Source organism: Bos taurus, chromosome 29 (assembly GCF_002263795.3).
Source record: "Bos taurus isolate L1 Dominette 01449 registration number 42190680 breed Hereford chromosome 29, ARS-UCD2.0, whole genome shotgun sequence".
NCBI lineage: Eukaryota > Metazoa > Chordata > Mammalia > Artiodactyla > Bovidae > Bos > Bos taurus.
The window spans coordinates 37,990,459-38,062,547 of NC_037356.1; the positions used below are offsets into that span (position 1 = coordinate 37,990,459).

The following is a 72,089-nucleotide window of genomic DNA, read 5'->3' on the forward strand; positions in this document are numbered from 1 at the left end:
TCAATCTTTTCTTTCCTTATTGGAAATGCCTTCAGGATATAAAACCCTAGGGCAGGTAGCTTGGACTCCCTCACTAGGTGTAGTGGCCTTAAGGAATAAAGTTGTCATGGTAAGACCATCAAAGAAGAGGGAATGAAAGAGTGAGGGTGTAAAATAGAGAACTGATGAATTCTGATTTCTTGGGTCCAGTCACTGAGATGTTTGTATTTGCTCTGAGTCTTGTGTCCTGGATTCCCAGAATCATTTCAGTGAATCTCCCCTTTCCTTGAAGCCAGGTGGAGGTGGGCTCCTCTCAACTGTGATTCAGACTTTGTTCTAGATCCTTTCTGATCATTGTACATCTCCCAGACACAAACAGAGGCACCTGTTTATTTAAGTACCATTATGAGTGAAACACTTTATTCTTTACTTAGAATTGTGTGCAGACCACCAAATACAGTTCACCAGCATCCTGGCAGGAGTACCCAAGTGTGATTTAGTGTTTGCTTGGAGCAGCCTTACTGATTCCTAAACCACTCCAAGCATTTATACTGCCTGTGCCAGGCCAATCCTGTCATTTCCTTGATCAAAGACTGAGAAATACAGGCTCAGGAAGACATTACCCAGGATCCAGGTCTCTCTAGATGTCCTCACTGTGTTCTCTATAAAGGTTGTATAGCAGTGGCCTCTAGAATCCTGGGGGAGTCAGAGACACACACCAGTCAGCCTGAGCCCTTACATGCGACTCCCACAAATATCTAGACCCAGCATAATTCTTGGTTTTATTTCCCTCTTTTGGTAAGTATCAAGGGATTTTCTCATTAGCAGGGGACATGAGAGTTCATCCATAACCAAAAATGGCCAAGATATTAGTTTGCCATGAGGAAGCATGTGGGGGAGCGGAGGACTGGGAGTTGGGGATACAGAGGAATGATAAACATCAAAGTCCTACTGTAGAGCATAAGGAAGTATATTAACTATCCAGTCATAAACCACATGAAAAAGAATAAGAAAAAGAATATATATTTCTGTATGTGTATAACTGAGTCACATTGCTGTGCAGCAGAACTAAACACAATACTGAAGATTAGCCACACTTCAATAAAATTTTTAGAAAAGAAAAAGAGTGTCCATAGTTCTCCTATCTCCCTGTTTCTTTCCTGCTGACTCCTGCTCCTTGTTTTCTCCTCAGAGAATGCTGGTTCTCCTCCTTTGTCCCCACAAATCATATTTTATTAAAAAAAACCCTTTATTTTGTATTGGAGTATAGCTGATTAACAATATTCTGAGTTTAAGGTGGACAGTAAATGGACTCAACCATATGTATCCATGTATCCTGGTCCCAAAAATATCCCTCCCATCCAGGTTGTCATATAATTAAGCCGAGTACCCCTTAAGCTACACAGTAACTAGCTGTTGGTTATCCATCTTAAATAGAGCAGTGCCCACAACACATTCTTGAAGACTTAACTTAGCAACTCTGGGAAGCCTTTTTCGGCCCGTACTACCCTCTTTGGACACTCAAGGCTTGGGTGAGTAACGTACTCTGGTTCCTTATCCCCATAAGTCAGTCTGCAGCCCTCATCAACCCGAGTAAGTCCCCAGGGCCCCAATGCAGAGCACCTCAGGATGCCATTTGCATGGAATCCAGTGCAGTTTTGCCTAGAACCAAGCAACCCTCCATATGGTTCCATGAGTTTACAGTTTTAGAATTCCTGAAATTCCCTCCCTTTCTCAAAGCCTTTGAGCCCATCAGCCAGCTCTGAACTGCCCTAGGGAGCTGACAAGAAGCCTCCACCCTGTGCCAGGGCTGAGCAGTCACTGTGCACACTTTATTCACATTAGCATCCAGCCTCCACACAGAGGGGTCAGGTAGTCTGACTCACAAAGGGGGCACCCGGCCAGAGCAAGGGGAAGATGCATCCGAGAACTAGGCTGACCATGTAATTTATCATCCAAACCAGGAAAACTGTGAGAAACGAAGGGAGACTGTTAATCCCTATGGTGGGACAGCACACTGTGACTGTCCCCAGCCATTCTCCTTGTCACATGACTTATTTCAAGGACTGCTAGAGCTGACTTTCTGTGTGCATCCATCTGAGGGTTCAGATTGAACTGAAGCTCTTTGAACACTGAGGACCTGAGTGATCCCCTCTCCTTGTGACTCCCTCATGCCAGCATGGCGTGGTGTCTCCACATATATTTCAGGATGATCAGTGTCCCAGACGGCCCTGTATTCTCAAGTGGTTCATGTTGTGGGAGGCTCTGGCCCAGCCACAGAGCTCAGCAGCATCTGCAATAGTGCAAGATGGCCTGCAGAGGGCGGGATTCTCCCAGCAGCAGGTCAAGGGTTATTTCAAGTTCCTATTTAAGAACCACCCCTCAGGCTTCTCCCCTCACCTTGAGGATGTAGGCTTGAGCTGGGACTGGGTAGTTGATACCATTGATGGTGAAGATGATAGAGGGCAGGGTATTGACGGCAAAACATGAAATTTAGTGCTGTTAGAGACAGAGGGAGAGAGGTTGGCCCTAGAGATCCTTCTTGTGTGTGGAGATTGGGAGTGACCCTGGGGCATGACCCTTCACCTTGGAATCCCGTGGCGTGGCGCCGATGAGCTTCTGGATGTTATTGACCAGTCTTCTTGGGCCAAGGATCAGTGATGTCCTAGTGTCCACGAGGGCCTCGCATCCACCAGAACAAGCAATAACCTTTCTTCTCATGGAGAGGCTGAGAGACAGTGTGACAAAGTAGGCATCAAGGTCACTCTGAGTCTCCCCAGAGCTGCCCTCTTCACGACTGTCTCCTAAACAGCGCTTTGTCTCTTGCACTCTTTTCCTTTGCTCCCGACATTGTACCTTCCTTGACATTCTTGAATGCAGTACTTGAATACACCAGGCTCTTTTGAACCTTGACACAAGCTGGTCTTCCTTCTTAGAGGAGCCCCCTCCCCTTTTATTAGCAAATGTCTTCTCATCTTCCAGATTCCAGCTTAATTGTCATGGTTTCAGGGAAGTCTTTCTCCTGGTGTTTATCAGTCTCCTTCCTTGATAGTCTCTGTAGACACTTCCTCATGTCTAGCATGTACCAAAGTCACAGTTCACTATGTGTGTGTCTCGTTTCCTGTGCATCTGCCTTCTTATATGGGAGGGCAAGTTTTACCTCATTGCCTCCTTAAAGTGCCTGGCACACAGTGGATGACCAAGGCTTGTCTGTTTAGTGAGTGAATGAAGACTGTGAGAATAATGAAGGAGAAACACCCAGATAGCTATATCTGGTGGGGAACAAATAAAGGGTCAAATGCAGAATGAAGATGGAGATTCGTGAGGGCAGCAGATTCTCATAGTGGTGGGAGAGAGGGGCTCCTCTGGGAGAGGGTGTCTGCCAGCACTGCTCCTACAACCAGCTCAGACCCTGAAACCCTAGCCAGGAATTACATGACTAGCCCACAGAAACTCCAAAGGACAGGTCAGCTTTTGTCTGAGGGTATCACACAGAATCCTATCAATTATGCCTTTTGTCTTCAGGTCACTCCTGGATCCCACATTCCTGATTCTCTGTTATAGCCCCTGCCCCACTGTGTGCCTATGAACGTGGGATGTCTTTTTTATTATTTGCTTTTATGTCTTAAGACTTCAGCAAATCTCTCTACACTGGTCAGTAGTTGCTCCCTTAGGAAACCAGTATCCCCATTTTCTCAGGACTTCCCCTGCTTTAATAGTGATATTTGTCTGTATTGAGAACTTCCTTGGTCACAGGTAGCCCCGGAGAGTTGGTCATCTTATACCTCTGTTCAGGCTGGAGAAATTCTCCCTAATCCTCTGTTCACCACACTGTAGGGTCCTCTAACCATGCTCCATGCCTCACAGGGCAGTGGGTGCAATCCTCTCCCAGCTGCACAGACCTCTCCAGACCCTTTTAGGACCCTGGTCAGAGCACTGGTCAGAAGGCTTGGGGATTATGAACCCATGGATTGTTTGTGTATCTATGTTCTTATGTGTTTGTTTGTATGTGTATTTGTATGTGTCTCTGTGAGTGCTTGTGTGTGTCTGACTAGCTATGCATGTTTATATGTGTCTCTGTGTATGTTTATATGTATCTGCTTGTGTGTTTCCATGTGTCTGTGTGTCTTTCTTTGTCATTGTGGGTGGTGTATATGTCTGTGTGACTGGGTGTCTGAGAATGCATTTGTGTGTGTCTGCCTGTATCCATGTACAGTAGCAGGAGCATCACTTGGGCTGACCCTCTGAGGGAGAGGCTTTCCGGTCCATGTGTACATTCCAGTCACACACGTGGATCAATGGTACCCAGAGAACTCCCTGGTAGTAAGATTTATCCATCCCACCAAACATCACCACACTGCCTTTAGCCCTGCATGTGTAGAAAGAAGAGAGGGGGGTTCCTTGGAGGACAGTAACAACAGCACTGTCTGAGAGCTGTGCTTGTCCACCCATCAAGGCGCTATTAAGTTCCCCACCAACAGATGAAGAAATTGAGGCTAGGAGCAATTGAGATCTAGACCGAAGTCGGTTACTGGCTTAAGAGTGGCACAGAGGTGGTTAGAAGCTGAGTCACCTGACTGGGATCCACCCATTGTATCTTCTGAAGATGCCCTACCTCCTGGGACATGAGTGCTCAGATACACTCAGAGGACAGGATGCTGAAGCATATTGGCTTTCTCCTTGTCTACCTTGTCATTTTTCAGGAAAATAAACCCTGGGAGTTCTAAGGGTGTGGGTTCACCCAGAGTTGGCTCTGCTGGCCTGTGATCTCTACTGTCCAAAGGGCCCCACACTCAGAAGGGACCAATCTCTGTCTTCCCTGTCTTGAAATGCCTAATATTTCTTGAACAAGGAGTCCCACACTTTTGTGTCCCACACTTTCATTTTTCACTGGCTCCTACAAATTGGGTAGCTGGTCCTGGGCTTCCAGTGAAATGCTAATGAGGAAGGAAAGATATCCACCATCCTTCTCCTTCCTTCCTTATCAAATTCATAAGCAAATCCTAATGCCTTTCCCTTCAACTTGTCTCCTGTTGCCTTCCACTAGCCTTCCTCCTCACTCACCCCTCTAGACCAAGCTACTGGTCTTGAGACCAGGATCAAGGTTGTGTTCCAATAAAATTTTATTTATAAAAGCCAGGGGGTGATGTCAGGTAGGGCCCTGGGGTCATAGTTATGGTGGGTTAGATTATCTCTCAGGATACTTCTTTGTCAAGTTTTCTATAATTTTCTTGCAACTAAAAGCATCTTACAGCTAATTTGGAGAAAGAGATTGTCCATCTCAGACTTACTTGCTCAAGTAGAAGGCAAAAACAGGCTCAGAAATGGCACCTTGATTCTTCAGCTTGTCCAAGATGGGGATGGCTCCAGTGAAGGATATGTTAGGGTAGTTCAAGACCAAGACGCCATCAAAAGGCATCTCAAACCAGGATTACATGAAGGTTAGACCGAATGGATGGTCAGTACTTACAAGGTCCCCAATCTGTGGGAGAGAAGAGTTTCCCACATATAGATATGTGAAGTGGGGCTAGGACTGGGTTGGGGTGCACTGCCTTAAGATCCTCTGAGAAGAATAGAGGCTGGCTCTGACTTCGGTGGCCCACAGACGGTTAGACCAAGCTGGGAGGGGAATTTGGGTTCCATTTGAGAGAGGTTGTGAATTTTAAAACATCTGCCCCTCTGAAAAATTTTCCTTATATTTGCTGTGAAGGATGGGGCTGGATATCATGATATTAGTTTTTTAATATTTAATTTTAAGCTGGTTGAATGTGTCCAAATGTTAGTAGGCAACACCTAATTTGTCACTGTGATAGACTGCTAGGGCACCAACTCACCATTCTGAGCACTGAGAAAGGAAAATAATCATCAACATTTATGCTATTTTTCTTTCTATTATGCATAGGTTATGTAACTACAAACAGTTTTCAGGAAAACAGGCTAGACTGTCCCTTCTGGGGATGATTAAAAAGTGTTGGGGAGCAGCTATAATACAGATGAAGCCTCACTCACTGGCCTGCAACTCACCTGCTTCCCCCCAGTTTCTGAAAAAATAAATGGCATTAAAATTGGAAGAGGAACAGTTATTTAGTCTTAAAGGAGAACAACCAAGTGAAACATATGACTACATTCTCTCAATAAACTGTGAGAAGACATCTCCTTTTTGAGAATCAGGGAAATTTGTATGTGGACTGGATATTAGATGTTAATTTTATTGGGAACAAAAGAGCATTTTTTTTACATCCTATCATTTTACCCCAAACACTCATTATGCATATTTTGTGAAATGTTCATCTCATCCCTCAAACACTTAAGGAAAAATGAATAAGGAGTAAAAGAGAGAATGAAATGAGTGTCTGCCTTGATTTAAAAACAGATCTGCATAGCTCCTATGTATTGAATTGTGTCCACCCTTGACTCCCAATGTGATGGTATTAGGAAGTAGTGCTTTTGGGAGGTACGCAAGTTGACATGGGGTTTTGATGGTGGTCCCTCATGATGGGATTATCCTCTCCCTCTTTTTCTCTCTTATTCTCCCTCTTTCTCTTTCCCTTCCCCCACCACAAATGAGAACACAGCAAGAAGGAAAAGGCCTGATTCAAGTCAAGAATGTCTTCACTGGGAACTCAATTGTTCATCACCTTGATGTTGCATAGTCTCCGGTCTATTACTACCTGTGGGACTAAGAGGTTAGCTTTGTAGTTATTGATGCCAAATGATGAAATATAGGGTTCATGACCCTCTTCTTTCTTATATTTGTTATGTTTGAAATCATTTTATAGTAATAAGTTCATAGAATGAAGTTTCTATCTTAGTGATACCCTGAGGGGCCCAAGATAGCAGATTCAGGCAGGTCCCCAATGAGTGAGTGGTTGGAGGACCACATGCTCCTTACTCCAACTCTTCTTTTGTCATCTGAAAACCATCCCCCCTCCCCATGCCTGACAACTTTACCTCAAACACTATCTGCATCTCCACTCCCCTGCTAAGCTACTGAATCATGTAGTTGGAGATCTAGATGATTCAGAACAGGGTCTGGAAGGAGAAGGAATGCAGACATTTTTAGAAAGAATGATCTGGGCAGACCCCTCTTTGGTTTTCCCTTCTTTATTGCCATCTGCAGGTGAGGGATAGGGCCTGGATAGAGAGGAAGCCACAAGAGAGACTGCATGGATATTTGAAAGAGAAGGGAAGAGGAATTCAAAACCCAGTATCCAGGAGGTGGGCAGCTTGCACAGGACCCAAGAGGGAAGGAAGAAGCACTGGGAAAAAAATAGTGCCTACCTGAGGGCCAGACCTACCTGAGTCTTCCTGTTAAACTTGGAGGTCACGTTCTTCCTGCTTTAATTTCTGCTCCAGATGTGGAGGGGATAGAGCTGTAGCCACTGCTAATGAGTCACAGGGAGAGGGACAGCCTCCCCAAGGAGACCTTGGATTCCACTCTAACTGTGGGTATCATCTCAAGCCAGAGAGCAAACGGCAGGTCATCCAAAAGATGACCTACTTTAAATAGTATTCAAAATACTACAAAATTTGTCTAAGAGTCCTGGCATATCTTGTTCCCAGAGTTTTTTAGAAGAGATGATTTGTTAGCCTAATTGGGTTCTGCTGAGGATTCTACAAGCTTCCCCATTGGTTTCTTTTGACTTATAACTACCAGATCTCATCCCACAGAACCAAAATGATGATAAGTTCCAGAGGCAAGGCCTCTAAGGTCACAGGTGTCTCAGCAGCTGTGTGCCAGTTGGTCTACCACTCTCAGTCCTGAGCCAGGACCCATGAACATCACCAGACAGTTACAGCCCCCTGCCCACCAGAGGCAGCCTCAACTTCCTCAGCAACACCCACCTCTGAGCCACGTGTCCACTGATTGGCAGTGAGCTTCAGTCTGTAGCAAGTGCTCTGGAGCAAGTCCAGTGTCCCTCATCCAAGAGATGGGAAACTGAACCCTGGGGTGTATGACTCACCTTAAGGCTGCAGGTAAGTTAGTGAAGATTTGGGACCCAGGAACTCTGGTTCCCAGTCTAGGAGACTTCCAGGAAGGGAAAGATGAGAGAAAGCTCAATTGCATCCACTGCTGGGTAGCTCTCAGATGTCTGCAAGCACCAGAGTGGAAGTTCCTTTTCCTTTGTCCCTCAAGTCTGGTTCCCATTTTATCAGCAGACCTGCCTCCATGTAGCAGCAGGAAAGCAATATTCAGGGCTGTTTCTTCTGGGTTCCAGGTACAGTGGGGGTGCCCAGGCTGTAGTGACCCCGGGAGGCAGTCGTGCAGGTGGTGACTGACTCACTCCCAACTCAGAATCTCCAGAGCTCCCGCTCCTCATTCACACAACACCGACCTTGGGTGACTGAATAACATGCACCTGCATTCAAGCGAGAAGCATTCCTTTCTCAGCCTTCTGGTAACTTAGATAAGTGTCTTATGTTTCCTCAGAGAACCCCTGGTGAGCGAGGCTGGGGTCTGAGACTAGCCTGCATAAAATGTATGTGTTCCCTCTTTGATGCTCAAAATAGACCTTGGAGCTTCAAAGGCCTTGAGAGGGTTACAATCACACTTATTTTTCTTCAGGACTTTGCTTTATGAAACTGGTTGGAGAAAAAGGACAGAAACACAGGACAAGGCTGGACATCTCTGGGTCCCAGCTGATTGTGAGTTGAGTTCCATCCACCAGGCTTCACAGTCAGGTGCTGATGTTAATCACAAGCCACCTTTGAAGAAGGAATAGAGGAAAGAGTTTTTGGGCAGAGAGCAGTGTGGTCAAAGGGACATGGGAATCACATGGGGCAAGATGAAACAAGAGTCATTACTTGTTTCTTTGCTCTATCAGTTCCTTGGAGTTTCTACTCCTGAGAACAAGTACATCGAGATAGTCAGAGGCATTGGTGGTGCCCCTTGCACCTGATGCTCCTGGAGATAACCAGTTTGTGGACACGTCCCTGAGTCCAGAGCATATTCAGCATTGTGATAGCCCCAGGTTTGCCCTTCTTGGGAAGGCTGACATGGCTCATTGCTGCTAACTCACAGCTGAAGCACGGGACGAGGTCATGGTGGTTGACCTGTAGGCCATGTTCCAAGCATGGAAGGAAGGTTAGCAGTGTAAGGGTAGCCATTTATTAAACTTGGTTACCTTGGTCTTTAGCAGGGACTACTTCCCACATCTAGAATGTTTTTTTCCCAGCTTTATGCATGGCCAGGTCCTTCTCAACATTTAGCATCATCTCATATGTGTCTCTCTCAGGCTTGCTTTCCCAGGCCACTCCACTCCCACAAGCACAGACCATGATCCAAAAAGTGCCTATAGACACTTCCCTCCATCAAAACAATAATTATAGTTACCAAAGTGGAAAGGTGGAAGAGGGATAAATTGAGAGTTTGAGATTAATATCTGTATATTATTTTATTTAATAGATAATCAACAAAGACCTACTGTACAGTTCAGGAATTCTGCTCAATAGTCTGTAATAACCTATATGGGAAAAGAACCTAAGAAAGAGTGGATACATGTGTATGTATAAGGGAATTAATTTTACATACAATTAATATTAATACAATACTGTAAATTAAGTATACTCCTATGTAAATTAAAAGCTGAATTTTGAAAAATGCTTATGTTTATAGACTCATGGAGTTCTTTAGACTCGCAGGATTCCAGATATGATGCTGGAGATGGCAGAGTGGGTGCACATCGAGACATTATCAGAGGTTGCATTTTCCTGAGCTTTGGTTTCTTTTTGGTTCTAGTGTCACCTTTGATTAGTCTTTGGAGAATCTAATACAAAGGCTCCGAGAAACCTGTGTGGTGTTAGTTGAAGGATGAGAGGGAGGTGCTAGTCAGAGAGTGAAATCCCAGCTCCCTAGTCTTGGGTTGGGGCACGTTTGAGGCACAACTTATGTCCCAAGTTCCCTATGAAAATAGGCTGTAGCTTCTCTCTCCACGACTTGCATGATATCAGACCCAGACTGGTTCATCCTTATTCATGCCCTGCTTCCCTTGAGACCTCCCTGATATTTCTATGAGAATATTTTTAATGTAAATTGATTTACTTTAATTGGAGGCTAGTTACTTTATAATATGGTAGTGGTTTTGCCATAAATTTACAGAATCTACCACAGGTGTACATGTGTTTCCCATCCTTAACCACCCCCCTCCCCATCACATCCCTCTGGGTCAACCCAGTACATCACCCCCAAGCACCCTGTCTCATTCATCAAACCTGGACTGGTGATCCATTTCACATATGATAATATACATGTTTCAATGCAATTCTCCGAAATCCTCCCACCCTTGCCCTCTCCCAAAGAGTCCAAAAGACTGTTCTATACATCTGTGTCTCTTTTGCTGTCTTGCATATAGGGTTATCGTTACCGTCTGTCCAGATTTCACATACATGTGTTAGTATACTCGCACAGAGTTGGACATGACTGAAGCGACATAGCAGCAGCAGCTGGAGCATACTGCATTGGTGTTTTTCTTCTGGCTTACTTCACTCTGTATAATAGGCTGCCAGTTTACCCACCTCTTTAGAACTGATTCAAATGCATTCTTTTTAATGGCTGAGTAATACTCCATTGTGTATATGTACCAAAGCTTTCTTATCCATTCATCTCCTGAGGAATATCTAGGTTGCTTCCATGTCCTGGCTATTATAAACAGTGCTGCAATGAACATTGGGATACACGTGTCTCTTTCAATTCTGGTTTCCTCAGTGTGTATGCCCAGTGGTGGGATTGCTGGGTCCTATGGCAGTTCTAGTTCCAGTATTTTAAGGAATCCCCACACTGTTCTCCAGAGTGGCTGTACTAGTGTGAATTCCCACCAACAGTGTAAAAGGGTTCCCTTTTCTCCACACCCTCTCCAGAATGTATTATTTGTAGACTTTTGGATAGCAGCCATTCTGACTGGTGTGAAATGGAACCTCATTGTGGTTTTGATTTGCATTTCTCTGATAATGAGTGATGTTGACCAACTTTTCATGTATTTGTTAGCCATCTGTATGTCTTCTTTGGAGAAAAGTCTGTTTAGTTCTTTGGCTCATTTTTTGATTGGGTGGTTTATTTTTCTGGAATTGAGCTTCAGGAGTTGCTTGTATATTTTTGAGATTAATTATTTGTCAGTTGCTTCATTTGCTATTATTTTCTCCCAATCTGAAGGCTGTCTTTTCACCTTGCTTATAGTTTCCTTCATTGTGCAAAAGCTTTTAAGTTTAATTAGGTCCCATTTGTTTCTTTTTGCTTTTATTTCCAATACTCTGGGAGGTGGGTCATAGATGATCCTGCTGTGATTTATGTCGAGGAGTGTTTTGCCTATGTTTTCCTCTAGGAGTTTTATAGTTTCTGGTCTTACTTTTAGACATTTAACCCATTTTGAGTTTATTTTTGTGTATAGTGTTAGAAAGAGTTCTAGTCTCAGTCTTTTACAAGTGGTTGACCAGTTTTCCAAGCTACACTTGTTACAGAGTTTGTCTTTTCTCCATTGTATATTCTTGTTTCTTTTGCCAAAGATAAGGTGTCCATAGGTGTATGGATTTACCTCTGGGCTTTCTACTTTGTTTTACTGATCTATATTTCTGTCTTTGTGCCAGTACTATACTGTCTTGATGACTGTAGCTTTGTAGTAGAGCCTGAAGTCAGGCATGTTGATTCCTCCAGTTACATTCTTCTTTCTCAAGATTGCTTTGGCTATTCAAGGTTTTTTTGTATTTCCATACAAATTGTGAAATTATTTGTTCTAGTTCTGTGAAAATTACCATTGGTAGCTTGATAGGGACTGCATTGAATCTATAGATTGCTTTGGATAGTATACTCATTTCCACTATATTAATTCTTCTGATCCATGAACATGGTATATTTCTCCATATATTAGTGTCCTCTTTGATTTCTTTCACCAGTGTTTTATAGTTTTCTATATATATAAGTCTTTTGTTTCTCTGGGTAGATATATTCCTATGTATTTTATTCTTTTCATTGCAATGGTGAATGGGATTATTTTCTTAATTTCTTTATATTTTCTCATTATTAGTGTATAGGAATGCAAGGGATTTCTGTATGTTGATTTTATATCCTGCAACTTTACTATATGCATTCATTAGCTCTAGTAATTTTCTGGTGGAGTCCTTAGGGTTTTCTATGTAGAGGATCATGTCATCTGCAAACAGTGAAAGTTTTACTTTTTCTTTTCCAAAATGGATTCCTTTTATTTCTTTCTGCTCTGATTGCTGTGGCCAAAACTTCCAAAACTATGTTGAATAGTAATGATGATAGTGGGAACCCTTGTCTTATTCCTGACTTTAGGGGAAATGCTTTCAATGTTTCACCTTTGAGGATAATGTTTGCTGTGGTTTTGTCATATATACCTTTTATTATGTTGAGGTATGTTCCTTCTATTCCTGCTTTCTGGAGGGTTTTATCATAAATAGATGTTGAATTTTTTTAAAAGGCTTTCTCTGTGTCTATTGAGATAATCATATGATTTTTATTTTTCAATCTGTTAATGTAGTGTATTATGTTGATTGATCTGTGGATATTGAGGACTCCTTGCATCCCTGGGATAAAGGCCACTTGGTCATGGTGTATGATCTTTTTAATAAGTTATTGGATTCTGTTTGCTAGAATTTTGTTAAGGTTTTTCCATCTATGCTTATCAGTGATATTGGCCTATATATGGCATCTTTGTCTGGTTTTGGTATTAGGGCGATGTTGGCCTCATAGAAAGAGTTTGGCAGTTTGTCTTCATCTGCAATTTTCTGGAAGAGTTTGAGTAGGATAGGTGTTAGCTCTTCTCTAAATTTTTGGTAGAATTCAGCTGTGAAGCCGTCTGGTCCTGGGCTTTTGTTTGCTGGAAGATTTCTGACTACAGTTTCAATTTCTGTGCTTGTGATGGGTCTGTTAAGATTTTCTATTTCTTCCTTCCTGGTTAAGTCTTGGAAAGTTTATTTTTCTAAGAATTTTTCCATTTCTTCCAAGTTGTCCATTTTATTGGCATATAGTTGCTGATAGTAGTCTCTTATGATCCTCTGTATTTCTGTGTTTTTTTGTTGTGATCTCTCCATTTTCATTTCTAATTTTGTTGATTTGATTTTTCTCCCTTTGTTTCTTGATGAGTCTGGCTAATGGTTTGTCAATTTTATTTATCCTCTCAAAGAACCAGTTTTTGGCTTTGTTGATTTTTCTTATGGTCTTCTTTATTTGTTTTGCATTTATTTATGCCCTAATTTTTAAGTTTTCTTTCCTTCTACAAACCCTGGGTTTCTTCATTTCTTCCTTTTCTAGTTGTGTTAGGTGTAAAGTTAGGTTATTTATGTGACTTTTTTCTTATTTCTTGAGGTAAGCCTGTATGCTTTGAACCTTCCCATTAACATTGTTTTTACAGTGTCCCATAGTTTTGGGGTTGTTGTGTTTTTATTTTTATTCGTTTCTGGTTTTCTTTGGAAGAGATGATGCTAAAGCTGAAACTCCAGTACTTTGGCCACCTCATGCGAATAGTTGACTCATTGGAAAAGACTCTGATGCTGGGAGGGATTGGGGGCAGGAGGAAAAGGGGATGACAGAGCATGAGATGGCTGGATAGCATCAATAAGGGAAATGTAAAATATAAATATATTCACTAAATCCAACAAAATAATAAGGCTATATCACATAAAACACATGGTAGTATCAGGAGTAGTTTGGATGCACATTGCAAAAACCTAAAACAACCATAACTTTAGCAAGATGAAATTGATTTTTTCTCCCACTGAAACAAAGCTGATGTGGGCCAGAGACAGCATGGGTGGCATCCATCTCCAATGTTACATGATTGTCCAATACAACTTCAAGATTTCCAGCTATCACAACTAAAATCCAGGGAGCAGTTAGGAAGTAGGTAGGGAAGGGAAGAGACTCATCTCTCAGCTAAATCAGCTCCTTGAAAGCAGTCTTCTAAAAAATCCTTCTTACAGGTCTGCTTGCATGTCAGTCACCAGTCATGACCAACAGCACGGTTGGGTAGGAAATGCAGTCTTTAGTTACTTGGCTCATGGCTATATAAAAAACTATTTTCAATTTTGAAAGAGAAGCAGAGAATAGATCATTTTGTAGGCAGCCAGCAGTATCTGACTTAAAGAACAAACCTTTTCTGAATATATTAGGCTGAACAGCTGGGCACAGTGTGGGAGCCAGGAGGAAGGAGCAGCCATGAGAGACAGCTGGATGGATCTGAACTGTGCTCCAGAGAAAAAAAGACAGACTGGTCAGTAGAGATATTCTAAGGACTGAAGTGATGATCATACATACCACATGACCCAATTTGTTTTGAAAACTGCTTTTCCAACTCAGGTCCCAAATCTCTCTCAATTCTTCAGCTTCTAAATACCTTGTCTTTGTTACCTCACATTCTGACCTACCTGTCTCACCTTTCTTACTTCTCTTCACATCACTTCACCATCCAGTCACCAGCATTACAAGATCCAGTACTGAGGAGTTAGCAACACTTTCTAGAGGTGTGTAGAAAAACAATGACTATTTCTACTTTAATATTAGTTTCTCCTGATCTAGGTCTTTTGAAGGACTGATATGGCTAGAATTATGGAGATCTCATGTTTCCTCTAAAATCCCAACCAAGAATGTGATTTCCTTGGGCCTGGAGGGGATGCGCTCACTTTTGGATCCACAGGTCTTAGCAGGACAGTAAGTCCCCTGTGTACGAACAAGTTACATTTCAAAAGGGTGTTCAAAAATCCCAATTTCTTCATAAGTCCATCAAAGTTACTTAGACAGCCAACTAAGACAAATGGCTATAAGTTACTGCAGTTTAATAGCTTTATGATAGTTTTCACACAAATAATACATAAAAAACAAACACAAACAATAAAATAAACATTTTTAATCTTGCAGTACCTGGATAGGGCATGGCAACCCACTCCAGTATTCTTGTCTGGAAAATCCCCATGCCAAGAGGAGTCTGGCTGACTACAGTCCATGTGTTGCCAAAGTTGAACACAGCTAAGCAACTAAGAACACTCTTAAAAATAGAATAGTAGTACCATCTATATTAACACTGCATTTATGCTTCCTTTCAGAAATCATAGGCTTGAAATAAAAATACTGCACTATTGTACTCCATCAGCTACCCTTGTAGCTCAGTCGGTAAAGAATCTGCCTGCAGTGCAGGAGAACCGGGTTCAATCTTTTGGTTGGAAAGATCCCCTGGAGAAGGAAATGGCAACACACTCCAGTATCCTTTTGGAAAAATCTCATGGACAGTGGAGCCTGGTGGGCTGCAGTCCATGGGGTCGCAAAGAGTCAAGCCCGACTGAGTGACTAACATGTATTGTACTCCATACAGTTCTGTACAGTAAAGTACATAAAAGCACACCCACTTGTCTGGGACGTGCCCAAGACAATGTGTGTCAGATCTGTGAACTACCTGAAGTGATTGCACATTAAAATGCACTTTTACATATTTGAAAGTTTTCAACATGAAAGTTTGTTTGTAACAGACTTGCTACACAGGTGTTCAGTGATTGTATGTAGAGAATGAACAAGAGAGGAGAGTAAGGAGCTGCCTGTTCTTTCCATTCTTGCGTGTATTATGGCCGCTCTGAATAGGAATTCCATTGAGCATAATTGCGGCCCTGTGTATGGGAACATCACTGCAAGGGACAGAGGACCAGAATTCCAGGACATGGCACAAGAGCCATGGTTGGTTGAAAAGAGCCAGGAGTGCAAATTAGGAGGAAACAAGTTGTCACTGGTTTATGTGGAAGACTCGGCAAATATCATCTGATTCGTTTGCAGTGATTGAGCTGTGGTTTAGAGGAGCAGTCTCTGTTGCTCAGTATGAGCAAAGAGAGGAGAATGAACCATGAAAATCGAACATGTGTCCCAGGTCAAATATATCTAGTATTGAAGAGATGTAAGTCCTGTCAATTTATCTGCTCCTTCCTGGAAAGTTTTAGAGTAGTAAAGGAGGGAAGGTCCGCATTATGCTAGCACCTTCTTCTTCTTCTGTCCAGTGAACATTGATTTCTAATGCCATTTCTTTATAAACAGAGGATGTACTTCATATGATTGAAGGCTTCTAATTTACTGTTCCATATAAACTTTTGGTGCTGTTCTGTGCCCAGGCACATGGGGCCCTGGAGCCCGGCAGGCTCTGTTTCGGCTACAGAGTGCAGTGTATGGGGATTTGCTGTCATCTGGGGCCTGGGGTATATCTTCCGTCTGGATTCACATCTGAGGGGTTAACTCTAGTTGGGTTTAATTCTATCATCTTGCTCTTTATCTTCAGTTTGTCCCATGTTCTTTCTTCCCATGTCTCTTTTTATCCCTGACTTCTTTGTGACTGAGTAGATTTTATGATTCCCTTTTATAGACTTTGTCTCTTTTTTAACTGTAACTTTTTTTAAGTAGTTTTAAGATCCATGGTAAACATCTTTAACTTTCCAGTCTATCATTATTATGATAATTATTAAATTATATATTTATTTATCATTTCTTTGGCTTTGTTGGGTCTTAGTGTGGCATGCAGGATATTCCTTGTGGTAGGGACTCTCTATTTGAGGAGGGCAAGCTCAGTACTTGCAGTGTGTAAACTCTATTTGAAACATGCAGGCCTAGTTGCTCAGTGGCATGTGGGATTTTAGTTCTCTGGCAAAGAAATAAACCAGAATCCCCTGCATTGCAAAACAGATCCTTAACCACTGGACCACTGGGAAAGTCATTATAATTACCTGTTAATATATATTACATGTTGATCATTTGGGCTACTGTTCATTCCCATTGTAGATCCAGATTTCTCCTTCCTTTTAAATTCCTTCTGACTTGAGACCTTTTATAAAACACTTATTACATTGGTCTGTTGGTGTTGATGCTCTCTTGTAGTTGTTGTACATCTGAAAGTATTTTATCTTGTTTTTGATATGTATTTTTCTTGGGTATAGAATTCTGAGTCAATTCTATTTCTCTCAGCACTCTAAGATGTAATGCCAGTGTCCTCTGGTTAACATTGTTCATATGCCTAATCTGCTGTCATTCCCATTTTTTGTTCTGCTGTGTCTGTTTTTCCTCTGGTTATATTTCTTTGGTTGATTGTTTTAAGCAATGAATTATGATATGCCTTCGTACAGTTGTCATACTTCCTGTCCTTGAGTTAATTGAGCTTCTGTGTGGCTTTAAAGCTTTCATCATATCTGGAAAAATTTCAGCCAGTAATTATGAATTTCTTTTCTCTATTCTCCTGTATTTAACTTCCTGTTGGATTCCATCTACATATATTTTAGTATTCTTAAAGTTGTTTTAAAATTCTGTGATAGACAATTAATTTTTTTTCCACATTCTTTCCGTTACTATTTTCCATGTCTCTATTTAACATACTCAATACTCTTCAGCTTCATGAATATAAGGATTATTGTTGTAGTAAGCATTTTAATGTCCTTCCCTGCTAATTATGTAATGCATATTTTTAACTGTGTTTTTACTAATTGGTTTTTCCATCATTATGGATATTGTCTTGCTTCTTTGCACATCTGGACATTTTTTTTAAAATTCATATATCTTAATTAGAGGATAATTACTTTACAATATTGTGAAGGAACTAGGACAAAGAATTTCACAATTTATATGGAAATTTTAAATTGGATGTTGAATGTGATCATTTTTACCCTTTGGATGCTGGATGTTTTTTAATCATTATAAATTATTCCTGGCACTGTTTGTAAACACTGTTAATTTCTTGGAAACAATTGTTCTTTTTGAAGGCTTGCTGTTCAGTTTTTTAAGCTGAGATGAGACCAGCCTTTAGACCAGACTTTTTATTCCCCACTAAAAAGGCAATATTGTCTTAAAGGCCCTACTGATGTCATGGGAATTATGGTTAATTTCCATTCTGGTGGGTGAGGACACAATTATACTAGGCTCAATTTGAGGCTCAAACGTTATTCCCTATAATTCTGACCAGTACTATCAACTATCCACTGAAAACTGGAGGGGTATCATCTGTACCTTCCCACAGTTCTATCTGTGTAGCTTTCTCCTGTGAACTCTTAACTATCTAGAGTCACAAATCTCTATTCTTGGGGAGACTGTCTCTGCCTAGATACCCCCTCCATGTATGTACTGGAAACTATTTCTAGAGTTGGGGCAATTGTAGAATTCACCTTGCTTGCTCCCCCTACCCCAGGAATCCATTCTCTGCTGCCAGATGTTTGATGTGAAAAACTACTCTTTCATTTATCTCGTCTATTTTGGAGTTGTTTGAGACAGGAGGATAAATGTGTCCCTTGCTCCACTATGTCTACCAAAATGGAAGTCCCCTGCATTCAAAACTCACTGAATGCCTTGTGAATGCTAGGCACTGACTCTGTGCATGGGTGCAGACTTGATTGGGGGTAAGTTTTGGGGCCTTAGTGAGGCCCAGTCTTGCTGGAGAAACATACCAATTACAAATAGTATTTGCTATGGTGTATGTTCAATTCAGTTCAGTCACTCATTCACGTCCGACTCTTTGCAAGCCCATGGACTGCTGCACGCCAGGCCTCCCTGTCCTTCAGCAACACCAGAAACTTGCTCAAACTCAGGTCCATCAAGTCAGTGATTGCATCCAACCATCTCATCCTCTGTCATCCTCTTCTCTTCCTGCCTTCAATCTTTCCCAGCAACAGGGTCTTTCCTAATGAGTCTGTTCTTTACATCATTTGACCAAAGTATTGGAGCTTCAGGTTCAGATTCAGTCCTTCCAATGAATATTCAAAATTGATTTCCTTTAGCATTGACTGGTTGGATTTCCTTGCAATCCAAGGGACTCTCAAGCGTCTTGTCCAACACCACAGTTCAAAAGCATCAATTCTTCATCGCTCACCACTCTTTATGGTGCAACTGTCACATCCATACATGACAAATGGAAAAATCATAGCTTTGATTATATTGAACATTTTTTTTTAGCAAAGTAATGTCTCTGCTTTTAAAAATGTTAGTTTTGTAATAGCTTTTCTTCAAACAAGCAGGCATCTTTTAATTTCATGGCTGTAGTCATCATCTGCAGTGATTTTGGGGCCCCTAAAAATAAAGTCTTTCACTGTTTCCATTGTTTCCCCATCTATTTGCCATGAAGTGATGGGACCAAATGCCATGATCTTCATTTTCTGAATGGGGAGGTTAAGCCAGATGTTTCATTCTCCTCTTTCAATTTCATCAAGAGGCTCTTTAGTTCCTCTTCATTTTTTGCCAAGAGGGTGCTGTCATCTGCATATCTGAGGTTATTGATATTTCTCCTGGAAATCTTGATCCCAGTTTGTGCTTCATCCAGTTGGGTGTCTCTCATGATGTACTCTGCATATAAGTTAAGTAATCAGGGTGATAATATACAGGCTTGACATACTCCTTTCCTGATTTGGAACCAGTCTGTTGTTCCATGTTGAGTTGTTGCTGTTGCTTCTCGACCTGCATACAGATTTCTCAGAAGGCAGATAAGATGGCCTGGTATTCCAGTATCTGTAAGTTTTACACAGTTTGTTGTAATCCACACAGTCAAAGGGTTTTGCAAAGTCAATGAAGTGGAGGTAGGTGTTTTTCTGCAATTTTCTTGCTTTTTCTATCATCCAGCGGATGTTGGCAATTTGATCTCTGGTTCTTCTGCCTTTTCTCAATCCAGCTTGAACATATGAAATTTCACAGTACATGTACTGTTGAAGACTTGCTTGGAGAAATTTGGTAGCATGTGAGATGAGTGCAACTGTGTGAGAGATAAACATTCTTTGAAATCGCCTTTCTTTTGGATTGGAATGAATACGACCTTTCCAGTCCTATGGCCACTCCTGTTTTCCAAATTTGCTAGCATAGTGAGTGAAGCAGTTTAACAGCATCATCTTTTAGGATTTGAAATAGCTCAACTGCAATTCCATGACCTCCACTAGCTTTTCTCCTAGTGATACTTCTGAAGGCCCACTTGATGTGCATCTCAGGATGTCTAACTCTAGGTGATTGATCACACCATCATGGTTATCTGGGTCATTAATATCTTTTTTGTACAGTTCTATGTATTCTTTCAACCTCTTCTTAATATCTTCTGATTCTGTTAGGTCCATTTCATTTCTGTCCTTTATTGTGCCCACCTTTGCATTAAATTTTCCCTCCCTATTTCTAATTTTCTTGAAGAGATCTTTGGTCTTCCCATTCTATTGTTGTCATCAATTTCTTTGCACTGATAACTTAGGAAGGATTTTTTAAAATCTCATCTTGTTTTCTTTGAAACTCTGCATTCAGATGGGTATGTCTTTCTTTTCTCCTTTGCCTCCTGCTTCTCTTCTTTTCTAAGTTATTTGTAAGCCCTTCTCAGACAAGCTTTTTGCATTTCCTTTTCTTAGGGATGGTCTTGATATGGTATGTACAGATCAAAAGATGAAGATCATGACATCCCATTCCATTACTTCATGGCAAATACATAGAGAAACAATGAAAACAGGGATAGGCTTTATCTGCCTGGGCTCCAAAGTCAAGGGAGATATTGACTGCAGTTGTGAAAAAGAGATGCTGATCCTTGGAAGATAAAGCTATGAAAAACCTAGACAGCATACTAAAAAGCAGAGACATTGCTTTACCAGCAAAGGTCTGTATAGTCAAAGCTATGGTTTTGCCAGAAGTTGTGATGGATGTGAGAGTTGGACCATAAAGAAAGCTTAACACCAAAGAATTGATGCTTTTAAACTCTGGTGTTGGACAAGACTGTTGAGAGTCCCTTGGACTGCAAGGAGATCCAACCAGTCCACCCTAAAGGAAATAAGTCCTGAATATTCATTGGAAGGACCGATGCTGAAGCTCAACCTCCGATACTTTGGCCACCTGATGGAAAGTACTGACTTATCAGAAAAGTCCCTGATGCTGGGAAAGTTAAAGGCATGAGGCAAAGGGGAAGACAGAAGATGAAATTGTTGGCTGGGATCACCATCTTGATGAACATGAGTTTGAGCAAGCTCCAGAAATAGGTGATGGACAGGGAAGCCTGGTGCACTGCACCCCATGATATAGCAAGAAGTTAGCATGATATAGCAAGTCCTCTGAACTGATGTACAGAGGACAACCAGGGAGCAGGCAGAAGTCTTTGGGGAATGAAGAAGGAACAGTTCCTGGATAGCTGACAATGATACGTTGGTAGGCCTTTTCAAGCAAGAGAAGCTGTAGGGAAGCAATTCTATGCCAGGTTTAGAGAATGGTAAGAGAAAGGCAGGACGGCAGTGCTGGGATTTCCCAGGGGACAACATCCCTGTTCTGTTAAACTTTATCAATGCTCAATATTGTTAGGTGATTGGAAACATGAGTTTTGTTTTGGAAGTGGTAGAGCAATATTCAATGCAAAGACTGATGCTGAAGATGAAGCTCCAACATTTAGGTCACCTGATGTGAAGAGCCAACTCATTGGAAGAGACCCTGATGCTGGGAAAGATTGTTGGCAGAAGGAGAGGTGTAAAAAGGATGAGATGATGAGATGGCATCACCGACTCAATCGACATGAGTTTGAGGAAACTCTTCAAAATACTGAAAGACAAGGAAACCTATTTCTCTGCCGTACATATAATCACAAAGTGCCAGACATGAATTAGCAACTGAACAATACCAGTGAGGACACAGAGTCCAGTGAAGCCTCTGGTCCTGATGGGAGTAGAGAAAGATTTAGTTGGAAGGGGAAGCTTCCCATCCTCTGGTACAAGTCCTTGAATCCAAGGCAAGGAGCATAACATTTTGAGTGTGTTACCAAACATTGTTTTCTAAAAAAAACCAAAAGCTGTTTTCTGCACAAGTGAGAGCTTTGACTGATTTTGTTCTCTAGATTTTACTGACGGATGTGGAAGGGATCTGGAGTGGGCTAAGTCTGCAAAAACCAGGTGACCAGATGCTGGAGCACCAGCCTCCTGGGAGACATTCTGCACTAGGTGGAAAACGAATCCAGAGGAAAAGTGTCCCATTTAGAGTGTACATGCCAATGTATCAGATTGTTGTGGCAGATTACTTCAATATTGTTTTGGGGTAAGTGAGAAATGCATGATGGTTGGCTTGCTTTTGTCAATTCCTGTGGGTAGGTAGATGACTAAATGTCTGGTTTCTTCAATGCATGGTTTGAGAAAGCAAACTAGATCAGGTCCACACATATTTCCTCATTAAACAGCAGGCATAGGCAGGTTTCTAAGGCCACTGTAGGTATTTTAACCATGAGGGGCCATATGGGGACAGCTTATATTAACAGGCTGAGATTGGACTGTGCAGGTTGCCATAGTTGTTGCTATGAGAAGTAGCCAGAACAGCTACTTGTTGCTATGCTGGAGACGTGGGAAATGGAAAAGAGACCAAAAGCCTTACAACTCTCCTTGCAGTGTGATTTCAGGCTAGAAGTAGTTGGCAAGGAAAGGCTGACTGGTAATGCTGAGGAAGGGAGTAATCTGAGACAGTAATGATTAGCTCTTGTGGGACCCCAGAAAACAGAAGCATCGGCTCAGTCAGAGTTCTGTGTCATGGTTCAGAAATAGATGTCATTTGGCTTGAATCAATATTTAACCTTGGGAATGGCAGCCATAACTTCTAAACAGAAGATTTCCTTCTCCCCAAGTGGCAGAATAATTCATATTTGTTCCAGACTCAGGAACCCAGAAAGCCCTCTCATGGCCACCTGCTCTTTGCAGGCACATATGCAATCTAAAAGGTTGAAGTATCATCATAGTGCCCATTTTCTAGATGAGAAAACAGGTTAAGGGACTTGATCAAGGTCACACAGCTAAGTATGTGAAATGCCAGAACAAACCTAGGGTGAGTTCAGTTCAGTCACTCAATCGTGTCCGACTCTTTGTGACCCCATGAATCACAGCATGCCAGGCCTCCATGTCCATCACTAGCTCACGAAGTTCACTCAAACTCATGTCCATCGAGTAGGTGATGCCATCCAGCCATCTCATCCTCTGTCATCCTCTTCTCCTCTTGCCCCCATCCTTCCCAGCATCAGGGTCTTTTCCAATGAGTCAACTCTTCACATGAGGTGGCCAAAGTATTGGAGTTTCAGCTTCAACATCAGTCCTTCCAATGAACACTCAGGACTGCTCTCCTTTAGGATGGACTGGTTGGATCTCCTTGAAGTCCAAGGGACTCTCAAGAGTCTTCTCCAACACCACAGTTCAAAAGCGTCAATTCTTTGGCTCTCAACTTTCTTCACAGTCCAATTCTCACATCCATACATGACCACTGGAAAAACCATAACCTTGACTCGACGGCTTTGTTGCCTACTTTGTTGGCAAAGTAATATAATATCTCTGCTTTTCAATATGCTATCTAGGTTGGTCATAACTTTCCCTCCAAGGAGTAAGCGTCTTTTAATTTAATGGCTGCAATCACCATCAGCAGTGATTTTTGAGCCCCCCAAAAATAAAGTCTGACACTCTTTCCACTGTTTCCCCATCTATTTCCCATGAAGTGATGGTACAAGATGCCATGATATTAGTTTTCTGAATGTTGATCTTTAAGCCAACTTTTTCACTCTTCTCTTTCACTTTCATCAAGAGGCTTTTTAGTTCCTCTTCACTTTCTGCCATAAGGTTGGTGTCATCTGCATATCTGAGGTTATTGATATTTCTCCCGAAAAACTTCATTCCAGCTTCTGCTTCTTCCAGCCCAGCGTTTCTCATGATGTACTCTGCATATAAGATAAATAAGCAGGGTGACAATATACAGCCTTGACGTACTCCTTTTCCTATTTGGAACCAGTTGTTATTTTTTATCCAGTTCTAACTGTTGCTTCCTGACCTGCATACAGGTTTCTCAGGAGACAGGTCAGGTGGTCTGGTATTCCCATCTGTTTCAGAATTTTCCACAGTTTATTGTGATCCACACAGTCAAAGGCTTTGGCATAGTCAATAAAGCAGAAATAGATGTTTTTCTGGAACTCTCTTGCTTTTTTGATGACCCAGTGGATGTTGGCAATTTGATCTCTGGTTCCTCTGCCTTTTCTAAAACCAGCTTGAACATCTGGAAGTTCATGGTTCACGTACTGCTGAAGCCTGGCTTGGAAAATTTTGAGCATTATTTCACTATGGTGTGAGATGAGTGCAATTGTGCCAAAATTTGAACATTCTTTGGCATTACCTTCCTTTGGGATTGGAATGAAAACCGACCTTTTCCAGTCCTGTGGCCACTGATGAGTTTTCCAAATTTGCTTGCATATTGAGTGAAGCACTTTCAAAGTACCATCTTTCAGGATTTGAAATAGCTCAACTGGAATTCCATCACCTCCATTAGCTTTGTTCGTAGTGATACTTTCTAAGGCACACTTGACTTCACATTCCAGGATGTCTGGCTCTAGGTGAGGGACCCCACCATCCTTTTTATCTAGGTCATGAAGCTCTTTCTGTACAGTTTTCTGTGTATTCTTGCCACCTCTCCTTAATCTTCTGCTTCTGTTAGGTACATACCATTTCTGTCCTTTATCGAGCTCATCTTTGCATGAAATGTTCCCTTGGTATCTCTAATTTTCTTGAAGTGATCTCTAGTCTTTCCCATTCTGTTGTTTTCCTCTATTATTTGCATTGATCGCTGAGGAAGGCTTTCTTATCTCTCCTTGCTGTTCTTTGGAACTCTGTATTCAGATGCTTATATCTTTCCTTTTCTCCTTTGCTTTTAGCTTCTCTTCTTTTCACAGGTATTTGTAAGGTCTCCTCAGACAGCCATTTTACTTATGTGCATTTCTTTTCCATGGGGATGATCTTGATCCCTGTCTTCTGTACAATGTCATGAACCTACGTCCATAGTTCATCAGGCACTCTGTCTATCCTATCTAGTCCTTTAAATCTATTTCTCACTTCCACTGTATAGTCCTCAAATTGTGTTTTTTGCTCCATACCCACTGGGAGTGGTGGGTGGTAATCTGATACTATTGCTTAGGCAGAAGTAGGCAATATTCAGGCTTCAGTTGAAGAAAGTAAGGAAAATCACTAGACCATTAAGCTATGACCTAAGTCAAATCCCTTATGATTATACAGTGGAGATGAAAAATAGATTCAAGGGATTAGGTCTGGTAGCCTGAAAAACTATGGATAGAGTTTTGTGACATTGTATGGTAAGTGGTGACCAAAACCATCCCCAAGAAAAACAAATGTGAGAAGTCAAAGTGGTTGTCTGAGGAGGCCTTCAAAACAGCTTGGAAAATCAGAGAAGTGAACAGCAAACAAGAAAGGGAAAGATGTATCCAATGATATTCAGACTTCCAGAGAATAGCAAGGAGAGATAAGAAAGTCTTCGTAAGTGAAAAGTAGAAGAATTAGAGGAAAATAATAAATTGTAAAGAGTATGGATCTCTTCAGGAAAATTGGAGATACCATAGGAATACTTTATGCAAAGATGGCACAATAAAGGACAGAAAAGTCAAAGGCTTAACAGAAGCAGATGAGATTAAGAAGAGGTAGCAAGAATGCACAGAAGAACTATACAAAAATGGTCATAATGACCCAGATAGATATGATGTTGGGGTCACTTATGTAAAGCCAGATATACTAGAGCATGAAGTCAAATGGGCCTTAGGAAGCACCACTACAAGCAAAGCTAGTTGAGGTGATGGAATTCCAGCTGAACTGTTTAGAACATCCTAAACAATGAGGATGTAAAAGTGCTGCATTCAATATGTCAGCAAATTTGGAAAACTCTGCAGTGGCCGCAGTGCTGGAAAAGGTCAGTTTTTATTCCAATGCAAAAGAAAGGCAATTCGAAAGAATGATCAACCTATCATGCAGTTGTGCTCTTCTCACTTGCTAGCAAGGTAATGCTCAAAATCCTTCAAGCTAAGCTTTATAGTACATGAACTGAGAATTTCCAGATGTACAAACTGGTTTGAGGAACCAGAGATCAAATTGCCAGCATCCATTGGACCATAGAGAAAGCATGGGAATTCCAGAAAAACATCTACATCTGCTTCACTGACTATGCTAAAGCCTTTCACTGTGTGGACCACAACATACTGTGGAAAATTCTTATGGAAATGGGAGTCCCAGATCACCTTACCTGTCTCCTGAAAGTCTGTATGTAGATCAAAATGTGACAGTTAGAATCAGACACGGAACAACTAAAAGATTTAAAATTGGGAAAGCAGCATGACAAGGTATACATTGTTACTCTGGATATTGAACTTGTATGTAGGAAAGATCATTCGATATGCTGGACTGCATAAATCCCAAGATGGAATCAAGATTGGTGGGAGAAATATCAACATCCACAAATCTGAAGTTGACACCACCCTAATAGCAGAAAGCAAAGAACTAAAGACCAATTGATAAGGAGAGGAGATGAAAAAAGCTGGCTTAAAACTCACCATTCAAAAAAAAATATTCACAAAAAAATACTCAATATTCATGGCATCCAGTCCCACCACTTCATGGCATATAGATGAGGGAGAAGTGGAAACAGTGGCATATTTTGTTTTCTTGGGTTCCAAAATCACTATGGACCTTGACTGCAGCCACAAAATTAAAAGACGCTTGCTCCTTGGAAGGAAGAAAGGCTATGAAAAACCTGGACAGTGTATTAAAAACCAGAGACTCACTTTGCTGCAGAGGTCTGTAGTGTCAAAGCTATGATTTTTCCAGTAATCATGTACAGATATGAGATCTGAACCATACGAAAGGGTAAGTGCCAAAGAATTGAGCTTTTAAACTGTGGTGCTTGAGAAGATTCTTGACAGCCCTTTATACAACACGGAGATCAGACTAGTCAATCTGAAAGGAAATAAACCTCTGACCCCTGCTCTCTTAGCTGAGGCATCTACTGAGGGACTCCAGGTGGAAAGAATGGATGCTTCCACTGCAGAAGTGCCTAACCATGGCAGCTCCAAGCAAAGTTTGTCACTCCACCCCTGGAGGAAACTCAGAAAAGCTGAAGGCTCTGCATACCCTGGGTACCCTGATACATGCGTTGCATTCTCCCCAGCAGCACTGGAGGCCAAGGAATGGGCATTCTGGGCCCTTGAGGAGGGGGGTGGCTCAGGGATCCACTGGGGCCATCAAGTAAGTCCACAAGTAAGACTGAAAAGGACAGAGCAGGCATATGTGGCAGAGAGCTGGTGACTGGGGTGTGGGAACAAAAGGGAATCATTTCTGCATATAGTACCTCACCCAAAATCCCCTGGAAGAGAGCCCAGAGATAGGATCATCTGAGATGGGATGAAGAGAGTCTATATCATTATCCCTTATAATTCCTCTCAATGAGGAGGTAGTGGAGTTGTTGGGTCATCACAGAGTCTTCCATGGTGTAGACGATCCCCCAGTCGCTATCCTTGGGGCTGCCTCTCCCCAGCTTCACTCATGCAATTCTGGAGGAAATTGACAATCATGTGTGCTGCTGGGTCAGGGCCAATGACCATGTAAAGCCAATTATAGGACCCATGGCCCTGCCAGGATGGCTGATCTATGGCTGTACATCTAAACTGCGGTGCGTAATTCAGAGAACACTCTTGAACTCTAATGGCTCCAAACTTCTTTCCTTACTAGGAGATGCCTTCAGGATATAAAACCCTAGGGCAGGTAGCTTGGACTCCCTCACTAGGTATAGAAGCCTTAAGGAAGAAAGTTGTCAAGCTAAGACCATCAAAGAAGAGGAAAGGGAAAGAGCGAGGGTGAGAAATAGAGAACTGATAACTTCTGATTTCTTGGGTCCAGTCACTGAGATCTTTGTATTTGCTCTAATTCTTGTGTCCTGGATTCCCAGAATCATTTCAATGAGTCTCCCCTTTCCTTGAAGCCAGTTGGAGTTGGGCTCCTCTCAAATGTGATTCAGACTTTGCTCTAGATCCTTCCCGATCATTGTACAACTCCCAGACTCAAACAGAGACACCCATTTGTTTCAGCACCATTACGAGTGAAACCCTTTATTCTTTCATGAGAATAGGGTTTGCAGCCCACCAAACACAGTTCACCAGCATCCTGGGCAAGACTGCCTTAAGTGTGAGTGAGTGTTTGCTTGGAGCGGCCTTACTGATTCTTGAGCCACACCAAGCATTTACACTGCTTGTGCCAGGCCAATCCTGTCATTTCCTCGATCATAAACTGAGAAGTACTGCCTCAGGAAGACGTCACCCAACATCCAGGTCTCTCTAGATGTCCTCACTGTGTTCTCTTTAAAGGTGGTATAGCAGTGGCCTCTAGAATCCTGGGGGAGTCAGAGACACACACCAGTCAGCCTGAGCTCTTACTTGCAATTCCTGCCAATATTCAGACTCAGCACAATTCTTGGTTTTATTTCCTTCTTTTGGTAAGTATCAAGGGGTTTTATGAGCAGCAGGGGATGTGAGAGTTCATCCAAAACCAAAACGTGACAAGACATGTGGTTGCCATGAGGAACGGTGTTGGGTAGGGGAAGACTGGGAGTTGGGGATATGGCAAAATGATAAAAAAAAAAAAAAAAGTCCTACTGTAGGGTGTAAGGAACTATATTCAATATTTAGTGATAAACCACATGAAAAAGAATATACATTCTTAAATGAATGTATATTTTTTATGTGTGTAACTGAGCCACATTGCTGTGCAGAAGAACTTAAAGCAACACTGAAGATTAGCAATGCTTCAATAAAATTTTTAGAATAGAACAAGACTATCCATAGTACTCTTCACTCCCTGTTTCTTTGCTTCTGACTCCTGCTCCTTGTTTTCTCTGCAGAGAATGCTGGTTCTCCTCCTGCGTTCCCACACTCCGTACTTTATTAAAAAAAGTTTATTTTGTATTGGAGTATAGCTGATCAAAAATATTCTGAGTTTCAGGTGGACAGTAAAGGGACTTAACCGTATGTATCCGTGTATCCTGGTCCCAAAGATTCCCCTCCCATCCAGGCTGTCATATAACTGAGTGGAGTTCCCTGGGCTACACAGCAACTCGTTGTTGGTTATCCATCTTAAATAGAGCAGTGCCCACAGCACGTTCTTGAAGAGTGAATGTTCAGGAACTCTGGGAAGCTTCCTTCGGCCTGCACTCACCCTCTTTGGCCACTCCAGGCTTGGTTGGGTAACATACTCTGGTTCCCCATCCCCACTGGTCAGTCTGCAGCCCTCATCACCCCAAGTCCCCAGGGCCCCAATGCAGAGCACCTTGGGATTCCATTTGCATGGAATCCAGTGCAGTTTTGCCTAGAACCAAGCAACCCTCCACGTGGCTCCATGAGTTTACAGTTTTAGAATTCCTGAAATTCCCTCCCTTTCTCAAAGCCTTCTTTGAGCCCATCAGCCAGCTCTGAACTGCCCTAGGGAGCTGACAGGAAGCCTCCACCCTGTGCCAGGGCTGAGCAGTCACTGTGCACTCTTTATTCACATTAGCATCCAGCCTCCCTACAGAGGGGTCCGGTAGCCTGACTCACAAAGGGGGCACCCGGCCAGAGCAAGGGGAAGATGCATCCGAGAACTAGGCTGACCATGTAATTTATCATCCAATCCATAAAAACTGTGAGAAGGGAAGGGAGACTATTAATCTCTATGCTGGGAGAGCACGCTGGAATGTCCCCAGTTATCCTCCTGAGAAGGTAACAGGCAGGAAGGCCAGGGGTCTCCAAAAGGAGGAAATAGCCTGCAAGTGTCGGACATTTTTATCTCTCTTAAGCGGCAGGAGGAAACAAACTAGCAATATTTTTTCCTTCTCTATACAAATTTAAAAGGAGGTTTCTCTTCAAATACTGTGTTGCCATAATGACGCATGGTTTCACCTGAAGTTAAATATTCTCAAACCTAGAGATAACAAATGCATTTCTCTTATGGAAATGTTTATCTTAATCTATGCTAATGTACTATGCATTTACCCCAAACTCTATCTTCAAGTCGGTTCTGCCTCTTGGCTCAGAACCTACTTGACAAACCAGTGTGGTATATTCAGATATTGTTCCCTTAATCTATGTAAACAAAACTATTTGTATGGTGATCTGCCCTTCTTCAAGATTCAAGTTAACCATTTTATGGCCCAGGTTGAACCATTTGGTGCCAAGATTATCCCAAAATGCATCTTATGGGTGAGGGGCCTGGTGCCATTCTGAGTTTTAAGACATTCCTTTCTTTCATTAACAGACTGCTAGTGACTATATAATATCCAGCTGAAGACTAGCATGGGCGTACTCTTTCTCCCCCCTTCTGATACCTATGTCAGAAGCTTTCTCTATCTCCTTTATACTTTAATAAAACTTTATTACACAAAAGCTCTGAGCAATCAAGCCTCGTCTCTGGCCCCGGATTGAATTCTTCTCCTCCGGGGGCCAAGAATCCCAGTGTCTTTGTGTGATTCAACAACAACCTTTCACTCGTTTTCACATGGCCTATTTCAGCGACCGCTAAAACTGACTTTTGTGTTCATGCATCTGAGGTTTCAGATTGAACTGAAGCTCTTTGAGGACTGAGGACCATTGTGTTCCTCTCTCCTTGTGAGTCCCACCATGCCAGCATGGTGTGGCGTCTCCACATTTATTTCAGGATGATCAGTGTCCCAGACGGCACTTTACTCTCAAGAGGTTGGTTTTGTGGCAGGCTCTGGCCCAGCAACAGGGCTCAGCAGCATCTGCAATAGTGCGAGATGGCCTACAGAGGGTGCCCTTCTCCCAGCAGCAGCCCAAGGGTTCCTGAAAGTTCCTATTTGAGAACCACCCCTCAGGGTTCTCCCCTCACCTTGAGGATGTAGGCTCGAGCTAGCACTGGGTATTTGATGCCGTTGATAGTGAAGATAGTAGAGGGCAGGGTATTGACCGCAAAACATGAAATGTAGTGCTACTAGAGAGAGGGAGAGAGGTTGGCCCTGGAGATCCTTCTTGTGTGTGGAGACTGGGAGTGACCCTGGGGCATAACCCTTCACCTCGGAACCCTGTGGTGTGGCACCGATGAGCTTCTGGATGTTATTGACCAGTCTTCTTGGGCCAAGGATCAGTGATGTCCTAGTGTCTACAAGAGGCTTGCAGCCACCAGAACAAGCAATAACCTTTCTTTTCATGGAGATGCTGAGAGAAGTGTGACAAAGTGGGCATCAAGGCCACTCTGAGTCTCCCCAGAGCTGCCCCCTTCTCGACTGTCTCCTAAACAGCCCTCCATCTTTTGCGCTGACTCTTTTCCTTTGCTCTTGACATGGCACCTTCCTTGACGTACTTGAATACAGTACTTGAATACACCAGGATCTTTTATATCTTGAGACAAGCTGGTCTTCCTTCCTAGAAGAGTCCCCTCCCCTTTTACTAGCAAATTTCTTCTCATCTTCCAGATTCCAGCTTAATTGTCATTGATTCAGGGAGTCTTTCCCTTGGTGTTTATCAGTCTCTTGTCTTGGTCACTTTCTGTAGACCCTTTCTCTTGTCTGCTGCTGCTGCAGCTTCTAAGTCGCTTCAGTCATATCTGACTCTGTGTAACCCCATAGGCGGCAGCACACCAGTCTCCCCCGTCCCTGGGATTCTCCAGGCAAGAACACTGGAGTGGGTTGTCATTTCCTTCTCCAGTGCATGAAAATAAAAAGTGAAACTGAAGTCACTCAGTTGTGTCCAACTCTTCATGACCCCATGGACTGCAGCCTACCAGGCTCCTCCATCCATGGGATTTTCCCAGGCAAGAGTACTGGAGTGGAGTGCCATTGCCTTCTCCATTTCTCATGTTTAGCATGTACCAAAGTCACAATTTACTATGTCGCCCTCACATCTAAGAAGGCAGATGCACAAGAATGGCACAATTCACTATGTGGGCATGTCATTTCTTGTGCATCTGCCTTCTTAGATGTGAGGGCAAGTTTTATTCTCATTACCTCGCTAAAGTACCTGGCACACTGTGGATGCCCAATGCTTGTCTGTTTAGTGAGTGAATGAAGACTGTGAAAATAATGAATGAGAAACATTCACAGAGCTGTATCTGGTTGGGAACAAATAATTGGTCAGCCACAGAGTGAAGATGGAGATTCTCAGGGGCAGCAGATTCTCAAAATGGTGGGAGAGAGGGGCTCCTCTGGGAGAGGGTGTCTCCAAGCACTGCTCCTACAACCAGCTCAGACCCTGAGACCGTAGCCAGAAAATACATGAGTAGCCCACAGAAACTCCAAAGGACAGACCAGCTTTTGTATGAAGGTATTACACAGAATCCTATCAATTATACCTCTTGTCCTCAGGTCACTCCTGGTTCCCACCTTCCTGATTCTCTGTTATAGCCCCTGCACCACTGTGTGCCCAGGTACATGGGGTGTCTTTTTTATTGGTTGCTTTCAAGTCTTAAGACTGCAGCCAACCTCTCTCCACTGCTGGGTAGCTGCTCCCTAAGGAGACCAGTTTTCCCCATTTGCTCAGAACTGTCCCTGTTTTTAAACTGACATTTATCTTTATTGAGAACTTCCTTGGTCTCAGGTAGCCCTGGACAGTTGGTCATCTTATAACTCTGTTCAGGCTGGTGTAATTCTCCCTGATCCTCTGTTCACCACACTGTAGAGTCCTCTAACCATGCTCCACTCCTCACAGGGCAGTGGGTGCAGCCCTCTCTCAGCTGCAGAGTCCTCTCTGGACCCTTTTAGGAACCTGGTCAGAGCCCTGGTCAGAAGGCCTGGGGATTATGAACCCATGGGTTGTTTGCGTATCTATGTGTTATGCGTTTGTTTGTATATATGTTAGTATGTGTCTCTAATTGTGCTTTTGTGTCTCTGACTAGCTATGCATGTTTATATGTGTCTCTGTTAATATGTGTCTGATTGTGTGTTTCCATGTGTCTGTGTGTCTGTATGTGTCGTTGTGGGTGGTGTATACATCTATGTCACTATGTGTCTGAGAATCCATTTGTGTGTGTCTTCCTGTGTCCATTTTCAGGTATGGAGCATCACTTGGGCTGACCCTCAGAGGGAGAGGCTTACCAGTCCATGTGTACATGCCAGTCTCCCACTTGGATCAATGGTACCCAGTTGAGCATTCCCTGGTAGTAGGCTTTGTCCACCCTACCAAACATCACCACACTGCCCTCCCCATGCATCTGTAGAGAGAAAAGAGGGGGAGATCTTTGGAGGACAGTAACAACAACACTGTTTGAGAGCTTCCGTCTGTGCTTGTCTACCCAACAAGGCCGTAATAAGGTCTCCATTTACAGATGCAGAAATCGAGGCTAGGAGCGATTGAGAACCAGACTGAGGTCAGTTACTGGCTAATGAGTGGCACAGAGGAGGTTAGAAGCTGAGTCACATGGCTGGGCTCCACCTACTATGTCTTCTGAAGAGGGCCAGGACCTCCTGCTACCTGTGTGCTCAGAAACCCTCAGATGACAGGGGGCCAAAGAGTTTTTGCTGTTCCCTTGTCCAGCTTGTCATTTTTCAGGAAAATAAAAGCCTGGGAGTGCTAAGGATGTGGGTTCAGGTCACCCAGAGTTGGCTCCACTGGCCTGTGACCTCTACTGTCCAAAGGGCCCCACATTCAGAAGGGACCCCACCTCTTCTCTCCCTGTCTTAAAATAACTAATATTTCTTGAACAAGTGGTCCCACATGTTTGTTCTGTGTCCCACACTTTCATTTTTCACTGGCTCCTGCAAATTGGGAGCTGGTCCTGAGCTCCCAGTGGAATGCTAATGAGGAAGGAAAGACATCCACCATCCTTCTCCTTCCTTCCTTATCAAATTCATAAGCAAATTGTATTGCTTTTTCTACCAACTTGGTTCCTGTTGCCTTCCATTATTCTTCCTCCTAACTCACCCCCCTAGAACAAGTTACTGGTCTTGAGCCCAGGAACAGGAATGTGTTCCAATAAAACATTATTTATAAAAACCAGCGGTGATGACAGGTAGGGCCCTGGGGCCATAGTTATCCTGGGTTAGATTGTCTCTTAGAATACTTCTTTATCAAGTGTTCTATAATTTTCATGCAACTAGAAGCATCTTACAGCTAATTTGGAGAAAGGGATTGTCCATCTCAGACTTACTTGCTCAAGTAGAAGGCAAAAACAGGTTCAGAAATGGCACCTTGATTCTTCAGCTTGTCAAATATGGGGATGGCTCCAATGAAGGATATGTTGGGGCAGTTCAAGCCCAAGACACCTGCAAAAGGTATACCCTGAAAGCCATTTTCCGCCATGCTTAGACAGAACGGCTGTTCAGTACTTACAAGGTCCCCAATCTGTGGAAGAGAAGAGTGTTCCCACTTACAGATACGTGAAGTAGGGCTAAGACTGGGCTGGGGTGCATTGCCGTTAGATCCTCAAAGAAGAATTGAGGCTGGGCTCTGTCTTTGGTGGGCCTCAGACGGTTAGACCAAGCTGGGAGGGGAATTTGGATTCCATTTGTGAGAGGCTGTGAATTTTAAAACATCTGCCTTTCTGAAAAACACCACCCGAGTGAGTCAAATTGGCCTTGTGGCTTCTGTCCAGGTGGGGCAACCAAGAGTCAGGCCAGGACCCATTGGTGCCACCTTGTGGACAAAATGATTGAGAGCAATATAGCCTTCTCTTTGGCATGACCCAATGACAGGAATGGACTGCATTCTCTGTAAGGTACTGTGCATACTGCACCTGTCCAGGAAGACAGAAGCTGAAAACACAATCTTGCTTGCAAGGTTCTATGAAATTACTTCCTGGGAAATCACTTTTGGGCATATGTGTGTATTTCTGTGAGTGTGTATGAAAGAGAAAGAGAGGGGAACTACTCAAGTACTTTGGGGAGGCAGGCCATAGGTTTTATTAGACTCTCAAAGGTCCCCTAGAGTGAGAACTCATTTATCAGGCCCCCTGACATCTCTGGCTTCCAGTTTCCCACTCTGAATACTTGAAGCCCTTGACTGCCCCCAGGGTCCCCAGAACAGTTTTATCCTGTCCCAAACACCCCACAGCAACTGCAGTTCTGAAAAGTCAGCCCAGCTACACCACTTACCACATGTGTGACTTCAGCAAGGGCCTTTTTGTCTGTACCTCAGTTTCTTCATAAGTCTCCTGAGCTAATCAGACCACCTGCTTGTGGGGTTGTTGCAGGATTAAACCAATTATTACCTGAAAGTGCCTGGAACAGTCTGTAAATATATGTGGGTTCTTTTATCCCCTCTTCTCCCTACCAGTAAAGTGAACCTTGAACTGTTCATGGGCAGAGGAGCTGCAAGTCCATACCTCAAGTCACTCTCTGGGTTAGCTAATCTGTTTGCTCATGTGTCACCACGGGCACTGCCTCCCCAGAGACATGATCCTGTGGGTAAGATGGCCAATGTCTGTGGGATGTAGGGTAGGAAGGGTCCTGCCAGATGGTCCTGAATCTGTTTTGCAAGCAGTGGTCACTACATAGCCAGTCCTGACTCAGCTTCTGTTTACACGTTACCCGAACAGTGTCCTAAGCAAGAAATCCCTTCATGTTCCCAGATCCATAGGCGATGCTGAAGGTCTTTTGGGTAGGCCAGAAGGTGGAAGACTTGTAATGTCTAAATCTAACTTGTGTAGCTGCAGACACAAGAGATGAGTGTCATCAGGTGCCAAGGTTTGAAGCAGGGCAGCAGCCAAGTGAATGATGGTCCAGGTAGGGGGTGTCTGTACTCACAACTGGCTGGACTGGGGCAAAAGTGGGAGGGCACCCACAAATCAGATGAGCCTGTGTCAAAGATAACCTGGAATTCCTGAGGGGGTGTTCCAATGGTGATGTTATCCATGTAGAGCATCTAATGGGAGAAGAAGGGAGTGGGTTAGTGCAGAACTGGCTACCCTCTATTCCCACACTGCTGCCTCCCATTGGGTGTCACATATCTCTTGAGATCACTTTCTAACCACTGTGCAGCTCACAGACTTTGGTCACAGAGGTGTCTGCATTTGATATATTTTTCCTGTGCTACATTGTATGCAGAATATTGATTCTAAGACCAGCCGTTGAAGTGGTACCTCCTGCATGGCAAGCCCAGAGGCATAATCACTGGGCCTCGAGGACCACTGGACACCCACGGAAGTCCTGGTGCCTTCATTTGAGAAGCTCTGTAGTCTCTTCAAATCCAGCCTTAGCACCCCCTTCTGTAGGAGGTCCTTCTTGATCAACCCCAGCCACTCCCTCTATACTCAGAGCACATCCAATCAACACCACACAGGTGACTTTCATTTGACATGTTTTTATTCTTTGCCTATCTCTCAGGCTGGCATGGGCATTCTTGAAGACAAAATAAGCCCTTTTCTAATCTAATAACAGTAAGCACTGTGTTAGATTCTTATGGCCTTATATGGAATACAGGTTCAGTAACTTTACTGCTGTGGTTCTTGCATCTGTGGAAACTGAATTCTTCTGCCTGGGGATTCACAATTGCTTTGCAGTTGGTTCTACCTTTTAATCAGTGATGGTTCACTCTTCATCTGTAACTGAGTGACTCCCTTAGTTCAGAAAGATCTGCTGCTTCTGCTGCTAAGTCTCTTCAGTCATGTCTGATTCTGTGCAACCCCATAACAGGAGCCCACCAGGCTCCTGAGTCCCTGGGATTCTCCAGGCAAGAACACTGGAGTGGCTTGCCATTTCCTTCTCCAATTCAGGAAAGTGAAAGGTGAAAGTGAAGTCGCTCAGTTGTGTCCGACTCTTAGTGACCCCATGGACTGCAGCCTACCAGGCCTCTCTGTTCTTGGGTTTTTCCAGGCAAGAGGACTGAAGTGGGTCCCCATTGCCTTCTCCTCAGAAGGAACAATCTCCATCAAACTAATGATGCTTCTACGGCACAGAAATGGACGTTTACCTGCCACCTGGTAATTTCTGGGCCCAGTCAGCAAGACAAAGACTTGAGGATGATAGTGCCTTCTCCTGGGTGGGGCCTCTGTTGCCCAGGGATTCTGCCTCCTGCAGGAGCCCCAGCCCCAGCATCCCACCAGGCATCTCCAGATGAGCCCCAGTGCTAAGCTAGAGCACCAGGAGGCGCTGTGGTGCAGCATCCCCTCAAAACACTCACATCCATGATGTTCCTCAGGGGATGAATAGTTATATTTAAGCCACGAGAACAAATCTGAGACAGTCTGTAAGCATGTTCCTTCAATAAATTGTTCAGCATGTTTTTTTCACTGAGGGTGTTTCTCATGGTCTTCACTTTTGTTAGAGGTATTCTTTCATCAAGGATTTGACAAAGAAGAGGCTACAATTAGCTGTCAGTGTTAAGGTATAACTGTCATTGCAATGGCACTGTGTATTTTCTCATCATTTTTATGAGTCACCTTATTATATGAATTTTATGCATATGCCATGGTAAAGACATAGGTTTCAATAAAGATTCTGTTCTGTAATGTTAGGTAAGCCATATGACCATGTGGGGTTCCAGTCTCCCCTTCGGTAAAATGGTGGAATGTAATGATTCAAACCCTCCAAATAGAATATCTTGGGGATAAGTGAAGTGATAGATATAAGGTGCTTGATAAATATGAAGTCTCAACAATGACAGCCATTAGCACTGCTGTTGCCATCCCACTGTATCCTTCTCATAGAAGCTCAGGGAGGGAGGTAGAAGGGGGATTCCTATCCTCTTTTACAAGGGAGGAATTTGAAATGCAAGAGGTTTGTGAATTGGCTGTGGTCACACTGCTTGTCAGATATAAAACAGTGTATAAGTAGCTCTCCAAATCTTTTTCTAAGTTGAAAGAGAAGAGAGAGTTGAAAAAAGAATCCAGGAGATAGGGAAAAAGTTAAGGAAATGTAGAGGCCCAAGAAGGAAGGATGAGTCAAATGTAAAATTAAAAGAAAGGAACACAGAGAGAAATACACTCAGAGCCTTCCAAAAAGATGGAGAGATAGATGATAGTGATACAGAGATGCAGACATAGACATATACACACTGAAGTAGAGAGGGAACAAAGAGGACATTTTATTTATTCTAAATAAAATGTAGAAAAGTGCTATTCCACAGGACCACACCTATATCTGCACTGACTGTGCACTGAACAATTGCAAGGAGTTCCAATTTCAATAGGTCATGACATGACTGGACCCCAAGAGTTGTGCAGCTATGCAAATCTACACCAAGACCCTTGGGACCCACAGTTCCTATAGTAATGTACTTATCAATAAGTAAGGGTTGAACTTTAAGATTGTCAGGGAAATATTTCATTCCCTTCTAAACCTGATGAATAGAATAATCAGATGTAAAGAAAAATCACAGAAATGAATATGATGTGGCTTACAGTCTCCATACTTACATGACTCTGTAATCAGAGAAGGCCACCAGCTCGAGGAGCACAAGCCACTTCATGCTCTTTCCTGGCTCCAAGTACTCAGGGAAGTTCAGGTTCTTAGCATGTAGTGGTGACCGGGAGCCCCTAATTATATATGCTCTGACATGCCCTAGTTTAGCCCTTTAGGTCACTAATAGGTCTGAAAAAAACACAAAGGTCTCAATAAAATCTTAACCTTCATCAGTGTCCTTGGCGAGTGGACTTTGAAGCTTCTCAGAATACAGAGAATTGAACTGTAATCTCTTCTTTGAAGCTTGATTGGAAAATCAAACTGATCTGCATGGATATCTAAGAAGATGGAGAACCTTGCATACTTCTAGAAAAAACTGCTAAGAACATCATGAAAATGGATACTAAGAGCCATGCTCGACATTCTTGGTTTCATGTCATCTTCCTAGCTACTTCATGAGATATGCATTGCTGTCTTCATTGGAAAGGAGTTTGCTAGGAGGATAAGTTGTCAAATGGCAAAGTGAAGACTTCAGGGACAGCCCAGGGACATACAACTGGCTTTACGTAGTGGGTCTAATGGCAGACATCAGAGGCACCTATGATGCCAGTCTGCATCAAAGATTTAGGGCAGAGTAGTACTTTAATTGCATGGTTTCAGTATTGGAAGAAATGTCATATGCATCCACAAGATATTTTATATCATCCAACAACTATACAAGGAAGAAGTGTGTTCTAGGTTCTGGGTTAAAGGCTTCAAAGTCAAAGTTGATCAAGGCAAAAGTAGTCTTTTCTTAAGAGAGCTTGCAGCCTTGTTCTCACAAACTCATGGCCCCAGGAGGCAAGAGAAATGATATTAGGACTAGGTTGCTATGTTGGACACTGGGCAGCCCAGGCCTTACCACTGGGAGAAGCCTTTCCTACACTTCAACCATTCTGGAAAGCAGGCCAATTGGACATGTTTTCAAGAGAAATCATTGCTGGAGTCCAGCTCCATCAGCCAGGGATTCAACCTGAAGAGATGAACGGTGTCGGCGAGTAATGAGACAGCATCTCAGTTTTCTTGGGCTGCCTATTTATTTCAAGTGTAAGATTTTCGTTTATACTTTTACAAAAGCATTAGGTCAGAGGTTTGACATTTTAAGTTCCCCCTCACCCAGATTTATTATGTCCATAAATCATTGTTGCTCTTCAGAGTTCCTGCTTCAGTGATTCTCTCAGAATCAGCCTTACCCTCTATTATCTACTTACTTTAATGGGTCCTATAGTTAACTTGTGATTACATTGTAACTCATGCTACATTCCTCAGTTTACTACTTATCTTCCTAAATCCTGTTTGCCTCTAACATCCTGAGCTTACTGTCTCTTAAAAAGGCTTCTAGCTATAGTGTCTCTAAAAATTCCTAACTTCTATAAGCTATAGTAAAATATGCTGACTTTACAACATTCCTTAAATCTTTAACTTCTAACTATTTTAATTATTTCTAAGCCCTAAATTCAGTAAACTCCTTTGCCATAAACATTTTCCTCACAAATAGGCTTCAGATAGGAAGCCCTCGCATGGCCTCAAGCTACAGCCTATGTGCTCATCCTCGAACACTCTTTTGTAAAAGTCCTTGAACAAATGTCAGTGATTAACTTTATGAATTATTCTTTGAGCATAGCTGCATAAGGCTTTATGCCTTCTCATGCTCCTCTCAAGAACAATAAGCACCTTAATATTCCTTTTCAGTCAACTCAGCCGAGGAGAGGAAAAAACAAGTCAGAATTACAAGGCCTAACTCCTTCATCCTGGGTCCGTCCCTGTGGAATGAGGGGAGGGGGCTGGGGCTATGCCTCCATTTTGTCAGTAATGCCTAACGTGGCTTCTGACAAATTAGAAGTTTGGATATTTATGTACAATCTACTGATTTTAATGTTAGAAACTAATTTTTTTTCCCCAAAAAAGCAGTGGGAATGAAATCTCCACAGTGATGTGCTGGAATCAGCCTTTGGTCTCTGCAGGTTTTCATTTCTCTCCTAGAGTTGAGAGTGCAGTGGGGACAGAGAGGAATTTAATTCATGTTGGTTGATTTACAAAGAGACTGAATGCATACTGAACATGTTTGTTTCCTTTCTATTTATAAAGAAATATCACCGGGGACATACAAACCAACAAATTTAACTGCTGAAGATAAATGGATATATTTCTGATATAATTGCCTCCTAGGGTCTATGCTGTGAAAAATTTTGTCTGCCAAACCAAACATACAAAAAAAAAAAAAAAGAATAATTGTGAAATGTCTTCCCAATCAAAGAAGACAAAACAACTGTGGCAGCCAAGTAAAGACAATTGGGTTTAATGACTCATCCAGGACTCCCAGGGCCTATTCCTTCCTGAGATCTATCAATGACTGTCCCTTGAATACAACAGGAGCCTCTCCTAGTCACCAGATGTGTGTAGATGGGACACTGTGTCTTAACACTCATTTTTGCGCATTGTTTACATTCATTTCTGGTGGTTAAATCCCAACAGGGGGAATATGACGTCACTGACAAATGAAACACATATATGCCCTTTGAACTATGGTGTTGGAGAAGACTCTTGAGGAGTCCCTTGGACTGCAAGGAGATCAAACCAATCCATCCTAAAAAAAAAAAAAAAAAAAATCAGTCCTGAATATTCACTGGAAAACCTGATGCTGAAGTTGAAGCTCCAATTATTTGCCCACCTGATGGGAAGAACTGACTCATTGGAAAAGACCCTGATATTAGGAAAGATTGAAGGGAGGAAGAGAAGGGGAAGACAGGATGAGATGTTTAGATGGCATCATCAAGTTGATGGACATGAGCTTGAGTAAGCTCAAGGAGTTGGTGATGGATAGGGAAGCCTGGCATGCTGCAGTCCATGGCATTGCAAAAAGACTGACACAACTAAAGGACTGAATTGAACTGAACAAATTGAGAACAAAGGCTGATAAATCTAATTGCATCAAGTTGGTGACTAGCTGCCCATAACAACATATTACATAAGTGGCTTTAAAATTCAGAATTATGACTACGTTCAGAGTGGAATATCTTCTAAGGAAAAATAAAAATACTGCCCATCCAAAACAAAACCAAAGAAAATCAAAAGAAAAACAGAAAAGAAACCTGAAACTATATTCAACAACTTATTGTTCCTCATACTGCTTCTGATATTGTGACAGAATCATACACACATTAACAGGTAAAAGCAAGACAATAATTAAAACTAATGTTCTGAAGTAAGCCTTTCAGTGGATAGAAAAAAAAGTTCACTCGTAACATAAAGAACTTTAATTAAAACCCTGCTGTCTTAAATCTTGAACTGAAATCATAGGTTTGTACCAACTAATTATATTGCTTTTTATTTTATCTTTTTAAGGAAAATGTGTACTTTCTACTCTGACCAATGTAAAGCCTACAAGCATTGACAACTTGATAACAGTGACTATTCTGAGGTCTACCATGTAGCTTCTAAATACATTTCCCATCAGACGATGCATGGATTCTTAAAGAGATGATGGTTGATTTCAGGACTGGGTAAAGAAATGCACAAAATAATCTTGGGAATCATGAAGGACCAGAAAGCTAAGGCACTTTGAAGCCCAATGGGGACTGGACAGAAAGTTTAGGAATCCAAATGAAAATGCCAAACATCTACCAGTTTGTTGGGCAGAATGATGTTTCTGCTTCTCAACACACTGTTTGTGTTTCTCATAGCTTTCCTGCCAAGAAGCAAATGTGTTCTGATTTCATGCTGCAGTCACCATCCACAGTGGTTTTAGAGGCTAAGATGAAGAAATCTGCTTCCATCTTTTCTCCTTCTATTTGCCATGAAGGATGGGGCTGGATCCCATGATCTTAGTTTTTTAATATTTAAATTTAAGCTGGCTGAATGTGTCCAAATGTTAAGAGGCAACATCTTATTTGTCACTGTGATAGATTACTAGGGCACCAACTCACAATTCTGAGCACTGAGAAAGGAAAATAATCATCAATATTTAAGCTATTTTTGTTTCTACTAACCATAAGTTATGTAACTACAAACAGTTCCAGGAAAACAAGGTAGACTGTCTCTTCTGGGGGTGATGAGAGAGTGTAGGGGAGCAGGTATAATACAGATGAAGCCTCAGTCACTGGCCTGCAGCTCAGCTACTGCTGTGGAGGTCTGGTTCTAATAGACGAAGGACTGGTACTGGTCCTGACCCACTGTGCTGGTATTGTGGACTCCTGCTCTAAACCCAATGGTGGGACATTCTCTAAGACAAACCACCCTGCTTCCTCCCAGTTTTTGAACAAATGAATGGCATTAATATTGTTAGAGTAACAGATATTTCATCTTAAAGGAGAACAACCAAGTGCAATATATGACTACATTCTTTCAATAAACTGTGAAAATACATATGCTTTTTGAGAATCAGGGAAATTTGCACATGGACTGGATATTAAATGTTAATTTTACTGGGAACAAAGAGCATTTTTTTTAACATCCCATTATTTTACCCCAAATACTCATTATGTACATTTTGTGAATTATTAATCTTGTCCCTAAAATACTTCAGGAAAAGTGAATAAGAAGTAAAAGAGAGAATGAAATGAGTGCCTCTCTTTATTTAAAAACAGATCTGCATAGCTGCTATGGATTGAATTGTGTCCATCCTTGACTCCCAGTGTGATGGTATTAGGAAGTAGGGCCTTTGGGAGGTACCCAGGTTGAGGGGTTTTGATGGTTGTCCCTCATGATGGGATTAGCCTCTCCCTATTTTTCTCTTATTCTCCCTCTTCCTCCTTCCCTTCAGCCACCACATATGAGAAGATAGCAAGAAGAGGAAGATGGATGCAAGTCAAGAATGTCTTCACTCGTAACTCACCTGGCCACAACCTTGATGTTGCATAGTCTCCAGTCTATGACAACCTGTGGGACTAAGAGGTTAGTTTTGTAGTTATTGATGTCAAATGATATAACATAGGATTTATGAGACTCTTTTTATTATATTTGTTATGTTTGAAATCGTTTTGTACTAAGAAGTTTATAGAAAGTCCATTTTGGAGTTTCTGTCTTAGAGATACACTAGGGGCCCAAGATAGCAGATTCAGGCAGGTCGCCACTGAATGAGTGGTTGGAGGACCACATGCTCCTTACTCCAACTCATCTCTTGTCATCTGAAAACCATCTCCCACACGTGACAACCTTAATGCTCCCCCACCCCGTCACCACACCATCTGCATCTCCATTATCCTACTAAGCTGAGTCATCTAGCTGGAGATGTTAGTGATTCAGGACAGGGTCTGGAAGCAGAAGGAATGTGGACATTTTTAGAAAGAATGAACTGGGCAGACTCGTTCTTGGTTTTCCCTTCTTTAGTGCCATCTGCATGTGAGGGATTGGGCCTGGGCAGAGAGGAAGCCACAAGTAGGACTGCATGGATATTTTCAAGAGAAGGGACGAGGAATTCAGAACCCAGGAACCAGGAGGTGGTCAGCTTGCACAGGACCCAGGAGAGAGGGAAGAAGCACTGGGAAATGAGTAGTGCCTGCCTGAGTCTTCCACTTAAACTTGGAGGTCACATCCATCCTGCTGGAATTCCTGCTAGAGATGTGGAGGGGAGAGAGCTGTACTCACTCCTACTGAGTCATAGGGAGAGGGACAGCCTCCCCCAGAGTCCTTTGATTCCACTCTAACGGTATCATCCCAAGCCATAGAGCAAATGGCAGGTGATCCAAAAGATGACCTACTTTAAATAGTATTTAAAATACTACAAAATTTGTCTAAGAGTCCTGGCATATCAAGTTTCCTGAGTTTTTTTTTTTTTTTTTTTTTTTTAGCAGAGATGATTCATCAGCCTAATTTGGGTTTCTGCTGAGGAATCTATAAACGTCCCATGGGTAAATTCTGACTTTTAAGTACCTGATCTCATCCCACAGAAACCAAATGATGGTAGGCTCCAGTGGGCAAGGCCTCTAAGGTCCTCGGTGTTACAGCAGCTGTGTGCCAAGTGGTCTACCACTCCCAGTTCTGATTCCAGGACCCATGAACATCACCAGACAGTCACAGCCCCCTGCCCACCAGAGGCGGCCTCAGCATCCTCAGCAACACCCACCTCTGAGCCTCTTGTCCACTGACTGGCACTGAGCTTCAGTCTGGAACAAGTGTTCCGGAGCAAGTCCAGTCTCCATCATCCAAGAGGTGGGAAACTGAACCCTGGGTTATATGACTCACTCTAAAGCTGCAGGTAAGTTAGTGAAGACTTGGGACCCAGGAACTCTGATTCTCAGACCAGGAGACTTCCAGGAAGGGAAAGATGAGAGAAAACTCCATTGCATCCACTGCTGGGCAGCTCTCAGATATCTGCAGGCACCAGAGTGGAAATTCCTTTCCTGTTGCCCCTCAAGTCTGATTCTGATTTTATCAGCAGACCTGCCTTCTTGTAGCAGCAGGAAAGCCATACTGCAGGCTGTTTCTTCTGAGTTCCAGGAACAGTGGGGGAGCCCCAGCTGGAGTGACCCCAGGAGGCAGTTGTGCAGGTGGTGACTGACTCACTCCCAACTCAGAATCCCCAGAGCTCCCACTCCTCATTCAGACAACACAGACCTTTGGGTGACTGGATAACATGAAACTGCATTCACAGTGAGAAGTATTCTCTTCTCAGCCTTCTGGCAACTTAGATAAGGGTCTTATGTTTCCTCATGGAACCCCTGGCTGAGGGAGGCTGAAGTCTGAGACTATCCTGGATGCAGGGGAATGTGTTCCCTCTTTGATGCTCCAAATAGTCCTTGGAGATTCAAAGGCCTTTAGAGAATTACAATCACCTATTTTTTTTTTAAGGGACTTTGTTTTATGAATCTGGTTGGAGAAAAAGGACAGAAACTCAGGACAAGGCTGAACATCTCTGGGTCCCAGCTGATTGTGAGTTGAGTTCCAGCCACCAGGCTTCAGAGTCAGGTGCTGATGTTATTTACAAGCCACTTTTGAGGAAGCAAAAGAGGAAAGAGTTTTCAGGCAAAGAGTAATGTGGTAGAGGCCGTGGGAATCACACAGGGGAAGATGAAACAGGAGTCGTTACTTGTTTCTTTGCTCTATCAGTTCCTTGGTGTTTCTACTCCTGAGAACAAGTACATAGAGATAGTCAGAGGCATTGGTGGTGCCCCTGGCACATGATGCTCCTGGTGATAACCAGTTTATGGGCACGTCCCTAAGTCCAGAGCATATTCAGCCTCATGATAGACCCAGGTTCTCCCTTCTTGGGAAGGCTGACATGCTTCATTGCTGCTAACTCACAGCTGAAGCATGGGATGAGGTCATGGTGGTTGACCTATAGGCCAAGTTCCAAGCATGGAATTAAGATTGGCAGTGGAAGAATAGCTATTCATTAAACTTAGTTACCTCGGTCCTTAGCAGGGGCTACTTCCCACATCTAGAATGTTTTTCTCCCAGCTTTTTGCATGGTCAGGTCCTTCTCAACATTTAGCATCATCTGAAATGAGTCTCTCTCAGGCTTGCTTTCCCTGGCCACTGCACTCTCACAAGCACAGACCCTCATCCAAAAAGTGCCTAGACACTTCCCTCCATCAAAACAATAATTATAGTTACCAATGTGAAAAGGTGAGAATGGGATAAATTGAGAGTTTGAGATCAATATATGTATACTACTTTATTTAATAGATAATCAACAAAGATCTACTGTACAGCACAGGAATTCTGCTCAATAGTCTGTAATATCCTGTATGGCAAAAGAATCTAGGAAAGAATGGATACATATCTATGTATAAGGGAATTAATTTCTCATACAACTCAGGAACAAACAGAACTGAACATGCAACAACAGACTGGTTCCAAATAGGAAAAGGAGTACGTCAAGGCTGTATATTGTCACCCTGCTTATTTAACTTCTATGCAGAGTACATCATGATAAATGCTGGACTGGAAGAAGCACAAGCTGGAATCAAGATTGCCGGGAGAAATATCAATAACCTCAGACATGCAGATGACAACACCCTTATGGCAGAAAGTGAAGAGGAACTAAAAAGCCTCTTGATGAAAGTGAAAGAGTAGAGTGAAAAAGTTGGCTTAAAGCTCAACATTCAGAAAACAAAGATCTTGGCAACTGGTCCCATCACTTCATGGGAAATAGATGGGGAAACAGTGGAAACAGTGTCAGACTTTATCTTTTTGCACTCCAAAATCACTGCAGATGGTGACTGCAGCCATGAAATTAAAAGACGCTTACTCCTTGGAAGAAAAGTTATGACCAACCTAGACAGCATATTGAAAAGCAGAGACATTACTTTGCCAACAAAGGTCCGTCTAGTCAAGGCTATGGTTTTTCCAGTGGTCATGTATGGATGCAGGAGTTGGACTGTGAAGAAAGCTGAGCGCCGAAGAATTGATGTTTTTGAACTGTAGTGTTGGAGAAGACTCTTGAGAGTCCCTTGGACTGCAAGGAGATCCAACCAGCCCATTCTGAAGGAGATCAGCCCTGGCTGTTCTTTGGAAGAATGATGCCAAAGCTGAAATTCCATTTCTTTGGCCACCTCATGTGATAAGTTGACTCATTGGAAAACATTCTGATGCTGGGAGGGGTTTGGGTCAGGAGGAGAAGGGGACGACAGAGGATGAGATGGCTGGATGGCATCCCTGACTCGATGGACGTGGCTTGAGTCAACTCCGGGAGATGGTGATGGACAGGGAGGCCTGGCGTGCTGTGATTCATGGGGTCGCAGAGTCGGACACGACTGAGCGACTGATCTGAGCTGAACAACTAATATTAATATTAATACAATGCTATAAATCAACTATGCTTCTATATAAATTAAAAGCTGAATTTTTTTTTTTTAATGCTTACATATAGAGACCCATGAAGTTCTTTCAACTTGCAGGATTTCAGATATGATGCTGGATATGGCAGAACAGGTGCAGAAATCTAGACATTTTCTGAGGTTATATTTTCCTGAGCTTTGGTGTCTTTTGCTTCTAGTGGCACCTTTGTTTTGTCTTTGGAGGATCTAATACAAGGGCTTGGAGACACCAGCTTGGTGTTAGCTGAAGGATGAGAGGGAGGCACTAGTGGGAGAGTGAAATCACAGCTCCCTAGCCTTGGGTTGGGACACGGTTGAGGAACAACTTACATCCCAAGTTCTCTGTGAAAACAGGCTGTAGCTTCCCTCTCCATGACTTGCATGAAATCAGACCCAGACTGGTTTCATCCTTTTTCATGTCCTGCTTCCTCTGAGACCTCACTGCTTTCTCTGGGAGAATTAAAAAAAAAAAAAAAAAAAATTTGGCTGCACTAGGTCTTCATTGCTGCTCAGGACTTCTCTATTTGCAGCGAGCAGGGGCTACTCTGTAATTGCAGTGCACTGGCTTTTCAATCCCGTGCTTCTATTGATGTAGATCACAGGCTCTAGGGCACTCAGGCTCAGTTGTTGTGGCCCACCAGCTTAGTTGCCCTGGGGCATTTGCAATCTTACCAAACCAGGACTCAAACGCATATCTTAAGCCCTGCATCAAAAGGGACAACACTCTGGAAGGAATTTGAAATAAATCACTCTTATATGAAACTTGGCACCATGGCCTATTTATCAGGAGACTGATAGAGGATCATCCCTGCTTCAAGCAACCTCCTGAGATCAGGACTGATTGAGGTTCCCCTCCCAAGGGTTCCTGCAAGATCTTGAAGCTGTCCTGCCATGTGGCTTTGTTCTTGCTTCAGTTTCTGAATCCCACACTAGAGCACAGCTTCCAGAGGACAGGGCTGTCACCTGACTCACTTGTAAGTATACATCAGTAGATATTGTCTCATTCAGACCCTAATGTCAAGACAAGGCTAACACAAAGATCAGTTATTCTATTATGAGTGTTAGGTTACAGGTTCAATGACTGTAATCAAACCCTAAATAACATTGTTTTAAATACAACACAATCTCAATTCTCTGTCATATAGTGCAGATCTCTCCACAGAGATGAGGGCCCACTTCTTTCTTGTTACATCTTCCATCTATGCTACATACCTCTGGTCTAACATGGCTGCTCCAGCTCCTGTCATTATATCTGCATTCCAGCTAGTGGGACAGAAAATAATACTTCCATTTGGAAGTGACATATTATATCTACTCAAATTCTACTGGCCGAAGTATCTTCCATGGTCATGGCAAACCTGGGGGTGGTGGGCACACAGAAGGGCAGGGGAATGTGATCCTACTGAAGACCATTCATGATGAGTAATAAAGGCCACCACCCTTCATTCATGTCTCTGTAATTCATTCTTCTTTGGTTCTCCCCACACAGCTCTCAGTCTTATCACATCCTAGTAATAAGATCATCTGAGATGGGATGAAGAGAGTCTATTTCATTACCCCTTATAATTCCTGAATGAGGAGGTGGTGGAGTTTGTGGGTCATCACAAACTCTTCCATGGCCTAGACCATCTCCCAGTCACTTTCCTTGGGGCAGCCTCTCCCCAGCTTCAGTCCTGTAGTTCTGGAGGAAATTGACAATTATGTGTGCTGTTGGGTCAGGGCCATAGACCATGTAAAGCCAGTCATAAGACCCCATGTCCCTGCCAGGATGGCTGATCTAGGACTGTACATGTGATCTGAGAGGGGTCATTCAGAGAACACCCTTGAACTCTGATATCTGCAATCTTTCTTTACTAGCTGATGCCTTCAGGATTTAAAACCCTAGGGCAGGTAGCCTGGACTCCCTCACTAGGTGTAGAAGCCTTAAGGAAGAAAGTTGCCAGGCTAAGACCATCAAAGAAGAGCAAAGAGAAAGATCGAGGGTGAGAGAGAATTGATGACTTCTGATTTCTTGGGTCCAGTCACTGAGATCTTTGTATTTCTCTGATTCTTGTGTCCTGGATTCCCAGAATCATTTCAATGAGTCTCCCTTTTTCTTGAAGCCAGTTGGAGTAGGCCTCCTCTCAATTTTGATTCAGACTTGGTTCTAGATCCTTCACACCCAGACACAAACAGAGGTAACCATTTGTTTCAGCACTATTAAGAGTGAAATCCTTTATTCTTTACTGAGAATAGGGTGTGCAGACCACCAAATACAGTTCACCAGTATCCTGGGCAGCAGTGCCCAAAGTGTGAGTGAGTGTGTGTTAGGAGTGTCCTTACTGATTCCTGAACCACTCCAAGCATTTACACTGCCCGTGCCAGGCCAATCCTGTCATTTCCTCAATCAAAGACTGAGAAATACAGCCTCAGGAAGATGTCACCCAGCATCCAGGTCTCTCTAGATGTCCTCACTGTGTTCTCTTCTAAGGTGGTATAGCAGTGGCCTCTAGAATCCTGGGGGAATCAGAGACACACAACAGTCAGCATGAACCCTTACCAGTGACTCCCCCAATATCCAGACCCATCACAATTCTTTGTTTTATTTCCCTCTTTTGGTAAGTATCAAGGGATTTTCTCATTAGCAGGGGATATGAGAGTTCATCCACAACCAAAAAGGGCCAAGAGATGAGGTTTCCATGAGGAAGGGTATGGGCAAGGGGAGGACTGGGATTTGGAGAAACAGAGGAATGAAAAACAACAAAGTCCTACTGTAGAGCATAAGGAAGTATATTAACTATCCAGTCATAAACCACATGAAAAAGAATAAGAAAACATATATATTTTTAATGTGTATAACTGAGTCACATTGTTGTGTGGCAGAACTGAACGCACCACTGAAGATTAGCCACAGTTCAATATAATTTTTTAGAAAAGAACAAGTTGTCCATAGTTCTCCTCTCTCCCTGTTTCTTTCCTTCTGGCTCCTGCTCCTTGTTTTCTCTGCAGAGAATGCTGGTTCTCGTCATGCATCTCCACAATCCGTACTTTATTAAAAAACTTTATTTTGTATTGGAGTATAGCTGATTAACAATATTCTGAGTTTCAGTTGGACAGTAAATGGACTTAACCGTATGTATCCGTGTACCCTGGATGTCCTGTGACATCCAAGCTGTCGTATAACTGAGTGGATTTCCCCGGGCTACACAGCAACTCATTGTTGGTTATCCATCTTAAGTAGAGCAGTGCCCACAACACGTCCCTGAAGACTTAACTCAGGAACTCTGAGAACCCTCCTTCAGCCCGCACTCACCCTCTTTGGCCACTCCAGGCTTGGTTGGGTAGTGTACTCTGGTTCGCCATTCCCACTGGTGAGTCTGTAGCCCTCATCACCCCGAGTAAGTCCCCAGTGCCCCAATGCAGAGCACCTTGGGATGTCATTTGCATGGAATCCAGTGCAGTTTTGCCTGGGATCAAGCAACCTTCCATATGGCTCAATGAGTTTCTGGTTTTAGAATTCCTGAAATTCCCTCTCTTCCTCAAAGCCTTCTTTGAGCCCATCAGCCTGCTCTGAACTCCCACAGGGAGCTGACATGAAGCCTCCACCCTGTGCTGGGGCTGAGCAGTCACTGTGCACCCTTTATTCACATTAGCATTCAACCTCCCCACAGAGGGATCGGGTACCCCAACTCACAAAGGAGGCACCTGGCCAGAGCAAGGGGAAGGTGCAGCCAAGACCTAGGCTAACCATGTAATTTATTATCCAAACCAGGAAAACTTTGAGAAGGGAAGGGAGACTATTAACTTATGCTAGGATATCACACTGGGACTGTCCCCAGCCATTCTCATTGTAACATGGGCTGTTTCAGGGACTGCCATAGCTGAATTTCATGTTCATGCAACTAAGGGTTTGGATTGAATTGAAGCACTTTGAGACTGAGGATCTTAGTGTTCCCCTCTCCCTGATTCCCACCATGCCATATGGTGTGGCCTGTCCACATATTTCAGGAAGATCAGTGTTCCACACGGCCCTTTACTCTCAAGTAATTGGTTTTGTGGGAGGTACTGTCAAAGCTACAGGGCTCAGCAGCATCTGCAATTGTGTGACATGGCCTGAAGAGGGCGCCCTCCTCCCAGCAGCAGCCCAAGTGTTCCTGCAAGCTCCAGTTTGAGAACCAACCCTCAGTATTGTCCCCTCACCTTGAGAATGTAGGCTCGAGCTGGCACTCGGTAGTTGATACCGTTGATGGTGAATGTAATAGAGGGCAGGGTATTAACCACAGAACATGAAACGTAGTGCTGTTAGAGGGAGAGGGTGAGAGGTTGGCCCTGGTGATCCTTGTTGTGTGTAGAGACTGGGATTGACCCTGGGGCATGACCCTTCACTTTGAAACCCCGTGGCATGGCGTCGATGAGCTTCTGGATGTTATCAACCAGTGTTCTTGGGCCTTTGATCAGTGATACCCGGATGTCAACAACGGCCTCGCAGCCACCAGAACAAGCAATAACCTTTCTTTTCATGGAGATGCTGAGACAAAGGAAGAAAGCGGGCATCAAGGTCACTCTGAGTCTCCCCAGAGTTGTCCCCTTCCTGATTGTCTCCTAAACAGCCCTTCATCTCTCACCCTCTTTTCCTTTGCTCTAGACACAGCACATTTCTTGACATCCTCAAATGCACTACTTGAATAGACCAGGATCTTTTGTACCATGACACAAGCTGGTCTTCCTTCCTAGAAGACTCCACTTCTCTTTGACTAGCAAATTGCTTCTCATCTTCCAGATTCCTGCTTTATTGTATTGTTTTCGGGAAGTCTTTCCCTTGGTGGTTATCAGTTTCCTGTCTTAGTCACTCTCTGTAGACCCTTCCTCATGTCTGCTGCTGCTGCTAACTAACTTCATTTGTGTCCGACTCTGTGAGACCTCAGAGGGCAGCCCACCAGGCTCCACCGTCCCTGGGATTTTCCAGGCAAGAGTAGTGGGTTGCCATTGCCCTCTCCTCCTCAAGTCTAGCATGCACAAAAGTCACAATTCACTATGTGGGCGAGTCACTTCATGTATATATGCCTTCTTAGATGTGAGGACGAGTTTTATTCTCCTTGCCTCCCTAAAGTGCCTGGAACACAGTGGATACCCAATGCTTGTCTGTTCAATGAGTGAATGAAGACTGAGAAACAATAAGAAACCTCCAGAGAGCTGTATCTGGTGGGGAACACATATTGGGTCACACACAGAGTGAAGATGGATATTTGCAGGGGCAGCAGATTCTCATAGTAGGGGAAAGAGGGGTTCCTATGGGAGAGGGTGTCTGCCAGCACTGCTCCTACAACCAGCTCAGATCCTGAGACCCTGGCCAGGAAATACATGACTAGCCCACAGAAACTCCAAAGGACAGGTCACCTTTTGTCTGAGGGTATCACACAGAATCCTATCAATTGTGCCTCTTTTCCTCAGGTCGGTCCTGGATCCCGCCTTCCTGATTCTCTGTTATAGCCCTGGTCCCACTCTATGCTCAAGAACGTGGGGTGTCTTTTTTATTATTTGCTTTCACGTCTTAAGACTGCAGCTAACCTCTCTCCACTGCTCAGTAGCTGCTCCCTAAGAAGACCAGTTTTCCCCATTTTCTCAGGACTGTCCCTGCTTTTAAAATGACATTTATCTGTACTGAGAACTTCCTATGTCCTAGGTAGCCCTGGACAGTTGGTCATCTTATTATAGCTCTTTTCAGGCTGGTGAAATTATCCCTGATCCTCTGTTCACCACACTGTAGAGTCCTATAACCATGCTCCCCACCTCAAAGGGCAGTTGGTGCAGCCCTCTCCTAGCTGCACAGACCTCTTTGGTGCCTTTTAGGACCCTGGTCAGAGCCTTTCTCAGAAGGCCTGGGGATTATCAACCCATGGGTTGTTTTTGTATCTATGTGCTTGTGTGTTTGTTTCTATGTGTGTTTCTATGTGTCTCTGTGTGTGCTTGTGTGTCTCTGACTAGCTATGCATTTTTTTATGTGTCTCTGTGCACATTTATAAGTGTCTGCTTGTGTGTTTCCATGTGTCTGTGTGTCTGTCTGTGACGTTGCAGGTGGTGTGTATGTCTGTGTGAGTGTATGTCTGAGAATGAATTTGTGTGTGTCTGCCTATGTCCACGTATAGTAGTGGGAACATCACTTGGGCTGACCCTCAGAGGGAGAGGCTTACTGGTCCATGTGTACAATCCAGTCACCTGCTTGGATCAATGGTACCCAGTTGAGCTCTCCCTTCTAGTAGCAATTGTCCACCCCACCAAACATCACCCACTGCCCTCCCGCTTGTCTCTGTAGAGAGAAGTGATGGGGGGATCCTTGGAGGACAGTAACAACAGCACTGTCTGAGAGCTGTGCTTGTCCACCCATCAAGGCCTTAATAATGTCCCCATGTACAGGTGCAGAAATTGAGTCTAGGAGAGATTGAGATCCAGACTGAGCCCTGTTACAGGCTAATGAGTGGCACAAAGGAGGTTAGAAGCTGAGTCACCTGGCTGGACTCCACCCACTATGTCTTCTGAAGACGCCCTGGACCACCTGTGACCTGAGTGCTCAGACAATCTCAGAGGAAAGGGTGCTGAAGCGTTTTGCTTTCCCCTTGACCATCTTGTCATTTTTCAGGAAAATCAAGGCCTGGGAGTTCTAAGGGTGTGGGTTCAGGTCACCCAGAGTTGGCTCCACTGGCCTAAGACCTCTACTATCCAAAGGGCCCCACACTCAGAAGGGACCCCACTGTGCTCTCCCTGTCTTGAAATGCCTAATATTTCTTGAACAAGGGGTCCCACACTTTTGTGTCCCACACTTTCGTTTCTCACTGGCTCCTACAAATTGGGTTGGGTTGCTGGAAATGGGCTCCCAGTGATATGCTAATTAGGAAGGGAAGATATCTACCATCCTTCTCCTTCCTTCCTTATCAAATTTATAAGCAAATTGTAATGCCTTTGACTTCAACTTGTTTCCTGTTGCCTTCCATTAGCCTTCCTCCTCACTCAGCTCCCTAGACCAAGTTACTGGTCTTAAGCCCAGGAGTTGGGTTGTGTTCCAATAAACTTTTATTTATAAAATCCAGCAGTGAAGCCAGGTAGTCTCTGGGTCCAAAATTATCCTTGGTTAGATTATATCTCAGGATACTTCTTTATCAAGTGTTCTATAATTTTCCTGCAACTGAAAGCATCTTATAGCTAATGTGGAGATAGGGAGTGTCCATCTTAGACTTACTTGCTCAAATAGAAGGCAAAAACCGCCTCAGAAATGGCACCTTGATTCTTCAGCTTGTCAAAGATGGGGATGGATCCAGTGAAGGATATGTTGGGGTAGTTCAAACCCAAGATGCCATCAAAAGGTATACCCTCAAACCCATATTCCTCCATGCTTAGACCAAACAGCTGGTCAGTACTTACAAGGTCCCCAATCTGTGGGAGAGAAGAGTGTTCCCACTTACAGATACGTGAAGTGGGGCTAGGACTGGGCTGGGGTGCACTGCTGCTAGATCCTCAAAGAAGAATTGAGGCTGGGCTGTGTCTTTGGTGGACCTCAGAAGGTTAGACCAAGCTGGGAGGGGAATTTGGGTTCCATTTGGGAGAGGCTGTGAATTTTAAAACATCTGCCCTTGTGAAAAACACCACCCGAGTGAGTCAAATTGGCCTTGTGGCTTCTGTCCAGGTCGGGCAACCAAGAGTCAGGCCAGGACCCATTGGTGCCACCTTGTGGATAAAACTATCGAGAGCAAGAGAGCCTTCTCTATGGCATGACCTAATGACAGGAATCGACTGCATTCTCTGTAAGGTACTGTGGATTCTGCATCTGTCCAGGAAGACAGAAGCCAAAAACACAATCTTGCTTGCAGGATTCTATGAAATTACTGCCTGGGAAATTCACTTTTGGGGATATGTGTATATTTATGTAAGTGTGTATGAGAGAGAGAGAGAGGGGAACTACTCAAGTATAACGGGGGGAGGGAGGCCATAGGTTTATTAGACTCTCAAGGGTCCTCTAGGGTGAGAACTCATTTATCAGGCCCCTTGACTTCTTAGGTCCCCAGTTTTCCACTCTGGATACCTGAAGCACTTGACTGCCTCCAGGGTCCCCAGATCAGTTTTATCCTGTCCCCAAACACCCCACAGCAACTTCAGTCCTGAAAAGCCAGCCTAACTCCACCTTTTACCATATGTGTGCCCTCAGCAAGGCCCTTGCTGTCTGCACCTCAGTTTCCTCATATGTCTCATAAGCTAACCAGAGTAACTGTGGTGTGGGGTTGTTGCAGGATTAAAACAGTTATCAACTGAAAGTTCCTGGAATAGTCCATGAATATAAAAGTGGGTGCTTTTATCCTTTCTTCTTGTTCCCAGAAAAATGAACCTTGAACTTCTCATAGGCAGAGGAGCTGCAGTCCACACCTCAAGCCACTGTCTGGGTTAGCTAATTTGTTTGCTCATGTGCCACCATGGCCATTGCCTCCCCAGAGACATGACCCTGTGGATAAGATGGCCAATATCTATGGGAGTTAGGCTAGGAAGGGTCCTGCCAGATGGTCCTGCATCTGTTTTGCAACCACTGGTCACGCCATAGCCAGTCCTGCCTCAGCATTTTTTACAGTGTTACCCGAACTGTGTCATGAACAACAACTCCTTTCATTCTCCCAGATCCATAGGCTATGCTGAAGGTCTTATTGGTAGATCAGAAGGTGGAAGACTGAAGATGTCTGAACCTAATGTGTGTAGCTGCAGACACAAGAGATGAGTGTCATCAGGTGCCAAGTGTGGAAACAGGGTGGCAGGGCAAGTGAAGGATGGTCCGTGTACGGGGTGTCAGTACTCACAACAGGCTGGACTGGTGCAAAAGATGGAGGGCACCCACAAGTCAGATGAACCTGTGTCAAAGATAACCTGGAATTGTTGAGGGGGTGTTCCAATGGTGATGTTACCCACGTAGAGCATCTACAGGGAAAAAGAGGGAGTGGGTTAGTGCAGAACTGGCTACCCTCTATTCCCACACAGATGCCTCCCTCTGGGTGTCACGTATCTCTTGAGATCACTTTCTAACCACCGTGAAGCTCGCAGACTTTGGTCACAGAGGTATCTGCATTTGATATATTTTTCCTGTGCTACATTGTATGCAAGATACTGACTCTATAACAAGGCGTTGAAGTGGTACCTCTGCATGGGAAGCCCAGAGGCAAAACCACTGGGCCTCCAGGACTACTGGACACCCAGGGAAATCCTGGTGCCTTCATTTGAGAAACTCTGTAGTCTCTTCAAACCCAGCCTAAGCACCGGCTTCTCCAGGAGGTCCTTTTGTTCAACCCCAGGCACTCCCTCTAAACTCAGGCCACATTTAATCAACACCACACAGGTGACCCTTTCATTTGACACGGATTTACTCTTTGCCTATCTCTCAGGCTGGCATGGGCATTCTTGAAGACATCTTGAAGACAAAATAAGCCCTTTTTCTAATCTTAAAACAGAAACCACAGTGATTCTTATGACCATACACGGAATACAGGTTCAGTAACTTTTTACTGCTGTGGTTCTTGCATCTGTGGAAACTGAATTCCTCTGCCTGGGGATTCACAATTGCTTTGCAGTTGGCTCTACCTTTTGATCAGTGATGGTTCACTCTTCATCTGTAACTGAGTGGCTCACTTTGTTCAGAAGGAACAATCACCCTCAAACTAATGACACATCTTTGACACAGAAATGGATATTTACCTGCCACCTGGTAATTGCCAGGCCCAGTCACAAAGACCAACAGTTAAGGATGAGAGTGACTTCTCCTCTGGTGGGGTCCCTGTTTTCCAATGTCTCTGCCTCCTGCAGGAACCCCAACCTCAACATCCCACCTGGCACCTCCAGATGAGCCCCAGTGCTAGGCTAGAGCACCAGGGGGCGCTGTGGAGCACCATCCTCCCAAAATACTCACATCCCTGATGTTTCTCAGCAGGTGAATAGTTAGATTTGAGCCATGAAAAGAAATCTGGGACAGTCTGTAAATATGCTCCTTCAGGAAGTTGTCCAGCATGTTTTTTCCACTGAGGTTTTTGTCATGGTCTTCACTCTCCTTAGAGGTATTCTTTCACCAAGCTTTTGACAAAGAAAACAAAGAAGATGCTACAACAAACTGTCAGTGTTAAGGTATAACTGTCATTGTAATGGCCCTGTGTATTTTCTAATCATTTTTATGAGGCAAATTATCATCAAAATTTTATGCATATACCATAGCAAAGGCATAGATTTGAATACAGGTTCTGTTCTGCAATCTTGGGTAAGCCATATGACCATGTGGTGTCTCAGTCTCCACTTCGGTGAAATGGTGGAATGTAACAATACAAACCCTCCAAATAAAATATCTTGGGGATAAGTGAAGTGATGGATATAAGGTACCTGATAAATAGGAAGTCTCAAAAAATTACAGCCATTATATTGCTTTTGCCATCCCACTCATTCCTTCTCATAGAATGTCAAGGAAGGAGGTGGAAGGGGGACTCTTATCCTCTTTTACAAGGGAGCAATTTGAAATGCAAGAGGTTTCTGAGTTGGCTGTGGTCACACTGCTTGTCAGATATAAAACAGTGTATATAAAACAGTGTATTTTTGTCCAAGTTGAAAGAGAAGAGAGAGTTAAAGGAAGAATCCAAGATATAGGCAACAAATAAGGGAAATTCAGAATCTTGAGAAGGAAGGAAGAGTCAAGTGAAAAATTAAAAGCAAACAACACAAAGAAAAATACACTCCCAGTGACTTCCAAAGAGATGAAGAGATAAATGGCAGTGATACCGAGATGCAGACATAGGCATATACACACTGAAATAGACAGGGAAAAAAGAGGATGTGTTGAATAAAATGTAGAAAGTGCTATTCCACAGGACCACATCAACATCTGCATAGACTGTGCATTGAACAGTTGCAAGGAGTTGCATTTTCAACAGGTCATGACATGACTGGACCCCAAGAGCTGTGCAATCCAAATTTACACCAAGACCTTGGGATCCACAGTTCCTCTAGCAAGTTACTTATCAATAAGAAACAGTTGAACTTTAAGACTCTTAGGGAAATATTCCATTCCCTTCTAAACCTGATGGCTGGAAGAATAATCAGATGAAAAGAAAAATCCGAGAAAGGAATATGATGAGACTTACAGTCCCCATACTTACTTGACTATGCACTCTGAGAAGGCCACCAGCCCAAGGACCACAAGCCACTTCATGCTTCTTTCCTACATCCAAGTACTCAGGGAAGTTTGGGTTCTTAGCATGTAGTGGTGACCAGGAGCCCCTAGTTATATATGCTCTGACCTACCCGAGTTTTTGCCTTTAGGCCACTAAAAGATCTGAAAAAAACATAAAGATCTTGGTAAAATCTTTACCTTCATCAGTGTCCTTGGTGAGTGGCCTTTGAAGCTTCTCAGAATACAGAGAATTGAACTGTAATCTCTTCCTTGAATTTTGGCTGGAAAATCAAACTGATCTGCATGGACATCTAAGAAGACAGAGAACCTTGCCTACTTGGAGAAAGAAAACTGCTATGAACATTATGAAAATGGATACTAGGGGCCATGCTCGACACGTGTGGTTTCATGTCATCTTCCTAGCCACTTGATGAGATAGGCATTGCTGTCTTCGTGGAAGAGGAGGTTGCTAGGAGGATAAATTGTCAAATGGCAAAGTGAAGACTTCAGGGACAGCCCAGGGGCATACAACTGGCTTTAGGTAGTGGGTCTAATGGCAGACATCAGGGCACCTATGATGCCAGGCTGCATCAAAGATTTAGGGTAGACCAGTATTTCCATTACATGGTTTCAGTATTGGAAAAAATTTCATACCCATCCACAAGATATTTTATATCATCCAACAACTGTACAAGGAAGAACTGTGCTAGGTTCTGGGTTAAAGGCTTCAAAGTCAAAGTTGATCAAGACAAAAGTAGTCTATCTTAAGAGAGCTAGAAGTCTAGCTCTCTCTAACTCGTGGCCTCAGGATGCAGGAGATATGATACTAGGACTAGGTGGTCTTGTTGGAATCCAGGCAGCACAGGCCTTATCACTGGGAGCAGCCTTTCCTCTACTTCACCCATACTGTAAAGCACTCCAGTTGGCCATGTTTTTAAGAGAATCAGAAGTTTGGATATTTATGTACAATCTACTGATTTTAATGTTAGAAACTTTTTTTTTTTTCCAGTAAAAAAGAGGGAACAAAATCTCCACAGTGACGTGCTGGAATCAACCTTCAGTCTCTGCGGTTTTTTTGTTTCTGGCATAGAGTTGGGAGTGCAGTAGGGACAGAGAGGAATTTAATTCATGTTGGCTGATTTAAAAAGAGTCTGATTGCATACTAAACATGCTGACTCATTGGAAAAGACCCTGATACTAGGAAAGATTGAATGCAAGAGGAGAAGCGGAAGACAGAGGATGAGATGGTTGGATAGCATTACCAAGTCGATGGACATGAGCTTGAGAAAGCTCCGGGAGTTGATAATGGATAGGGAAGCCTGGCATACTGCAGTCTATGGCGTTGCAAAGAGACAGACACAACTGAAGGACTGAAATGAACTGAACAAATTGAGAACAAAGACTAAGAAATCTAATTGCATCAAGTTGTTGACTAGCTACCTATAACAACACATTACTTAAGTGGCTTTAAAATTCAGACTTATGACTCTACATTCAGAGTGGAATAACTTCTAAAGGAAAAACAAAAATCTTGCCCATCAAAAAACAAAACCAAAAAAACCAAAAGAAAAAAGGAAAGAAATCTGACACTGTATTCAACAACTTCAGTTCAGTTGCTCAGTCATGTTCAACTCTTTGTGAGCCCATGAACGGCAGCACGCAAAGCCTCCTTGTCAATCACCAACTCCTAGAGCCCACACATACTCATGTCCATTGAGTTGGTGATGCCATCCAACCATCTCATCCTCTGTCATCCCCTTCTCCTCCTGCCCTCAATCTTTCCCAACATCAGGGTCTTTTCAAATGAGTCAGCTCTTCACATCAGGTGACCAAAGTATTAGAGTTTCAGCTTCAACATCAGTCCTTCCAGTGAACATTCAGGACTGATTTCCTTTAGGATGGATGGGTGGATCTCCTTGCAGTTCAGAAGATGCTCAAGACTCTTCTCCAACACCACAGTTCAAAGGCATCAATTTTTCAGGGCTCAGCTTTCTTTATAGTCCAACTCTCACATCTATACATGACCACTGGAAAAACCATAGCCTTGACTACATGGACTTTTGTTGACATTGTAATTTCTCTGCTTTTCAATATGCTGTCTAGATTGGTCTCAACTTTCCTTCCAAGCTGTAAGCGTCTCTTATTTTCATGGCTGCAATCAACATCTGAAGTGATTTTGGAGCCCAGAAAAATGAAGTCAACCACTGTCTCCACTGTTTACCAATCTGTTGGCCATAAAGTGATGGGACCAGATGCCATTATCTTAGTTTTCTAAATGTTGAGCTTTAAGCCAACCTTTAAATCTCCTCTTTCACCTTCATCAAGAGGTTCTTTATTCTTCTTCCCTTTCTGTAATAGGGTGGTGTCATCTGCATATCTGAGGCTATGGATATTTCTCCCAGCAATCTTGATTCCAGTCTGTGCTTCCTCCAGCCCAGCGATTTTATGAGATACTCTGCATATAATTTAAAAAAGCAGGGTGATAATATACAGCCTTGACATACTCCTTTCCAATTTAGAACCAGTCTGTTGTTACGTGCCAAGTTCTAACTGTTGCTTCCTGACCTGCATACAGGTTTCTCAAAAGGCAGGTCAGGTGGTCTGGTATTCCCATCTCCTTAAGAAAATTCCACGGTTTATTGTGATCCACACAGTCAAAGTCTGGCATAGGCAGTAGAGCAGAAGTAGGTGTTTTTCTGGAATTTCTTGCTTATTTGATAATCTATCAGATGTTGGCAATACAATCTCTGGTTCCTCTGCTTTTTCTAAAACCAGCTTGATCATCTGGAAGTTCATGGTTCGTGTATTGCTGAAGCCTGGCTTGGAGAATTTTAAGCATTACTTTACTAGCGTGTGAGATGAGTGCAATTGTGCTGTAGTTTGAGCATTCTTTGGCACTGCCTTTCTTTGGGATTGTAATGAAACCTGAGCTTTTCCAGTTCTGTGGGCACTGCTGAGTTTTCCAAATTTTCTGGCATATTGAGTGCAGCACATTCACAGCATCATCTTTCAGGATTTGAAATAGCTCCACTGGAATTACATCACCTCCACTAGCTTTGTTTGTAGTGATGCTTCCTAAGGCCCATTTGACTTCACATTCCAGAATGTCTGGCTCTATATGAGTGATCACACCATCGTGATTATCTGGGTTGCGAAGATCTTTTTTGTACGGTTCCTCTGTGTATTCTTGCCACCTCTTCTTAAAATCTTCTGCTTCTGTTAGGTCTGTACCATTTCTGTCCTTTATTGAGCTCATTTTGCTTGAAATATTCCCTTGGTAACTCTAATTTTCTTGAGGAGATCTCTAGTCTTTCCCATTCTGTTGTTTTCCTCTATTTCTTTGCATTGATTGCTGAGTAAGGCTTTCTTATCTCTTCTTGCTATTCTTTGGAACTCTGCATTCAAATGGGTATATCTTTGCTTTTCTCCTTTCTTTTTGCTTCCCTTCTTTTCATAGTTATCTGTAAGCCTTCTTCAGACAGCCAGTTTTATTTTTTGCATTTATTTTTCTTTAGAATGGTCTTGATTCCTGCCTCCTGTACAATGTCATGAACCTCCATCCATAGTTCATCAGGCAGTCTGTCTTTTAGATCTAGTCCCTTAAATTTATTTCTCACTTCCACTGTATATTCATAAGGGATTTCATTTAGGTCATACCTGCATGGTCTAGTGCTTTTCTCCATTTCCTTCAACTTCAGTCTGAATTAGGCAATAAGGTGTTCATGATCTGAGCCACCGTCAGCTCCCAGTCTTGTTTTTGCTGCCTGTATAGAGCTTCTCCTTCTTTGGCTGCAAAGAATATAAGCAATCTGATTTTGGCATTGACCATCTGGTGATGTCTATATGTAGAGTCTTCTCTTGTGTTGTCGGAAGTGGGTGTTTGCTATGACCAGTGTGTTCTCTTGACAGAACACTATTAGCCTTTGCCCTGCTTCATTCTGTACTCCAAGGCCAAATTTGTGTGTTACTCCTGGTGCTTCTTGACTCCTAATTCGAGTCCCCTATAGTGGAAATGACATCTTTTTTTTTTTTTTTGGTGTTTTCTAGAAGGTCTTCTAGGTCTTCATAGAACTATTCAACTTCAGCTTCTTCAGTGTTACTGATCGGGGCATAGACATGGATTACCGTGATTTTGAATGGTTTGCCTTGGAAATGAACAGAGATCACACTGTCATTTTTGAGATTGCATCCAAATACTGCATTTCAGACTCTTTTGTTGACTGTGAAGTCTACTCCATTTCTTCCAAGGGATTCCTGCCCACAGTAGTAGATATAATGGCCATCTGAGTTAAATTCACCCATTCCAGTCCATCTTAGTTCGCTGATTCCTAGAATGTCTATGTTCACTCTTGTCATCTCCTGTTTGACCTCTTCCAAGGTCCGTCTAGTCGAGGCTATGGTTTTTCCAATGGTCATGTGTGGATGTGAAAGTTGGACAGTGAAGAAAGCTGAGCACTGTAGAATTGATGCTCTTCAACTGTGGTGTTGGAGAAGACTCTTGAGAATCCCTTGGACTGCAAGGAGATCCAACCAGTCCATTCTAAAGGAGATTGGCCCTTGGTGTTCTTTGGAAGGAATGATGCTAAAGCTAAATCTCCAGTACTTTGGCCACCTCAATGGAAGAGTTGATTCATTGGAAAAGACTGATGCTGGGATGGATTGGGGGCATGAGGAGAAAAGGATGACAGAGAATGAGATGGCTGGATGGCATCACCAACTCGATGCACGTGAGTTTGAGTGAACTCCGGGGGTTGGTGATGGACAGGGAGGCCATTGGTGTGAATTGGCATGCTGCAATTCAAAGAGTCGGACATAACTGAGAGATTGAACTGAAATGAAATGAATTTTCCTTGATTCATGGACCGAACAATCCAGGTTCTTATGCAATATTGCTCTCTACAGCACCGAATCTTGCTTCTATCACCAGTCCCACCCACAACTGGGTGTTGTCTTTGCTTTGGCCCCATCCCTACATTCTTTCTGGAGTTATTTCTCCACTGATCTCTAGTAGCATAATTTGCACCTACCGACCTGGGGAGTTCATCTTTCAGTGTCCTATCTTTTTGCCTTATCATACTGTTCGTGGGGTTCTCAAGGCAAGAATATTAAAGTGGTTTGCCATTCCCTTCTCCAGTGGACCACATTCTGTCAGACCTCTCCACCATGACCCGTCCATCTTGGGTGGCCCCACAAGGCATGGCTTAGTTTCATCAAGTTAGGCAAAGCTGTGGTCTGTGTGACAGATTGGCTTGTTGTCTGTGAATGTGGTTTCATTCTGTCTGCCCTCTGATGCTCTCTCTCAGCGCCTACCATCTTACTTGGGTTTCTCTTACCTTGGACATGGGGTGTCTCTTCACAGCTGCTCCAGCAAAGCACAGCTGCTTCTCCTTACCTTGGAAGTAAGGGAGCTCCTCTTGGTGGCCACCCCTGATTTGGACGTGGGGTAGTTCATCTCTGCTGTGCGTCTGTGCTCCTGTTGCATCCGCCATGCATCTGCACCACCATCACAGCTGCAGAGAGCAATAATTCAACAACTTATTGTTCCTCATATTGTTTCTGTTATTGTGACAGAATCGTATGTATGTTAACAGGTAAAAGCAAGCAAGAAATAATTAAAACTATTGTTTTGAAGTAAGCCTTTCAGTGGCTAGAAAAAGAGGTTCACACATAACATATAGAAGTTTAATTCAAACCTCGCTGTCTTAAATCTTGAACTGAAAGCATAAGTTTGTATGAAATAATTATATTCCTTGTTATATTAATTTTTAAGGAAAATGTGTACTTCCTCCTCCTACCACTGCAAAGCCTAGAAGGAGTGACAACTTGATAACAGTGGCTATTTTGAGGTCTAACATGTAGCTTCTAAATACATTTCCCATCAGACGATCTTAAAGAGATGGCTGATTTCAGGATTGGGTAAAGAAAAGCACAAAATAATCTTGGGTATCTTGAAGGACCAGAAAGCTGAGGGATTTCAAAGACCAATGGGGACTAGACAGAAAGTTCAGGAATCCAAATGAAAAGGCCAAACATCTACCAGTTTGTTGGGCAGATTGATGTTTCTGCTTCTCAAAACACTGTTTATGTTTCTCATAACTTTCCTGCCAAGAAGCAAATGCCTTCTGATTTAATGGCTGCAGTCACCATCCACAGTGGTTTTAGAGGCTACGATGAAGAAATCTGTCACTGCTTCCACCTTTTCTCCTTCTATTTGCCGTGAAGGATGGGGCTGGATCCCATGATCTTATTTTTTTTTTTAATAAGATTTTTAAGCTGGCTGAACGTGTCCAAATGTTAATAGGCAACATCTAATTTATCACTGATAGATTGCTAGGGCACCAACTCACCATTCTGAGCACTGAGAAAGGAAAATAATCATCAATATTTATGCTATTTTTGTTTCTATTAAGCATAGGTTATGTAACTACAAACATTTCCAGGAAAACAAGCTAGACTGTCCCTTCTGGGGATGATGAGAGAGTGATGGGGAGCAGTTATTACATAGATGAAGCCTCACTCAGTGGCTTGCAGCCCACCTCCTGCTGTGGAGGTCTGGTTCCTAATAGACCAAGGACCAGTACTGGTCCTGACCCACTGTTCTGGTATTGTGGACTCCTGCTCTAAAACCAATAGTGGGACATTCTGTAAGAGAAACCGCCCTGCTTCTGCCCAGTTTCAAACAAGTAAATGACATTAAAATTGGGAGAGGAACAGTTATTTATTCTTAAAGGAGAACAACCAAGTGCAACATATGACTACATTCTTTCAATAAACTGTGAAAACTGCTTTTTGAGAATCAGGGGAATTTGTACATGGACTGGATATTGGATGTTAATTTTATTGGGACAAACGAGCATTTTTTTCACATCCTATCATTTTACCCCAAATACCCCTAATGAATGTATATTTTGTGAAATGTTCATCTCGTCCCTAAAACACTTCAGGAAAATGAACAAGGGGTAAAAGAGAGAATGAAATGAGGGTCTGTCTTGATTTAAAAACAGATCTGCATAGCTGCTATGAATTGAATTGTGTCCATCCTTGACTCCCAATGTGATGGTATTAGGAAATAGGGCCTTTGGGAGGTATGCAAGTTGACATGGGGTTTTGATGGTGGTCCCTCATGATGGGATTATCCTCTCCCTCTTTTTCTCTCTTATTCTCCCTCTTCCTGCTTCCCTTCCCTCACCACAAATGAGAACACAGCAAGAAGAAAAAGACCTGATGCAAGTCAAGAATATCTTCACTGGGAACTCAAGTGTCCACCACCTTGATGTTTCATAGTCTCCGGTCTATGACAACCTGTGGGACTAAGAGGTTATTTTTGCAGTTATTGATGCTGAATGATGAAATATAAGGTTCATGACCTTCTTCTTTCCTATATTTGTTATGTTTGAAATCGTTTTGTAATAAGAAGTTTATAGAATGAAGTTTCTGTCTTAGTGATACCATGAGAGGCCCAAGATAGCAAATTCAGGCAGGTCCCCGATGAGTGAGTGGTTGGAGGACCACATGCTCCTTACTCCAACTCTTCTTTTGTCATCTGAAAAACATCCCCCCATACCTAACAACCTTACCTCAATCCCTATCTGCATCTCCACTCCCCTGCTAAGCTACTGACTCATCTAGTTGGAGATCTTGATGATTCAGGACAGGGTCTGAAAGGAGAAGTAATGTAAATGTTTTTAGAAAGAATGATCTGGGCAGACCCTTCCTTGGTTTTTCCTTTCTTTATTGCCATCTGCAGGTGAGGGATAGGGCCTGGGTAGAGAGGAAGCCACAAGTGAGACGGCACAGATATTTGTAGGAGAAGGGAGGAGGAATTCACAACCCAATAACCAGGAGGTGGGGAGCTTGCACAGGACCCAGGGGGGGAAGGAAGAAGCACTGGGAAACAAATAGTGCCTACCTGAGGGCCAGACCTACCTGAGTCTTCCTGTTAAAGTTGGAGGTTGTGTCCTCCCTGCTTTAATTTCTGCTCCAGATGTAGAAGGGATAGAGCTGTACTCACTGCTAATGAGTCATGGGGAGAGGGACAGCCTCCCCCAGGAGCCCTTGGATTCCACTTTAACTGTGGATATCATCCCAAGCCAGAGAGCTTGGCAGGTCATCCAAAAGATGACCTACTTTAAATAGTATTTAAAATACTACAAAATTTGTCTAAGACTCCTGGCATATCTTGTTCCCAGAATTTTTTAGGAGAGATGATTCTTTAGTCTAATTCGGGTTCTGCTGAGGATTTTACAAGCTTCCCCATTGGTAACTTCTGAGTTATAACTACCTGATATCATCCCTCAGAACCCAAATGATGGTAAGTTCCAGTGGGCAAGGCCTCTAAAGTCCTCGGTGTCATAGCAGCTGTGTGCCAAGTGGTCTACCACTCCCAGTCCTGAGCCCAGGACCCATGAACATCACCAGACAGTTACAGCCCCCTGCCCACCAGAGGCAGCCTCAGCATCCTCAGCAACACCCACCTCTGAGTCACTTGTCCACTGATTGGCATTGAGTCTCAGTCTGGAACAAGTGCTCTGGAGGAAGTCTAGTCTCCCTTATCCAAGAGATGGGAAACTGTACCCTGGGGTGTATGACTCACCTTAAGGTTGCAGGTAAGTTAGTGAAGACTTGGGACCCAGGAACTATGGTTCCCAGGCTAAGAGACTTCCAGGAAGGGAAAGATGAGAGAAAGCTCAATTGCATCCACTGCTGGGTAGCTCTCAGATGTGTGCAAGCACCAGAGTGGAAGTTCCATTCCCTTTGCCCCTGAAGTCTGGTTCTGATTTTATCAGCAGACCTGCCTCCATGTAGCAGCAGGAAAGCAATATTCAGGGCTGTTTCTTCTGGATTCCAGGAACAGTGGGGGAGCCCCAGCTGTAGTGACCCCAGGAGGCAGTCGTGCAGGTGGTGACTGACTCACTCCCAAATCAGAATCCCCAGAGCTCCCACTCCTCATTCACACAACACAGACCTTGGGTGACTGGATAACATGCACCTGCATTCAAGCGAGAAGCATTCCTTTCTCAGCCTTCTGGTAAATTACATAAGTGTCTTATGTTTCCTCAGGGAACCCCTGGTGATTGAGGTTGGGGTCTGAGACTAACCTGCATGAAACGTATGTGTTCCCTCTTTGATGCACAAAATAGACCTTGGAGCTTCAAAGGCCTTTAGAGGGCTACAATCACACTTATGTTTTTTCAGCACTTTGCTTTATGAATCTGCTTGGAGAAAAAGGAAAGAAACACAGGATAAGGCTGGACATCTCTGGGTCCCAGCTGATTTTGAGTTGACTTCCAGCCACCAGGCTTCAGAGTTAAGTGCTGATGTTATTCGCAAGCCACCTTTGAAGAAGGAATAGAGGAAGGAGTTTTTGGCCAGAGAGCAGTGTGATCAAAGGGCCATGGGAATCACACAGGGGAAGATGAAACAAGTGTCATTACTTGTTTCTTTGCTCTATCATTTCCTTGGCGTTTCTACTCCTGAGAACAAGTACATGGAGATAATCAGAGGCATTGGTGATGTCCCTGGCACCTGATACTCCTGGTGATAACCAGTTTGTGGACACATCCCTGAGTCCAGAGCATATTCAGCCTCATGATAGCCCGAGGTTCTCCCTTCTTGGGAAGGCTGATGTGGCTCATTGCTGCTAACTCACAAGTGAAGCATGGGATAAGGTCATGGTGGTTGACCTATAGGCCAAGTTCCAAGCATGGAAGGAAGGTTGGCAGTGAAAGGGTAGCCATTTATTAAGCTTGGTTACCTTGGTCCATAGCAGGGGCTAGTTCCCACATCTACAGTGTGTTTCTCCCAGCTTTTTGCTTGGCCAGATCTTTCTCAACATTTAGTATCATCTCAAATGTGTCTTTTTCAGGCTTGCTTTCCCTGGCCACTCCACTCTCACAAGGACAGACCCTGGCCCAAAGAGTGCCTATAGACACTTCCTTCCATCAAAACAATAATTATATTTACCAAAGGGGAAATGTGGGAGAGAGATAAATTGAGAGTTTGAGATTAATATATGTATACTACTTTATTTAATAGATAATCAACAGAGACCTACTGTACAGCACAGGAATTCTTCTCAATAATCTGTAATATCCTTTATAGGAAAATAATCTAAGAAACAATGGATATATGTGTATGTATAAGGGGATTAATTTCCCATACAACTAATATTAATGCAATACTGTAAATTAACCATCAGATCAGACCAGGTCAGTCGCTCAGTTGTGTCTGACTCTTTGCTACCCTATGAATCAAAGCACCCAGGCCTCCCTGTCCATCACCAACTCCCGGAGTACACTGAGACTCACGTCCATCGAGTCAGTGATGCCATCCAGCCATCTCATCCTCTATCGTCCCCTTATCCTCTTGCCCCCAATCCCTCCCAGCATCAGAGTCTTTTCCAATGAGTCAACTCTTCGCATGAGGTGGCCAAAGTACTGGAGTTTCAGCTTTAGCATCATTCCTTCCAAAGAAATCCCAGGGCTGACCTCCTTCAGAATGGACTGGTTGGATTTCCTTGCAGTCCAAGGGACTCTCAAGAGTCTTCTTCTGTATAAATTAAAAGCTGAATTTTAGAAAATGCTTATGTCTAGAGACTCATGGAGTTCTTTAGACTCGCAGGGTTCCAGATATGATGCTGGAGATGCCAGAGTGGGTGCAGAAATCGAGACATTATCTGAGGTTGCATTTTCCTGAGCTTTGGTGTCTTTTTGCTTCAGTGTCACCTTTGATTTGTCTTTGGATGATCTAATACAAAGGCTCCGAGACACCAGTTCGGTATTAGTTGAAGGATGAGAGGGCGGTGCTAGTGGGAGAGTGAAATCCCAACTCCCTAGTCTTGGGTTGGGGCACGTTTGAGGCACAACTTATGTCCCAAGTTCCCTATGAAAACAGGCTGTAGCTTCCCTCTCCACGACTTGCATGATATCAGATGCAGACTGGTTTCGTCCTTTTTCATGTCCTGCTTCCCCTGAGACCTCACTGATTTCTCTATGAGAATATTTTTAATATAAATTGATTTATTTTAACTGGAGGCTAGTTACTTTACAATATGGTAGTGGTTTTGCCATATATTGACATGAATCTGCCACAGGTGTACATGTGTTCCCCATCCTTAACCCCCCTCGAGCCCCTCTCCTCATCACATCCCTCTGGGTCATCCCAGTACACTGTCCCCAAGCACCCTGTCTCATTCATCAAACCTGGACTGGTGATCCAGTTCACATATGATAATATGCGTGTTTCAATGCCATTCTCTGAAATCCTCCCACCCTCGCCCTCTTCCACAGAGTCCAAAAGACTGTTCTATACATCTGTGTATCTTTTTCTGTCTTGTGTATAGGGTTATCATTACCATCTTTCTAAATTCCATATATATGTGTGGCTGCTAAGTCACTTCAGTTGTGTCCAACTCTGTGCGACCCCATAGATGGCAGCCACCAGGCTCCCCCATCCCTGGGATTCTCCAGGCTCAAGAACACTGGAGTGGGTTGTCATTTCCTTCTCCAATGCAGGAAAGTGAAAAGTGCAAGTGAACCAGCCCCAAGCATCCAGTATCGTGCATTGAACCTGGACTGGCATCATTTTGATATTTGGCAAAACTAATACAATTATGTAAAGTTTAAAAATAAAATAAAATTAATTAAAAAAAAAAAGTGCAAGTGAAGTCACTCAGTCGTGTCCAACTCTTAGTGACCCCATGGACTGCAGCCTACCAGGCTCCTCCATCCATGGGATTTTCCAGGCAAGAGTACTGGAGTGGGGTGCCATTGCCTTCTCCATATATGTGTTAGTGTACTGTATTCGTGTTTTTCTTTCTGGCTTACTTAACTCTGTATAATTGGCTGCAGTTTTACCCACCTCATTAGGACTGATTCAAATGTATTCTTTTTAATGGCCGAGTAATATTCCATTGTGTATATGTACAACAGTTTTCTTATCCATTCGTCTGCTGATGGACATCTAGTTTGCTCCCATGTCCTGGCTATTATAAAAAGGGCTGTGATGAACATTGGGATACATGTGTCTCTTTCAATCTAGGTTTCCTCAGTGTGTATGCCAAGCAGTGGGATTGTTGGGTCATATGGCAGTTCTATTTCCAGTTTTTTAAGGAATCTCCACACTGTTCTCCAGAGTGGCTGTACTAGTTTGCATTCCCACCAACAGTGTAAGAGGGTTCCCTTTTCTCCACACCCTCTCCAGAATGTATTATTTGTAGACTTTTGGATAGCAGCCATTCTGACTGGAGTGAAATGGTACCTCATTTTGGTTTTGATTTGCATTTCCCTGATAATGAGTGATGTTGAGCAACTTTTCATGTATTTCTTAGCCATTAATATGTCTCCTTTGGAGAAATGTCTTTTTAGTTCTTTGGCCCATTTTTTGATTGGGTCATTTATTTTTCTGAAATTGAGCTGCCGGAGTTGCTTGTATATTTTTGAGATAAATTCTTTGTCAGTTGCTTCATTTGCTATTATTTTCTTTCATTCTTAAGGCTGTCTTTTCACCTTGCTTATAGTTTCATTCATGGTGCAAAAGCTTTTAAGTTTAATTAGGTCCCATTTGTTTATTTTTGCTTTTATTTCCAATACTCTGGGAGTTGGGCCATAGAGGATCCTGCTGTGATTTATGTTGGGGAGTGTTTTGCCTATGTTTTCCTCTAGGAGTTTCATAGTTTCTGATCTTGCTTACAGATATTTAATCCATTTTGTGTTTATTTTTGTGTATGGTGTTAGAAAGCATTCTGTGCTGCTGCTGCTAAGTTGCTTCAGTTGTGTCTGACTCTGTACGACCCCATAGATGGCAGCCCACTAGGCTCCTCTGTCCCTGGGATTCTCCAGGCAATAATACTGGAGTGGGTTGCCATTTCCTTCTCCAGTGCATGAAAGTGAAAAGTATAAGTGAAGTCGCTCAGTCATGCCCGACTCTTAGCGACCCCATGGACTGCAGCCTATCAGGCTTCTCCGTCCATGGGATTTTCCAGGCAAGAGTACTGGAGTGGGAGAAAGTGTTCTAGTCTCGATTTTTTACAAGTGGTTCACTAGTTTTTCCAGCAACACTTGTTAAAGAGTTTGTCTTTTCTCCATTGTGTATTCTTGCCTCTTTTGTCAAAGATAAGGTTCCCATAGATGCGTGGATTTATCTCTGGGCTTTCTGTTTTGTTTCACGAATCTATATTTCTGTCTTTGTGCCAGTACCATACTGTCTTGATGACTGTAGCTTTGTAATAGAGACTGAAGTCAGGCAGGTTGATTCCTCCAGTTACATTCTTCTTTCTCAAGATTGCTTTGGCTATTCAAGGTTTTTTGTATTTCCATACAAATTGTGAAGTTATTTGTTCTAGTTCTGTGAAAAATACCGTTGGTAGCTTGATAGGGATTGCATTGAATTTATAGATTACTTTGGGTAGTATACTCATTTCCACTATATTGATTCTTCTGATCCATGAACATGGTATATTTCTCCATCTATTAGTGTCCTCTTTATTTCCTTCACCAGTGTTTTATAGTTTTCTATATGTAAGTTTTTTGTTCCTTTAGGTAGATATATTCCTATGTATTTTATTCTTTTCATGGCAATGGTGAATGGAATTGTTTTCTTAATTTCTTTTCTATTTTTTCTCATTATTAGTGTATAGGAATGCAAAAGATTTCTGTGTGTTGATTTTATATCCTGAAATTTTACTATAGGCATTGATTAGCTCTAGCAATTTTCTGGTAGAGTCTTTTTGGTTTTCTATGTAGAGGATCATGTCATCTGCAAACAGTGAGAATTTTACTTATTTTCCAGTCTGGATTCCTTTTATTTCTTTTTCTGCTCTGATTTCTGTGGCCAAAACGTCCTAAATTATGTTGCATAGTAATGATGACGGGGGCACCCTTGTCTTATTCCTGACTTTAGTGGAAGTGCTTTCAATGTTTCACCTTTGAGGATAATGTCTGCTGTGGGTTTGTCATATATAGCTTTTATTATGTTGAGGTATGTTCCTTCTATTCCTGCTTTCTGGAGGGTTTTATCATAAATGGATATTTTATTTTTTTTAAAAGGCTTTCTCTGCATCTATTGAGATAATCATATGGTTCTTATC

At 43.0% G+C, this 72,089-nt stretch overlaps 3 pseudogenes; all 3 read right to left on the reverse strand.

Moving 5' to 3' along the window:
- Window positions 1-525: 525 nt before the first annotated feature.
- Window positions 526-5,398, reverse strand: LOC785405 (pregnancy-associated glycoprotein 1-like; annotated as a pseudogene).
- Window positions 5,399-27,970: 22,572 nt separating this feature from the next.
- On the reverse strand, window positions 27,971-38,114 carry LOC785376 (pregnancy-associated glycoprotein 1-like; annotated as a pseudogene).
- A 10,989-nt stretch (window positions 38,115-49,103) lies between these two features.
- On the reverse strand, window positions 49,104-58,042 carry LOC785335 (pregnancy-associated glycoprotein 1-like; annotated as a pseudogene).
- Between the last annotated feature and the right edge of the window lie 14,047 nt (window positions 58,043-72,089).